Here is a 72,089-nt window from a genome sequence, read left to right on the forward strand (position 1 = left end):
GGACCGAATGGTCTAAGTGGGCCTAAGGGGCCTGATTTTGAGACCTAAGTTTTTCTAAGCTTTGGGCCGAAGTGGCCTGTTTGGACCGAAGGGTCTAAGTGGACCAAAGGGGCCTGATTTTGAGACTTAGAAAATTTTTTTGTGCTTTGGGCCGAAGTGGCCTGTTTGGACCAAGGGTCTAAGTGGGCCGAAGGGGCCTGATTTTGAGACTTAGAAAATTTTTCTAAGCTTTGGGCCGAAGTGGCCTGTTTGGACTGAAGGGTGTAAGTGGACCAAAGGGGCCTCATTTTGAGACTTAGAAAATTTTTCTAAGCTTTGGGCTGAAGTGGCCTGTTTGGACCGAAGGGTCTAGGTGGGCCGAAGGGGCCTCATTTTGAAGATTTATGTAACAACTTCTGAACTGTTGTTTTATTAAGATAATGAAAATAAAATATAACAACTCTTAAAAAAAATCATTGTTCAGCTAAATAAAATATCTACGTAAGTTATTAGCGTTCCAAGGACGCATCTTTCTCCCAGGATTTTCTGGGTCTTCAATACTATACGTTCCTTCCTTGAATGCTTCAATTACTTTGTAAGGTCCATCCCACGTCTCCCCTAACTTTCCAGGGTGCTTTCCTGCGGCCTCATTCTTTCTTAAGACAAGGTCCCCTGGGGTGAACTTTCTTTCTTTGACCTTTCGATTGTAATACCGGGTCGTCCTCTGCTTGTACGTAGCAGTTCTGATTCGAGCCTCTTCTCTAACTTCCTCTACCAAGTCTAAATTATTCAGAAGTGCTTCATTATTCTCCTGGATATTGAAGTTAATGATCCTTGTAGTTGGGATTCCATTTTCTACAGGTATCATGGCTTCGGAGCCAAATGCCAGGGAGAAGGGTGTTTCTCCGGTAGAAGTTCGTGCTGTGGTTCGGTAGGATCATAACACTCTTGGTAATTCTTCAACCCATCTTCCTTGGGCAATATCTAACCTTGTCTTCAATCCTTGTAAGATCACTCGATTTGTCACTTCGGCTTGCCCATTAGCTTGTGGGTGGCTTACCGAAGTGATTCTGAGATCGACCCCCAATCTTCACATAGCTTCTTCATCTTTCCTCCGACGAATTGTCTGCCATTATCAACAATAAGGGCCCTTGGTATCCCATATCTACATACAATGGTTCTCCAGATGAAGTCTATTACTTTATTCTCAGAGACAGTTGCTAGTGGCTCCACTTCTATCCACTTAGTGAAGTAGTCCACGGCTACTATCAAATATGCCCTTTGACCCGATGCTGGAGGGAATGGACCAAGAAGATCCATACCCCACTGAGCAAATGGACAAGGACTCTGAATGGGCACCATCTGACTAGGAGGAAGGTGGGGTACGTTGGAATGCCTTTGACACCTATCACATTTTTGAACAAGTTTTTTGGCATCTGATACCATCGTAGGCCAGTAATATCCACAACGTAGCACTTGATAACTCAATGTTGTTCCTCCTATGTGACTTCCACAAATTCCTTCATGCACTTCCCTTAGGGCATAATCAGCTTCTCTAGGTGCCAAACATCGTAAGTATGGAAGTGTGAAGGACCTTCGGTATAACTCTCCATCGATCAAAGTATATCTTGCTACTCTTTTCCGGAGACTCTTCGTTTCGTTCCTATCTTCAGGAAGTTTTCCTTCAAATAGGAATTCTTTGATCTGGTCCTTCCAGCTCGGTTCAGTGTCAACCTAAGCAACTTCTAGTTCAGCCGAAATACTTGGTTGAGGAAGTACTTCAATTCTGACTGAAGTAGGCCCTTTGGCTGAACAGGATGAAACTAATCGAGCAAGGACATCTGCTTTTGCATTTTCTTCCCTGGGTATTCGATTGATCTCTACCTTGGGAATCTTAGCCAGTAATTTCTTTACCGCGGCTAAGTACTTGACCATGTTTGGGCCTTTCGCCTTATAGTCCCCCTTCATCTGTTCAGTTACTAGTTGAGAGTCACTGTTGATTATTAAATTTTTGACTTCAAGTTCGACAGCCAATCTCAATCCAGCTAGTACTGCTTCATACTCTGCTTCATTATTTGATGCTTTGAAGCGAAAATGAAGAGCATGCTTAATACATATGCCCCCCGGACCAAAGAGGAGTACTCCAGCTCCGCTACCCTCTTGATTAGAAGAACCATCAACGAAAAGATTCCACTGAGGGTAGTCCTCTTTGGTTGGTGTTACTAAGGTTGGTCGAAGACATTCAACAACAAAATCTGCTAAGGCTTGAGCCTTAATTGCCTGTCTTGGTTTGTATTGAATGTCAAACTCACTCAACTCTATGGACCATTTTATCAACCTTCCTGATGTATCCGGCTTCTGAAGTATGTTCTTCAATGGCTGATCAGTAAGAACTACTACAGTATGGGCTTGGAAGTAGGGCCGTAATTTTCGAGCAGCAATAACCAAGGCTAAAGCAAACTTCTCCGCTTCAGTATAGCGAGTCTCAGCACCTATCATGACTTTACTGACATAATATACAGGCTTTTGGATTTTATCTTCTTCTCGGATAAGGACTGCACTTACGGCATGATCCGTTGTAGCAAGGTATAAGTTCAATACTTCTCCTTCTTTTGGACATGTTAGTAGGGAAGGATGTCCGAGGTATTCCTTCAACTTCAAATCCTCAAATGCCTTCTGACACTCTTCAGTCCATTGAAATTCCTTGGCCTTTTTTAAGGTCTGGAAGAAGGGTCTACACCTATCTCCTGACCTAGCAAGGAATCTCCTATGTGCTGCTGCTCTTCCAGTTAATCTCTGAACTTCCTTCGGCGATTTGGGAGGCCCCATTTGAAGTATGGCTTCTACCATCTCTGGGTTCGCTTCGATTCCTCTACTAGTGACAAGGAAGCCAAGGAATTTTTCAGAGCTTACTCCAAATGCGCATTTATCTGGGTTCAACTTCATTTGAAATTTTGCCAAAGTGCTGAAGACTTTCTGAAGATCTGAAGGAAGATCTTCAGCCCTTTTACTCTTAACGACCATGTCATCCACATATGCTTCTACTGTTTTCCCAATCTGATCAGCCAAGACATGGTTTACCAACCTCTGATAAGTAGCACCAGCATTCTTAAGTCCAAAAGGCATAACTTTATAGCAATATGTCCCTTCTGGAGTTATGAATGAGGTACTCTCCTCGTCTTTTGGGTTCATCTTGATTTGATGGTACCCTGAATAAGCATCCAAGAAGCTAAGGAGTTCCTGGCCTGAAGTGGTATCCACCAATTGATCAATCTTGGGAAGAGGATAACTGTCTTTAGGACAGGCCTTGTTTAGATCTGTGAAATCAACACACATACGCCATTTTCCATTCGCCTTCTTCACCATGACCACATTAGTCAACCAATCTGGGTACTGCACTTCTCGGATGAACCCAGCTTCAAGTAATTTCCTCACTTCTTCCTTGACAGCGATTTGTCTCTCTGGGGCGAAGTTACGCTTCTTCTGCTTAACCGGCTTGGTTCCCGGTATGATACTCAAACTGTGGGAGATAACTTCTTTACTAATCCCCGGCATCTCGTGCGCACTCCATGCGAAGTTTTTAATGTTAGATAGGAGGAGCTTGGTTACCTCCTCAGCTAACTTTTTATTTAACTGAGACCCAAGGAATAGTTTCTTTTCAGTTCCTTCTTCCACGGTTATGGGAATAAGCGCTTCAGCTGGAGTGGGCTTTGGTATCTTCTCTTCTTCCTTAACATCTAAGCTTCCAACTGATATAGAGGTCTTCTTCTTATCTTTCAAATCAATATAGTACATCATTCGAGCTAACCTCTGGTCTCCCTTCACTTCTCCTACCCCATTAGAAGTTAGGAACTTCATTTTGAGGTGGTAAGTAGAAACCACCACCCGAACCTTGTGCAACAATGGCCTGCCAATGATGGCGTTGTAGGGGGTTGAACATCTACCACAAGAAGATCAATCATATGCATAACCATTCTTGGGTATGTTCCTAGAGTAACTAGTAAGGATATGACTCCTTTTGGTATTATGGATTCCCCAGCGAATCCATATAGAGGAATCGAAAAACTCTTCAATTTATCTTCTGAGATCTTTATTTCTCTGAAGGCATGATAAAGTAAGATATCTGCCGCACTACCATTGTCCACCAGGACTTTTTTTACCGTGAAGTTGGCAATGACTGCTTCTACTACTAGGGCATCATCATGTGGGTCCTGGATATCTTCAGCATCTTTTTTTGAGAAAGTAATTTTTTCTTCATCCCTTCTTGGCTTCTTTCTTTCCTTACTCACTTCATTAATTCGAGCATAAGCCCTTCTTGCCGAGGAGCTTTCTCCTCCTGCAGCTAAACCTACTACAATTACTCCAATTGTTCCAGCAGTCCCTCTTTGGTGACGAGGAGACCTATCTCTTCTTCTTTGTCTCCGTCGGTCGTCATCCCTATTAGCACCATCGGTTCTTCTTCTCTTTTCTTCTTTATCTGAAGTGAACTGCTTTAAGTAGCCTCTCCTAATGAGACTTTCAATCTCATCCTTGAGATGCCTACATTCTTCAGTGTCATGGCCATGATCCTTATGGAATAGACAGTACTTATTCGTAGTACGCTTTTCGATCGGGGCCCTCATTTTCTTAGGCCACTTCAATCTATCCCTGTGGCTTACTTCAAGAAGGATATTATGCAATGAATTATTAAGGGGGTGTAGGAACTATACCGTGGGATTGGACCTTGGTCAGTCTTCCTACTGGATTGATCATCCTTCCTCTTATCACTTTTTCCTTCTACTCTTCCTTGCTTCTTGCTTGGAAGGGGTAAGTCTTTCTCAGTCTTTCCCAAGGCGCTCAAGCCTTTTTTGGCAGAGGCCGAGGAAGAAGAGAACTAGGAAATTTTCATCATGTCCTCCGACTGCATAAACTTATCCCCCCTAGCGTAGAGTTCTCCCATGCTCTTCGGGCGTTTCTTCGTCAATGAACGTACATATGCTTCATCCCTTACCGTTCTTATGAGGGCCGAAATAGCTACTTCTACCTGGACATATGGGATCTCCAAGCATGCTCTGTTGAACCTAGCAAGAAATGATCGAAGTGATTCTCCTGGCTCATGGTCTAGATTCATCAGGTCTAAACTTGTTTTTGCTGTCCTACATGCGGCGGAGAAATGAAGCGCAAGTTTCTCTGACAAGTCCCCAAAACTAGTTACACTATGTCTTGGTAAGTGATTGAACCATGTTCTTGCCGGCCCGAAAAGGGTTGATGGGAAGATCTTACACATTATGAGGGCATATGTCCCCCGACACTCCATCATTGATTTGAAACCCTGGATATGGTCACAGGGGTCAGTCAACCCTTCATACTTCTCCAGTTTTGGAACAACAAGGTGACGAGGCATTTCAGCTTCAAGTATCTCAGAAGCTAAGGGTGTTAACGTACTATCCCACACTCCCTCCATTGGGGACACTCCTTGCAGTGCTGCAATCTTCTTGTTCATCTCATCTAGGTGCCGGTCGACATCTTCATTGTAGGTTGTTCCCTTTCTAGTACTTTCTCCAACAGTACCCTCGGGGTTCACTCTCCGGGTTGTTTCTTTAGATCTACCGGAGTGTGAACTTCTCACTTCCTCAATGTCCCGGATTTCTTGGTTCTGTGGGGGAACTTCTTGCCGACCTGTAGGCTGATTGGCTTGTGACTGCTGGTTCATGATTAGTTCAGTCAACATTTGTTCTTGCTGGGAAAGTTGTTGGAACTGTTCCTGGGTGCAGGGTACTTGGGACGGTCCAGCTTCCCGGTTATGCCGGTTGGTTTGGTCAGCAGCGTCCCCCTGGTGTTTTACCTCCTCATGATGGGGGTGATTACCCTGTCCCCGGTCGGGATCATCTCGACGGCTTGTTTCTGAAGTTGAAGCGACGTTCCTTCTCGATCTGACCATTGTGAATTTCTTTAGGGAAGTGTACTTCCTTCCCACAGACGGCGCCAAACTGATGATGTCTGAAACAGGTCTACCCTATTAGACGAATCAGCTACGTCAGACTGAGTAGGAATAATTGATCTCTCCTTCTTCGGTACGTGGTCTCTTCCTTCCTTCCTACACCAAAAGCAAACGTAAACTTCGGTAGGGCCCCGAGGGTGTACTCGAGGGGACCTCTCCGACGCTCAAGTCAGTACAGTACTAAACTTGGGCAGATGGCTCATTGCTTCAAGTGTTGCCTCTTGCTCAGTAAGTATTTTAGAGTGCAGGAGTTAGATAGCTTACCTGAGGGCAGAGGTTCCTCTTTTATATGAGTTTGAAGTGTTTGAGTTGTAATAGGAGTCAAACTCTCTCTCATTGGTTTTCTAGAGGGTTTCTCGGATGGTAAATTCCATTCGTATCCCTCTCCCAAGGGGGAGTAGGACTCTTCTGTAGCTGAACCTTGTTTACCGAAGTAGCCCATTCTGTTATGCACCGAGATGGGCACTTCGGTTTAGCCGAAGTGCCTTATTCCTTATTGTACCGAGGTGCATACTTCGGTTAAAAACCTAAGTACACCCTTCGGTTCTTCTTCATTTATGGCCTTGTTGGCATCTTTCTACCACGTGGCCTTCTCCTATCATGAGGGTTGTTTTAGGAATATCACAATCAAAATATTAGTATTATATGACGTAGATGGACTTTTTAACGTCTATGTTACTGTTTGAAACAGTAACATCAAGTAACATTATGCAAGCAAAACGGGTCAACTTCGGGTCTCCCTTTTTGGCGGTGATTTTGAACGGAATTTGGTTGGGCATTGTGTGTCTCAGTGAGGGGAGTCTAACGGCGACAGTGGTGTAGCAAATCGTCACGATAATTGTCTGGATTTGAGACTTTTTCTTCACGGTGGTTGTGGCTTTCTGATCATTTTTCGGCCAAACGAGCTACGTTTATGGTGATGAAACATTGGAGTAGGTTCATGGTGATGTGGGATTCAATTAAAGTTGAAGTCCAACGTGCAAGATGAAGAAAACATGGAGGAGAGAGAGGAGAGAAACTATGTATATTTTTGTAGGGAGGAATAAGACAATAGAAAATGGTACAAATGTAATTGACCTATTGAATAGTTTTAAGGAAAAGAGTTCTTGGTGTGGAGTTTTATGTCCAAAAGTATAGTAATTGATAGGGGTTTGGAATTAGAATAATGCTTGAGACCCCCAAAATTTGACCCCCAAAAGACCCCAATTTAATGTGGAGGGTTGGATGTGAAGTGGGCCCTACATGTGTGGTTTTAATCAATGGCTATTTTAATGCCACATAGATTTGGGGGATTTTTGGGGGTCAAATTTTGGGGGTCTCTAGCATTGTCCTTGGAATTATCCCTATATTTTATAGGACGGAGGGATAGGGATGGCAAAAAAAACTGATCCGAGCATTATCTGTAGGGTATCCGATCCGTTTAAAACCCGAAAATCGATCCTATAGGTTTTGGAAACGATTTTGGTTTTGGTTTTGGTTTTCAAACCCGTCATGGTTTAGGGTCGGGTTTAGTTTTTTATGCCGGGTTTAGGGTACCCGAACCGTTTAATAAAAATGTCCATTATAGTAATAATATTATAAATCATGTATAAAGGTATACTATTAGGATACTAAATTATAACATGATAAAGCATATTAAAACGTATATATTTATAGAAGCATACTAATAAAACTATAAATTAGACTAATTTGAATTATAAAATCATAATTAATATAAATCATACTCAATATTAATTTATATAAATATAATCATCAAAGAAAAAAATAAAAATATTAAAAGTTAAATGGTAAATGGGTACCCGATGGTAAACGGTTATGAAACGGTTCAGGGTTTGGAAATTTAAATGGTTTTTTAAATGGTTTTGGAACGGTTTTGGTATAGAGTGTCTTAAATGGAAACGATTTTGGTATTTCCTAATTGGAAGGGTACCCGACCCGTTGTTATCCCTACGGAGGGACTGAAATATCAAATACTAGTTATTGATGGTTGACCAAAAGCTTTTGAACTGGACTGGGCCGTATAATTGCTTCTCAGCCCAGCCCAACTCTCGGATCCAATGACAACCACTAGTTCAGAAATCGAAGGGTTGAACTTTGAATCCTTGAAGCTGGAGGTCAGAGTGAATTGAGAGAGATGAGTCCCTGCAGTTTTACGATATGATATATGGTTAAGCAGAGGGAGGATTCCATGAAAGCACTTTCAGTGCCAAGTGGTGGCTGCAGTTACAGTCACCGCAGGTTCATTATAATGGGGAAGAGCAAAAGGAGCCAACCTCCTTATCCCAAGGTTCATGTGATGCCTTTTTCATTCATTGCCTACTACACTTCTTTTATTCTTAATTTGAGCAATCGAACTTTTCATTCAATATCTGTGGTTCCTTTCATACCATAAGTTGATCTTTCTTGAAGGGTATGATGATTAAGCAATGGAGTGTCTTGTCACTTGGAGAGTGAGACTGGGTACTAAATAAGTTCGTCGTCATTCAGGGTTTTTCTTTCTTTAATTAGTCGTGATTTTGGCTTGTGGGGTTTATGTTTTCTAATACATGACTTGGTAAGAGGTCTCCATGAACAATTCAAAGATATAAACCATTGTTCTTTTTTTTTTGGGTTGCTTTATGAGTTTATAATAAAATCGAAGCTGTTGCCTTGTGTGCTTGCTCATTCCTTTCTACATTTATACCATGAATTATATTTATACTTGTTCCAAATGTCTCTGGATAAGCCCATTTGTGTATTTTAATAGACTGTCATAATCAATTTGTTGCTGGAAAATTAATCCTGTAATTGGGTCCATAGGGGAGTCATAAGAACTGTTTTGGGGATTTCTGTCTGAGCTGGTTTTAGCTGATTGAAGTTCCAATTTTCAGTAATATTGAATGTTTTTAAACTTTTTCCTGAAAATGGAAGCTATTTCTGAATTTTAAGCGTTTAGTTCAATGTCCCATTACGGTTCTTTTGTCCACTTTTTGAATGCTTTTGACTGCCTTTAACAGTCTTCTTTCTAATAGGATTCTGAGCCATCTCCCCCAAGAATTACCTCAAATGTCAAGCAAAATTTGCAGTTTTTAAAGTTGTGGAAGGTGAATTATATACTGAACATGTAAAGCTGATACGCGGAATCTAGCCATTATTTTGACAAATGATGAACTTGTAGGAGTTTCAAAAGAGGAATTCTAGCACACCTAAGCCTGCTACTAGTTACCGCAGAAAGAAGGTAGAGAAGGAAGAAGTCCCAGAGGATGAAGACCTGTATCGTGATCCTACTACTGCTCTCTACTAGTAATACTCTTTCCAGGTTTCTTTCTTATTCCAATTTGTTGTCCGGCCTTCCAGTTTCAATACTTCTTGGGAACGTGTTGCTCTTTGTATTGCTAAATATGATTTGCAGTACAAACCAGGGTATAGAATCTGCAGTTCCTGTCCTACTTGTTGATGGGTATAATGTTTGTGGCTATTGGATGAAGCTGAAGAAACATTTTATGAATGGAAGACTTGATATTGCTCGCCAAAAGCTTATTGATGAACTTGTAAATTTTAGCATGCTGAGAGGTCTGTACTCTTTTTCCATATCTGCTTGATGAGGAAGCTTCATTAAGTGACTTAAACAGTTGGTGATTGAACATTTTCTTAGGAAACAAATAAGGTGAAGCCATGCTTATGTTGTTTTCTGCAGCCAATTGACAAAGAGGTCATTCAGGTGTTAGGCATATGGTCAAAGTGATTCTCTGTTCTTATTCTCTAAATATTGAATGAGGTTAACAATTTAGTAGATGTTCTTGAGGGGTGAGTGGGTGACAGACACTCTTAACTTTTCGCTTGTTGCTGTGAGAGAGAGTTATAAATGATGATCTAATCATGTCATAGTAGTGAAAATCACTCCTAGTTTGGTGCAGTCAATGCACGATTGCTGAGATGTCTTACATTTTTCTGCAAGACTTCAAAATTTCCTTTTGCTTTGTTGCATGTATCTATTTTAATTTTTGGGTAAGAAAATACTAGGAATGCAAGAAGTAAAGACAGAAGTTATCAGAATAATGCAATTCTTGACAAAAATGAGGAATTGGGATAGAGATTTGAACATAAGCATATGTTATTGCATTTGATTGTTACGCAATTTGCTGGAGCTATTTTTGAGCTAAACCCCACTACAGCACCTTCTTGCACTACAATGAACATTGACCCATTCTTTTTTGGAATAGATTCTCTGATGAATCGTTATGCTTATACAATATTGCAAAGCCATTAGTTGAGTTTATAAAATTGAAGCAGACTGCTTCTTGTCAATATCTTACTGATTTAGTTGTAAAACATCTCCAGAAGTCAAAGTGGTTGCTGTCTTTGACGCACAGATGTCTGGACTCCCTACACACAAGGAAACTTTTATCGGGTACTCTATGTAAATCAAAAAATTTCTGCCCTTTTCTATTATTATGTTATTTTCTGAATGAATTCCAAGTTGCTTTACAATTCAAGGGAATTCTAGCCAGACATTCTTTATTCCTTATTTTGCTATATCGTTATGAAAATATTATCCTCTCTCTCTCTCTCACGCACACACGTACACACACATGCACCACATTATGTGTTTGACAGATCGTGTCCCACTTTTGTTCTCTGCTTCTTTTTTTTTTACTTGTATTAATTTCTGGTGTAATTTGATCAAATTTGCATAAGGTTATAATGTTACACTTTTCATATTGCAGTGTGGATGTTGTTTACTCTGCTGAATCTTGTGCTGATGCGTGGATTGAAAAAGAGGTGATTCCTGCAATATGTGCTAGCTTTCAAAACCGCATTAAGTCTTACTCTCTTACCTATGTCCCTTACTCTCACTCTTATTTTTGGGACATAGATCATGACTACAGTTGTTTAAACTTTAAAGATATACCATTAATAATAATGTCTTTCTTCTCCTATCAAGGGCTAGAGTTCCTGTCAATCCCAGGAAGCTTTAACGTCCTAGTGGATTTTTTTTCTTTTGTCTTTCAATGGTAAATTTATTGCAGCAGCAAGAAGATGCTAACGAGTAATTACAAGGGTGCTAAAGAGAGAGCCTCAAAGAAGGTTCTACTGGAGACAGGAAGCCATAACTTCAACCAACCAAAACAGATATAAACAAAAAAGCTCAATAGAAATTTCCCTACTGTTGAAAATTCTATTGATTCTTTCTGTCCATAACAGCCACATAATTGCCTAAAGAATAAACTGGAAAGGCTTCTTGTGCTTTACTTGTACCAATAGAACTCCAGGCCCTATTTTTCATCCACAACAGAGTCAGTTTGCACCCAAAATCTTCACATGTTCATCCAAATTTTCCTTGCCCAAGTACAACGGAGGAGAATGTGGTCAATTGACTCCAAATCCTCCATCCACAGAGAGCGTCTGTTCACCAGTTGATAACCTCTTTTCTCTAAATTATCAATGATTCAATGGTCAAGATTTTGCCCCGAACTGCTTCCCATCTAGAAAAGGTTACTATAGGTGGACTTTTGGGCTTCTATATAAACTGCTAGTGAAGGCGAAGGTTGCCAAAGTGGTGGTAGTCTTTAGGGGGCTCCTTATAGGAAGATCTGACTGTGAAACGATCCTCCCTGATGTGCCATTCAGTCCATTATTTCTAGCAGTCCCTATGACTGAAGTTGAGGACAAGGGAAATAGTGCCCAATGTCATGCCTCTGTTCTACATTTATTAGGGACAAATGCCTGACTAGAGTCCTCCAGATATTTTTGCAGAATGCTTTGCTTTCATTATACATCTATTGAGCAAAAATTCTGTTTCCCTTCAATGTTCTTGCATTAGGAGCTATTGTAATGTCTTCTTCTGGCATTGTGTCACTCAAAGTCAAAACAGTTACTTGATGCCTATGCTGGTTACTTTTGCTGATTTTTTTTTTGCTGATTTTTTTTGTTATAGCCTGGCTGTTTCTTGTGTAACAGGTTGTAGCCTTGAAAGAGGATGGTTGCCCCAAAGTTTGGGTTGTGACTTCAGATCACTCTCAGCAACATGCAGCATATGGAGCAGTATGCTTGATCTCTGGCTATCTATTTAGTAGCATGTTCAATTAGTTGGCCCTTTTTCTTTTATCCCCTGGAATCTGATATTGTTGCAAGATGTGTTTTGATTAATTGATTGCATGATACTAACTTCTGATGCATCAACTCAAAAGTGTTAAAAAAATTGTTGCCGCAAATTAAGGCATTATGCTTGTGATCTCAGTTTCTAGGCTGTTAAATTGTATTACCCCATATGCCTAATGGATTTGTTTCATGCTTTCTTGGCTATTTCCAGGGAGCTTTTGTTTGGAGTTCCAAGGCGCTTGTTTCTGAGGTTTGTCTTAGAAAATAGTGAACCCATAAATTATTGTTATAATAAATCATAATAATACGCTTGGACTCATAGTTCTTGACTTGTTGAAGTTTCATATAGACACAGGGAGTATGAGTATGGAGTACTGACTATTTATTCATCGTCATAACTATCTAGTGTTCTTGTTCTTCTCTTGCCTTTATCTTTCAACGATGAACTTAGCTAATCTCAATCATTAATCAGGTATTTGAGTTTCGTATATTTGATGGTTATGGTGATGATTCTGGAAGTATTTGCTCGAACTATAAACTATAAAGCGCTCGTTTGAGGAAGTGACTCATAATTTTGTTTATCAGTTGCTAGATATGACTGCTGCAGTTTTTACCAGCATTGATTGATTAGAAGTCTACTTTTTCAAGAAAATAATATTTCTGGGAGATGTGATGAGTGGTTAAATTTTTAATTTTGGTTTCTTCAAGTGATTTTCATGGAAGGTGGAATCTGATTTGCCAGAAGAAACTTCAGCAATTAGAACTAGGTTAAGTACTTTTTTGTACAGGATCGTTATAATGGCCTCTCATCGAGCAAGTTAGGGAAAAAAAAATATGTATTCTGTTGTGTGCTTTCTTTCCTTCCTCCTCATTAGCAATTTCATTGTCGATCTTCAATCTATGTTAGTAGATGATCTTTGTGTTCATAATTTCTTGTAGTTTATGTTGATATTAGAATACATAGAATTTTCCTTAGCCAGTTGTTCATTTGAGGATATAATTGAATTTTATGTAACTTGTTGCAATTTATACAGGAAGGTCTATAGTTAAGATACATTATTTTACATGTGAATCCCGCTTGGCTTCCTTGTGTATTATTAAATGCACGAACTTCTGCTTTGTATTGGTGATTTTTCTGTTACATTTCTTTCTAATTATTTACTCTCTGATGTTTTGTATGTAGATCAAAGCATCACATAAGGAGGTTGAGAGGATGCTTAGTGAGCAAAGGTTTGTTTATGTTGAATAAAACCTTATCACATAATATTTTCTGTGCATAAAGGATGTTGGAACTTCATCTATCTAGTGAGGTTCCTATTGAGCAAGCTCCTTCCCCCTATCCCCCAAAAAATGGGAAAAACAAGACTTGAAGTTTTTCTGAATGAAGTTAAACGAGTACCTGTTGGGTAATTTATCCACTGACATATTAGAGAGGCACTATATTTGTAATGGTAGCTGAGATTTAATGCCTCTTTTCCAATGCTGAATTTAAAAGCAATACTCTCTTTTCCAAGATGTTTTACTTAATCGATTTTCTTGGGTTTGGTTCAGGTAAGAATTGACTTTTGAGCATGCTTATGTATTTGTGTTGCATTTTCTAATTGTACAGCGATCACTTTGCATTGAATGCCAACTGCTACTGATTAGCTTTCTTTAGCTTCTCAGATCGACTTCGTTTCAAGGTAAATTGTTAAAGCACAATCTTGATGCTGAAGTTGTTGACGCGCTCAAGGATCTCAGAAACAAGTTATCTGGGAGCAAGTAGAGGAAATAGGTTCGATTTTACCTGATTTTGTTAATTTCCTTTACCATCAACCTACTTTCGATCTCGAGTCTGGCTTCTCGAGCTTTAGCTTTCGACATATCGAGGACAAGTTGCAATGAGATCAGCCTGTTCTTCATTTTGGTGCAAGGCAACTATCTAACTACTCTGGTTTGGGACTTGCATCACCAATAAATCACTGTGACAACTTTTGATATATAGGTTACTAACAAATTAAGGTACTTGGTTGATTAAGCATAACACATTCAAATTGCTTTCAGTTTATGATGGCAGCTGCCTGCTCATGAGTCTAGAGGATATTTTTGGCTATTTTTCTGCTAGGGGAATGATATCTGTATAATGCTAATTTCTACACCGGTTGTTAATGTAACTGCCGTAAAGATGATTTATGGTTTTTGCTGATCTATGGTGGTTCATTAATGCGCATGTACACAAAAGTTAACCTGGTCCATTATGAATCTATGATTATCATCTAAATTTATGATCTTTCATTGTTGTTCAATTCTTGTTATCTACGTATTAGAGCATCGCCAATGGTAAATATCAAAATGAGACATCAAAACATCCATTTGATTATTGATACGGTATTTTGATATTTGAAAAAAGTTAGCAACTCTAACCCAAGTAATCAAATGAATAATCATTTTTCAAAATTTTTCGTCTAAATGAAACCAATTCAAAATTTGAAAATTTTGAAATTCCATTGCTTAATATTTTTCAAATTTGAAAATTTGTCGCCTAAAATTGCCTTTGAATATGATGTCTCAGTTTGATATAATCTCAATCATCATATTTCAACTCCATTTATATTAAATCCTTGATTTTCTTTGTGTTATTTAATGAATCGTTATCCTAATCTTTTCCTAAACTTCAATAGCGATTTCGATGACGACTTTGATATGCTCTTAGCTTCAACGCGGAATGAGGAATTGGAGAGCGAGACAACAACAACAACAACGTCGTATGGTTCAGTTTCAGGTCACAGGGTCGTTAATCGTGGTAAATTCAATGGTCATGATAGGCTTTATCATGATTATTCTTCTGAACATTCTGTCTACCATAAAAGTTATTTCAAAAGAAGATTTCAGATGAATCTACCCCTTTTCTGTCAAATTGTCAACGGAGTAGACATGATCTTTACTTCGTCCAAAATAATGATGCTTGTGGGGCCCTGGACTTTTGACATATGCCAAAAAGTGACAAAGAAACTACTTCAAGTGTACGACGGTCATGTGCAAAAACTAGTAGAAGACTTTATTGCAAAGAGCAACGAATTATGTACAGAAATTTAAAAAGACCGAATTACTCTGTAGCATGCAAAATTGTGTCAATACTAATGATTTGAGAAAACTATGAATGAAAACAACCTAGTCCCTAATCCATCCCGGTAGATATGCAGTTTTCTTGTTGAAGGCAAAAAGCACACAATCACACAAGCTCAATTGGAAAAGTGATTTTTGACGACTTCAATACAAACATGGCAAGACATCGGGTTCATTGATTTACGATGAAAGCTTAAGAGTAGCACACTTAATTTTCAACCAAAAGACCTAGCCTAGCAAACATCCTAACTCCACGCTCAAAAATCAATGCACCATAACATTACCACATTCATTCCATGGGTACCAAACTACTTCCCATCAAGACTCATATAATCACAAAACATGCAATCAACGAAGTTAAGAATTGGGTTTTGGAGACTTTCATACAAACATACTAAGACATCGGATCACAAGATTATCGATGAAAGTTTAGAATACAATACATTGAATTTTATAAATTAATGTTTCCAACAACTTGGCTAGTTATCAATCTAGTTTCACACCCCAAATCTCTAAATCATAAAATTAACATGCTTGCTTATAACTACCCAATCAGAATCAAAAGTCAATCATATAAAAATATCAAAAGATTTAGAACTACAAACCATACCTTGAACAATTCAACATTGCATCTACCGTACATAGATTAGAGACTAGAGAAAGAGATTAGTCACTCATGATTTTATGATAAACAACAATTTTATTGATTAAAATCAGTGTTTACATAAGAATCAATGTGAAGAAACCAGAAAAATCTATTAGAGCTTGAGAGAAAACTGTTTTAATAGTGCAGGGTTAACTACGAAAGTAACTAAGCAAGTATCCAAAGTCTTGAGAATAACCCTTGAACTAGGGTTATAAACTCTCTCCTAACTCTAAAAGTTCATATCTACCCTTACAAAAACGAGCCCCAAAGGTCACACATATTTTATTTCTCAAGTTTCCTTTAAAAATACTATTCACTAGTTTGCTGCGACACCACGTCCAAACGGGCACATGGGATCGTCCAGATGGCCTTCTAAAATTTGCCTCCAAAATATGCTTGTCCGTCCGGATGGGTATTATGGTCGTCTGGATGGTCTCTTCGTTCGTCCTGATGGGTATTCAGGTTGTCCGAACGACCTCTTCTTCCATCTTAATTCTGAACTTGTTAAGCTTCATGTTGAGTCTAAATTAACCTTACTAGCAAGTGTACTAGTCGGCGACTACAGCACAATGATAAGCAAGGGTCGAATCCACAGGGACGGTGTTATGTCTAATCCAAATGTATATTTGTATGTATGTATGGACAATGCAATCAAAAGTAAAGTTCAACTCAAGATTGTTTGGTTTGGTAATTAAACTAAAACAAGCAAATAGCAAAGTGTTATTGGTATTTTCTTAGAATAAGGATGCAACTCATGCAAATGAGATTAGTTAACGAATATGAGATAAACACCAAGGCTTTGGAATCCCCCTTGGGAAATGACTTGCAATGACACAAATTCACACACATACTTGCTAATTCGGGCATAACGAATCCGTACCTATGTCGGTTTTAGCGCACTTAAGCCAAATCTCCCTAAAATCGATTACTAGCCATCTTATTGGTCTAGGTCGGATATTCCTAAATACATTCTAGCCATCTTATTGGTCTAAACATGCATAGGAATTCATGGAGTTCTATGGAGATTAGAATTCATACAAATTGTCACCTAATTAAAGGGAGACACATTCATAATCAAGTGTTTCAAGAAGCATAATCTACTTGACATATTATTGTCTAAGCAAATTCTCCAAACAATTTCATCCAAAAACCTAAAGTGTTGGCCAAACACCACAAGCATGAAGAAATTGCAATCAAACATAGAAACACAAGATTTATACCCAAATCAACTCATATATATGTAAATCAAGTCATAAACAAAGTCATCAAACCCAAGGCTTCAACCTAGCCTTGGCAAAGAGGTTTAGTTACACATAATGAGAGAAAAACACAAGAAGAGAGATGAGAAAATCATGAATAAACCCAATTAGTTGAGTAAATCCAAGTTGAGCTGAAGAATCTCTCCGCCTAGCTCCAAGAGTCGCCTTCCCCCTCTGGTTTCGCTCTCCAGAAAATCAGTTCGAAGTCAAAAAGTTCCTTCCGCTCGGGAAAATCGCGAATTAAAACACACCCAAAATCTGCCTTTTGCTCCTATGCGTGTTGAATTCACGCCTAGGCGCACGCCTAGGCGCGATCCTAGGCGTGCACCACTTCAATTTCAAGTCCATCTCTCTGGACTGGGCGTGCAGGAGTGATTCTGAGAGTGCACAAATATTGCGCCTAGGCGTGGAATTATTCCAAAATCTCCATACGACGTCCGATTTGCACGATGTTAGCGTCTACGGAAAGCTTGAGATGTCTAGTTTCCAATGCCTTTTATTTCGCTCGATTCCGATAAGATGACAAAAAGTTATAAGTATTTGAACACACGAAGGTCGGTGGACATTTTCTTCAATTCAGCCCTTTTTTCATCACTTTTCATCCAAACCGCAATCAACCTATCAAAATACAAATCAACACATAAATACACTCATTATTTATTTAAAGGAAGCTTAAGAGGGGGAAATTCCTACCAAAAACAATAGGTATTATCACACCTATCAAACACCCCACACTTAAACCTTACTTGTCCTCAAGTAAAACTAGACTAAGTACATGTACCACTAACATCTTAACTCACTAACGCAGGAATCGCGGTTGCATTTAGCATATGCAACAAGCCTTTAAACCCCTAGGCGTCCCTAGTGGAGGAGTTGTGTCTCCTGAGGGCTTACAAGAACGACACCCACAAACCTTTCAGTCTCAAGATATCAAGCACCCCACACTTCATCCGCACGATATACTCATGGAAAATTTTCAGCCGACTCAATTAATCTTTTTAGATGGCATGTAGTGCTAAGAGGAAATGCATAAAAATGTGGCTTCCAAGAGTTTATACATGCTAAACATAGTCACATTCCAAGACTCCCAAGAACAACCAAGGCACATTTATTTATATACATACTACTCTGTCTAAATGTCTTCTCTTTTTTTTATCTAGGACCATGCAATGCTCACTCCATTAAACTTTCTAGTCAACCCATGTAGCGAGTTCTCAACCAATGACTCCCAACCAGCTGGTTTAGGGCATTAGGTGACAAAGCACCCCTCGGATCAATTTCTCGAGTTGACAAGGTTTCGAAGTTAAGCTGGCCTAGTATGTTCATCATGACTGCCTCACCTTTTTACGCGAAACTCAAGTTGGTTAGACAAGAGCCCCGGTTACTCAGCAAAAACACATGAGCGGAACATGATTTTCATCAATTTTCGAGTCTTCTTCTTCTTCTTTTTTTTTTTTTTTTTCGGTGTAATTGTATACAAATAACTAGTGCCAATGATATTATTGACATGATGTTCAGGCTCATCTAAGAGAAAATCCATATTCCACACATATATCCAACCAAGTCATACCCCACTACATTTCAATGCAAGTGAATCAATTTCGTAAATAATCAAGTAGGCATCAATGATTCCTCAAGCATATAAGGGGATAAGATGGGTTCACAACTTAAATATGAAACATAAGGGAGTCCATCCCAGCACAGATTAACAGAAAATAAGTGGGCATCATCCATAGTACTTGACCTTAATAACAGCATAAAATAAGACTACCCAACCACCCCACTGTTAGAACAAGCTTTGTCCTCAAAGCATAAGATAGGAAGAAACTGAACAAAATAAAATGGAGGACAAGCGTAGAACAATACAACCTGCAGGGGAAATTACTGAGAGGGGCCACCAGAGGTCTTGCGGCGAACATAAGTGAGATTTTTGTCGCACCGCATCTCCTGGAGCGTGGATAGGACATCAGCAATCTGCTGACCCTGAGTCTGGAACTGCTGCTGGACTTACTCAGCATGAGACTGGAAGGTTTTCTCAAGACGAGTCAGCTGGTCGGCATCTCCTTGAGCCGAGTATCATGATCAGCAGCATCGGCATCACTCTGAGCGGTGTCCTCCTCCTCGTCCTCCTCCGCAAACTGCTGAACACCTGGAGCATATCGAGCTCTCCCAGCAGTGGCAGAGCGAATACGAGCTATACTAATATGCCAGTTGCTCAAATCATACGCCTCCATGGGAAGAGGGACAGACTGCAGAGTCAGAGGTAGCACCTGGAGATATTTCAGCAAGCAAGTGATGATCCGCGGCAGAAAGAGCCTCTTCACCTTTACTTTGGTGTCCTCCACGCTCCTACGGATAGCCAAAAAGGACTGAATATAATATTGGCCGAGATCAAACCAAGTACCAGTCCAGATATAATAAAGAATCTCCAATGCCTCCTCCCTCCTCTCACTCTGGTGCCCAGTTGGCCATAAGTTTCCATGCACTAGCCGGTCCATAAGATACATAACCTGCGGAAGAGCAGATTTTCAAACAAATTTTCCCCACCGACCAGTAAAATGTTGGACAATCCACTCATGATTTTCCAGCTGGGCAGAAAGAATAGGTGGCTGGAAACCACTATCAGGAGGCTGGGAAGTAGGATGTCCAATACTGGCACTAACATCAGCAGCAGAAAAAGTAATCATCCCGGAAGGCAATATAGCTTGGTAGAGGCCAGTCCCTGTTGCTTCCACGGTGCGATAGAATGCACGCACCAGGTTTGGATAGACCGGAACATCAGCAGCAGAAACATTCGGGGTAGCAATGAAAGAACAAAAGTGGCAGAGCCGGCTGAAAGGCTCACTTCTTACCCCAACCTCGTTCAACAGATCAGCTGATAAATATATCTCCGGCACAAGAGTAGCAATGTCAAAGTAATCAGTGGCAGCTCCAGAAGCAGACCCCTCTGCTGCAAGAGGTGGCTGAGGTGTTGTAGACTGAGAAGTGCGCTTCTTGCGCATGGTTGCCAATATCATTTGGCGCGGCATAATGCCTGCAAAAGCAATGTACAACAATTAAGAATAGCAGGGATAATCATAAACGCATTACTGCGCAGAAAGATGAAGACGATGTTATAATGAAAAGTGAAGTCACGCCTAGGTGTGAGGGAACCACGCCTAGGCGTGAGGGAACCACGCCTAGGCATGGTCCCTTCTTCCCCAACACGCACGGGTTGCCATGGCAACCCGAGCTTCAAGCTCCAAATCCCACAATTTGTATACAAAAATGGCAGATCAGGCAGCCCATACGTCCTACATGACTCAGAATGAGAGAATCAACCAAGATATCCCTTACTTTAGCCCTAAACTCCAAAAATTAGGAGATGCCATTGCCAAACTTGGCAATTCTCTCACTTCAATTCTTGCTTGGAATAGAGCAAGCTTAGAACTCAAAGATCACAAAAGACCAGATGTGGAAGAAACTATGACATACCTGGTGCGCTTAGACTGTCGCTTAGGCGAGGATTGGAGAGGTGCGCCTAGGCACGCGGTAAAGAGAGAGCTTGGCGTGGGTATGTGAGTGAGTGTACAGTTTGTGTGGTATATAATCAATATTTTTTTTTTTTATATATATACACGCCTAGGCGTGGATAAGCTGCGCCTAGGCGTGTGTACGCCTAGGCGTGGATATGCACGCCTAGGCGTGGTGTACGCCTAGGCGTGGATATGCACGCCTAGGCGTGGTCTGGCTGTAACATATTGCCCAGAAATTTCAATTTTCCTGCAGCCAGATTCCAGCACATGCAAACTAACATCCACACAAAATTTTGCCAATAAAAATGGAATGATGAAGAATACACAAAAGGATATACTACATTGGGTTGCCTCCCAAATAGCGCTAAGTTTAATGTCTTCAGCCAGACGTAGTTGTACCTACAAAATCAACCATGTATGCATCAACACTTAACAATTTAAGCAAACTCTCACCCCAAACTTTAAGAACATGCATGGTCATCAATGCAAATAAATAAAGGGAGGGAGAAAGCTTAAACACAACACTTGTTTTAGATAAGGAGAGAGACAACCTGATTTGGAGAAATCACCACAAGCCTCAACACCTTCACAACAATTCTTGGGAAACAAATCAAGAAGGATGGTGCACAGGATACTTTCCATTCAGAATCCCCGAAACATTTGGCCCACAGAATTCAAGTTGGCGAGCCACAAATTTCCACCCTTTTTCTATCTTAGAATTCGCTATCGTGAAAGTACCATGGATAGACAATTTCAATGTCTCAAAAGGAGCACTCACTTTACCTCTCAACATTGTTTTGGACCGTGCCTTTTTCAACTTCCTTGCTCTTGTCCGCACGCCTTTCAAAGTTGGAGATAGCTTGCTAGTAACAAGGGAAGTAGCCACGAGCTCGTTGGATATTGGCGATGATGGGGTCTTTTTGCCTTCATTGCTATCACCATCCACATATTCAACAACCTCATCACTTGAAGCCGTTTTTGTCAATAAATTCACTCTCTCATGGCCTACCATATCAACATGAAGGCATTCTCTAATGACATCCGGACTCTTCATAGCCTTAAAATTTTTGAACTCAATGGTCTTGTCAAAGACTGTCATTGTGAGCATGCCCTTTTCCACATCTATAATGGTCTTTGTGGTAGCCATAAAACCGCGGCCTAGAATGAGTGGTACATCTCTTGTCGGATTAGGTTCACCCTCCATATCAAGCACCAGAAAATCCACCGGAATAACAAACTCACCCACCTTTACTAAAACATCTTCAACTAACCCAAAAGGATGCACTAAAGAGCGATCAGCTAGTTGGAGAGTGACTGAAGTTGGTTTCAACTCACCTATCTTCAAAGTAGTGTAAACAGAATAAGGCATGATATTTACACTTGCACCAAGATCCATCAAGGCCTTTTCAATTTCTTTCTCTCCAATAATACAAGGAATGGTAAAGCTACCCGGATCTTTTAATTTGGGCGGGAGCTTCTTTTGTAAAATAGCACTCGTTTCTTCGGAGAGAAATACTTCTTCATGATCACCTATCTTCCTTTTATTAGTGCACAACTCCTTCAAAAATTTTGCATATGCGGGAATAGACTTAATTGCCTCAATGAGTGGAATATTAATCTCCACTTTCTTCAAAACTTCAAAAATATCCCGATTACACTTGGCTCCACCATTATAGGCTCATCATGATTCTCACCTTCAAGCTTTTTATACTCAATCTTGTTATCCACATTTTTCCCACTTCGCAAAACAGTAATAGCATTAGCATCCTCATACTGCTTAGGATTTACCTCAGGTTGACTCGACAGCTTTCCTGGCTGTCTTTCACTCAAGGCATGAGTAAGTTGTCCTACTTGCATTTCAAGCTTTGCGATGGACTGAGTATTACTGGAAACAGTTTGTTGCAACTGAGTCATTGAATTGCTCATCTCTGCTTGGGAATGCTGCATTGTGACTTGTGATTGAGCAAGTTGGGTGATAAGGTCCTCCATAGCAGACTTCTTTGCATCTTGAGAAGGTGGTCCTTGTCGTGGAGCCTGCCAAGGTCTGGGCCCTTGATTGAAATTATGGGATGAAGCATAGGAGAAATTTGGGTGATTCTTCCATCCTGGGTTATATGTGTGAGAAAATGGATCATTCTGCTGCCTATGAAAAGGTTGAACTGCATTAACTTCAGCTTCAGGAAATGTCCCACTTCTAGAACATACATGAGTAGAATGATCGGTGCCTCCACAAATGCCACAAGGCTCCAAATTTCTGCTCAGCAAAGTTACTACCGCATCCAATTTCCTAGCCACAGACGCCATCTCTGAATTTGAAGCACTAGCCTCATAAACCATGTGTCTAGGGGCATCAAGATCACGATTATCCCATTGTGAGGAATTTGCTACCACAGTCTCAATAATTTCATTGGCTTCAGTCGGTTCCTTAGCCATAATATTTCCTCCGGCAGCTGCATCTAACCTATGGCGGCATTCATCAGCCAGATGTTGGTAAAAGTATGATATAATCTGCCATGGCAAGAATTGATGATGTGGGCAACCAATCAATAAAGTTTTATATCGCTCCCAAGCCTTAAAAAGTGGTTCTCCCTTGTTCTGCCTGAAATGGAAAATCTGATCCCTAAGCCTCTGTGTCCTTGACTAAGTATAGAACTTCTGAATAAACTTAGCAGAAAGTTGATCCCAAGAAGTGATAGAATTTGGTGGCAGAGTCTTGAACCAGATCTTAGCACTTTCCTTAAGAGAAAAAGGAAATAGCTTCAACCGTATGAACTCTTCAGATATGCCTTGAATTTTTTGAGTGCCACAAATCTCCAGAAAATTATCAATGTGATCACTAGCATCTTGATTTTCCGCTCCTGAGAATGATGGGAGCATGTTAATCACATGACATTTAAGCTCATAAGATAGATTTGGCGGAATGGTTGGTAATACGATGCAAGATTGTCTAGTAGAGAATTGTGGCATAGAGTAGTCCATGATGGTAACAGGAGCATTTGCATTGTTGCCAACTTCTTCACGATTTTCAGCCATGCTCGCTTGTTCAGAATGTTCTCCCAAAATTTTGTCACTAGACGAACTAGAGCTGGATGTAGGAGAGATAGACCGAGTAGAAGATTTCTCCTCAAGAAGGTCCTTATCTCTCTTGTTCCTTCGTGTACGTTCCAAGTCTAGATCAATAGGAAGAATTTCAGTATCTTGAGAATGCCTTCCTTGCATGAACTACAAACAAGAAAGAATAGTATAAGGATCACTAATTGTCAAGTAAGTAAAAATTAAACTAAGTATGTAAGTATCTATGTATATAAACAAGAATGGATCAAATATAAGCAACTGTCCCCGGCAACGGCGCCATAAACTTGTTGGGTCTAAATTAACCTTACTAGCAAGTGTACTAGTCGGCGACTACAGCACAATGATAAGCAAGGGTCGAATCCACAGGGACGGTGTTATGTCTAATCCAAATGTATATTTGTATGTATGTATGGACAATGCAATCAAAAGTAAAGTTCAACTCAAGATTGTTTGGTTTGGTAATTAAACTAAAACAAGCAAATAGCAAAGTGTTTTTGGTATTTTCTTAGAATAAGGATGCAACTAATGCAAATGAGATTAGTTAACGAATATGAGATCAACACCAAGGCTTTGGAATCCCCCTTGAGAAATGACTTGCAATGACACAAATTCACACACATACTTGCTAATTCGGGCATAACGAATCCGTACCTAAGTCGGTTTTAGCGCACTTAAGCCAAATCTCCCTAAAATCGATTACTAGCCATCTTATTGGTCTAGGTCGGATATTCCTAAATACATTCTAGCCATCTTATTGGTCTAAACATGCATAGGAATTCAATTGTCACCTAATTAAAGGGAGACACATTCATAATCAAGTGTTTCAAGAAGCATAATCTACTTGACATATTATTGTCCAAGCAAATTCTCCAAACAATTTCATCCAAAAACCTAAAGTGTTGGCCAAACACCACAAGCATGAAGAAATTGCAATCAAACATAGAAACACAAGATTTATACCCAAATCAACTCATATATATGTAAATCAAGTCATAAACAAAGTCATCAAACCCAAGGCTTCAACCTAGCCTTGGCAAAGAGGTTTAGTTACACATAATGAGAGAAAAACACAAGAAGAGAGATGAGAAAATCATGAATATACCCAATTAGTTGAGTAAATCCAAGTTGAGCTGAAGAATCTCTCCTCCTAGCTCCAAGAGTCGCCTTCCCCCTCTGGTTTCGCTCTCCAGAAAATCAGTTCGAAGTCAAAAAGTTCCTTCCGCTCGGGGAAATCGCGATTTAAAACACACCCAAAATCTGCCTTTTGTGCCAGGCGTGTTGAATTCACGCCTAGGCGCGATCCTAGGCGTGCACCACTTCAATTTCAAGTCCATCTCTCTGGACTGGGCGTGCAGGAGTGATTCTGGGCGTGCACAAATATTGCGCCCAGGCGTGGAATGATTCCAAAATCTCCATACGACGTCCGATTTACACGATTTTAGCGTCTACGGAAATCTTGAGATGTCTAGTTTCCAATGCCTTTTATTTCTCTCGATTCCGATAAGATGACAAAAAGTTATAAGTATTTGAACACACGAAGGTCGGTGGACATTTTCTTCAATTCAGCCCTTTTTTCATCACTTTTCATCCAAACCGCAATCAACCTATCAAAATACAAATCAACACATAAATACACTCATTATTTATTTAAAGGAAGCTTAAGAGGGGGAAATTCCTACAAAAAACAATAGGTATTATCACACCTATCACTTCATCTGTCAGGATAGGCTTTGATGATGTTCGGACGGGAGTATCTTTTAGTCACTTGATAGTTGTAATAAGTGCTCCAAAAATAGCCACTTTGTTCCAAAACTAATGGGAAATGCCTGTAAAAGTAAAATTATATTAAAACACACACAAACGAATTTGCTAGATACTAAAACGCCCTTATGACATTGGAACCTCAATTTAGAGGTCCAATCCACTATCTCCTTTTCAAAGGTTATTGCTGATTTTAGGATACTTGTGTATGGGTAACAGTAGATTTACTGGATGACCATATACGTATAGGAGAAAGCACTGCAATTGAAAGTTTTCGTATATTTGTGAAAGTTGTTGTTGCTGTCTTTGGGGAGCAGTACCTGAGGCCTCCAAATCAGGACGATATGATTCGATTACAAGAAATAAGTGAGCAACATGGATTTCCTGGGATGCTTGGAAGCATTGATTGCATGCACTGACCACTTGAATTATTTTTTTTGAGTACACGCATTTGGCACACTCATTAATTTGAAAGTCATTTCGAATCATCACTTGGTCGAATTTCTCATGCCATTGTTTAGGAGTTTGTTTAAGTCCATATAATGACTTGATAAGTCTACAAACTTTATTCTCTTGTCCTTTGACTTTAAAACCATTAGGTTGTTCCATATTGTCACGCCTCAATTTCCATAGGGAAAGGAACGTGAGAAAGAGACAAAATAAGCGAGATCAAACGGCGGACGTGGCACAACATTACATAGCAATGGCGCCAACCTATCACAGAACTTCCTAACACAATGATTTCCAAGTGGTTCAGAAAATTTTCCTCAAAGGCACAATGAAGAATATATTTTCATAAAGTAAACATAAGTCATACATAACATGCCTCCGGCATCCAACGAAACTAAAACATTCCAACCGGTGTTAAACACCCAATTGACATCCACAAAGTCTAGAGACATGCCAAATCTACTGTACCAAATGCAATTAAAATTTAAAAGGGCAAAGAGTCAACCTCCTAATACACCACATAGTCAAACATGACATTAATACACACATAAAGCAATATAACATAAAGAGGGATAATGTGGACTACGCCCGCGTCACACGTCCGGCGGCTGCTCGTCCTCCTGCTCACCTGGGAACAAGATAAACAAAGAAAGAAAAAGAGAAAGGAGTAAGCCAAATGCCCAATAGGTTAAAGAAAGCAATGACCTATGTTGAAACAAGAAAACTAAAGTAAAACAAGAGAATTACAATGATAAACCGAAAGTGCCAATTCCTAAAATGATGCCCATATCTAAACATGGTATAACCATACCTATAAGTATAAGAGTGTGTGTGTGTGTATATATACACACATATCTATATTACCCAAGTAAGTTCAAACCAAAATAATTTACTTCCAACAAAATAAATGCATTTAACCAATTACCGAGTGTTCCCAACTCTACATTGATTACTGTTCTTCAGTCCTACCATGATCCTCTACCGGTCTTTCACCAGACACGATCACCAGTGATTGCTTGACTAACTTGTAAGTACACCTAGCAGGTCATCCGGAGCCTTAACTTAGGTATTGGAATATACACTTCCAATCACCTACTTCGACTAAAGAATCTTGAACCGTTGGCCTATTCCCCAGAGCTCAGCTCAATTAGTCGCGAGTTAGCAATTTTGTCAAACAATGACCTATTCCCCAGAGCTTATCTCAGTTAGGCACAATTTGTTGATTATGTTAAGCATTTATCTACAACGGTTCCAATGCAAAACCTCATCAAAGTTAGGATGCAATCTAGATTTTTCCAAAGTTTAAAACATTCCCACATCAACCTCTCATTTGTCCCAACATGAAAGTTTGAAGACATCAAATATTATATATATACATATAAATATGCTTAAATCCATGACTTCATTCTATGCAAGAATTAGCAATCCCATGCCCTTTCAAAATGATGAATGCATGAACCCTCTTTCCTCCCATAGAAGAATTTACGAATACACTCAAGGAAGAGATATCCAATTCCAAGAGAAAACACCAAGGACTAAATTTCAAAAGAGTCCAAGAACACACCATGGCCATTTAAACATCAAAGTTCAATAATGATTAATGACAATTTATTCAAGCAATATCCATGGCCATGCAATAAGTGGTCTCCACAAAGATTTACCACCTCAAGAATAAGCGACAATAACAATATTGAAGGTTAAGAGCCCAAAGGTAAGAAATCCCCTACCTCTCCTCATCTTTTACTCAAATTTCAAGTATTATCCATTGAGTCAATCACCCATAAACAATAAAATTTATCGATAACAACCTAGTATAAATTATTCAAACTAGAAATCCCAAAATGCCCACGAACCCTAGAAACCCAAATCACCTAAATCTCCAAATACAAGCTTTTAGGTTTTAGAGACTTACCAAGACTGTAGAAACAATTAAAAGGAATGAAACTAAGCTTCCTTTAGGCCTCCAATGATGCAAGAATGCATGGATTTGAATTTGAGTTCTAACCTGGAAATTTATACAAAGTGAGGTTGAGAATCGTGAAGTCTAGAGAGAAGGGATCTTTAATCTACCTAGGAATAACTCAAGTTAGGAGGATCTTACCTTGATAGATGATCTTGGTTAATGGAGATGAGGGATTTTGAGAGAAAAATGGGGTTTGGGAGTGTTTGGGTCGAGACAAGAGAGAGAGTACAAGAAATTGGGTGTTTTAAACTATTTCACCCATGTAGATTTTCAAGAGGTGTTTGGACAGCTGGATGGCCATCCGAACGGGTTCCCACCTATAGCTCTATGACTCTAATTTCTCTATGGCTGTCCGAACAGCTTCACATACTGTGCAGACAGTTATACCTGTTATCAATAAAGCTTAATTTAAAACCACTCGTATACCCCCGACTCACTCAATATTAATTCCTAATGATTTTTTAACCTCAAATTTGACCATTCAAACTTATCTACCTGACTTAAATGGATACGTACTCAACACGTGTTGATCCTATATTAATTCAAAAAGTACGGGGTATTACACATGTAGATCTCCTTGTTGAGATCACCATTCAAGAATGACGTCTTTCCATGCATTTGATGGACTTGTAAGTTGTATAGCGAAGCTATAGCAGTTAGCATTTTTATGGATGTAATTCATGTTACTGGAGAGTAAGTATCAAAGTAGTCTAGACCTTCTCTTTGTCTAAACCCTTTTACAACCAATCTCGCTCTGTACTTATCTATGACACCATTGGTCTTTAACTTCTTTCTAAAGACACATTTACATCCAATTGGCTTATGTCTAGTAAAGATTGACCAATTCTCAAGTATGGTTACTTAGGATTGATTCAATTTCACTGTCTACAGCTTCTTTCCAAAAGGAAGCATATGGAGTAGACATGGCCTATTTAAAAGTTTGACGTTCGCCTTCTAACATATAGGTTAGAAAATCAAGACCAAATGACTTAGCAACTTTTGATCTCTTACTCTTTCTAGGTTTAAACTCTTCAGTTTCACCTGGTTCATCTATAGGAATAGATTCCTTAGGTCTCTTTTAGGGAAGTTCTTCTTGACTTCGTTTACTAGGATATAAATCCTCAAAAAATTCTTCATCTCTTGATTCCATGATAGTATTTGTTTGGATATCAATAATTTTTTATTTGTGCACCAAAAATGAACAAGCTACTATTTTGAGCATATCTAATAAAAATACAATAACGATCTTTGGACCAAGCTTGATCTATTTTGGAGGTGGAATTGCAACCTTAGCAAGACACCCCCACACTTTCAAGTATTTATAGGAGGAATTCCTTCCATACCATAACTCATATGGTATTTTACCAGTTTTCTTGTGGGGTAGTCGATTAAGAATATAGTTAGCAGTTAGGACTGCTTCCCCCCACAAGTTTTGAGGTAAACCAGAACTTATAAGCTTGGGGTTAACTACCTCCTTAACAATTCTGTTTTTTCTTTTTAGCAATTTCATTTTGCTGAGGAGTGTAAGGTGCAGTTGTTTGGTGAATTATTCTCAAGCTAGAACACAACTTATCAAAGCTAAAAGATGTGTATTTGCTTCCTCTATCATATCTAAGTATCTTGATCTTTTTACCAAGTTGGTTTTCAACCTTGTTTTTATACTTGATAAAACTGCTTATAGCTTCGTATTTGCTACTTAACAAGTAAATATAGCAAAAATGTGTACAATCATCTATGAAGATAATGAAATACTTTTTTCCACCTCTATTTTCCACGAATTTTAAATCACAAATATCACTATGGATTAATTATAGGCGTTCAAATTGTCCATCAATTGAGTTGAATGGTTTTTTTGCGAACTTAGCCTCAACACAAGTCACAAACTTTAATTAACATCCAAATTAAATTTAGAAATTAATCCTAAGTTTGCAATTCGTTTCATTGTTCCATAGTTTACATGTCCTAATCTACCATGCCATTGAAAAGGAGAAACAACAAAGTAAACAGAAGACTTCTCTTTATTCATAATAGTTTTTGGGTATAGAAACTTAAATTTATTATCAATAAAAACAATATTCACCTTAAAAAGACCATCACTTAAGTACCCTTTTCCCACGTGCATACCCCCTTTAGAAAGTACAAACTTGTTGGACTCAAACACCATATTGAATCCCTTTTTGCTAAGTAAGGGGCCTGAAAATAGATTCTTACGAATATCTACGACATGCATCACTTTCATCAGGGTGAGCTCTTTGCTAGAGGTGAATTTCATAATCACCTTTCCTCTACCATGGACAGCTGCCAAAGCAGAGTTTGCCATGTACATCTTCTCTTCTATGCCAGCTTTTTCATAAGATGCAAACAGATTCTTGTGAACACAAATATAGTTTGTAGCTCTAGTGTCTATCCACCAATCCTTAATGTTTGTAAGCAAGGACAATTTTGAGATCATTGCACTCAGCATCTCTTTATCATCGTGCTCAGTCAGGTTGGCTTGTTTGGCCACTTCTTTGCTTTGCAAGTTTTGGGGCATTTCTTGCAATCCTTAGCTCTATGGCCAAGCTTTCTGCAAACATAGTAATTCCCCGGAAACCTCTGGGACTGCTCCTTCTGGTTTCCTTTGCCTTGAAAAGGTTTCTTTCTTGATTCAACCATGTTGACTTTCTGTTCCTTTAGTAGGATTAGACTTCTTCCTATTGTCTTCTTCAATACGAAGACGGTAAATTAAGTCTTCAAGAGTAATTTTCTTCCTTTTGTGCTTCAGAGAATTCTTAAAGTCTGACCAACCTTGAGGCAGCTTCTCAATCACAGCCGCCACTTGAAATGATTCACTAAGTGGCATTCTTTATGCAAAGACGCCATGTATTATAACATGCAATTCTTGTATATGAGTCATAACAAATTTAGAATCAATCATCTAGTAATCCAAAAATCTGGCTACTACAAACTTTTTAGAGCCTACATCCTCAGTTTTGTATTTTTTCCCAACTTATCCCACAGTTGTTTGGAAGTATCAGCATTACAATAAACACTATATAATGAATTCACCAAATCGTTAAGGATACAGTTCTTGCATAGGAAGTCTCCATGTTTCCATGCTTTTAACACACATAGAGTAGTGATGTCAGTCTCTCCTGACCCTAGGATCGGACACGTCTCCGATAGGTACTTCACCATATTAATCATGGTCAGGTAGAAGAACATCTTCTATTGCCACTGTTTGAATCCAACTCCAGTCAACTCCTCTGATTTTTCGATTGGAGTCATTAGGTGTGACATCACAACAGTTTGTTGGATCAGAGATCCAACTCCAGAACCCAAGATCGTATGGCCTAGAACAGTCTGTTGACCAGTATCGAGTCCAGTAGCCATATGGCTTGAACCCACATCGCCAGAGGCGGTTTTGGCCAATTGGCCTAAAGCAACAACAATAGTCTGTGTGTTAGCAGCACCACCAACAGAGGCATCATCACTTTGGATCATAGGGATATCGTTAGCAGCCATCTCCTATAGCAGCACACGACAAACAGGCTATTATCGCCTTAAGATTGTTTGTCATAATAGTTATAAAAAGTTGTAGAAAATAAAGACAAGAAAGTAAGGAACAATTTTATTGATCAATAATAAAACTATATAAAGATTATAAATCAAAGCAAAGAAATAGAAACATATCCTGGTATCTATTTTACAAATGTGAGATACGGGTATCCCCGAATCTCCTTAAGGCGATAGCTTCTAACTATGGGGTGCTTAGCATATTGATGAGGTTCACCTCCCAAGATACCACCTTAACCTGAACTCAACAGCACTACGTGGAACAAGTCTATGTTGAACTGTCTTGAACTTGGCAGCACTAAAGAACAAAAGTAGATGAAAAATGAAATTTGAGAAAGAGTATTTTCGATGTAATTTGGTAGTCGTCAACCATAGGATATTTATAGTAGAGGAAATCCCAAAGTCGATACGAAATTGAATTCCATCTCTTAGTTATTAGTGTTTAATCACCACCCAACCCAATCAATTGTAATTGAATTAATTAGGACTCTAGTAAAGCTCTGACCAAAAAAATAACAATATTTTTTGTTATCTCAAACCCACACCTAGACCCGTGCTTGAGCCCGAGTGTGTAGAGTCTCTACACCACAAAACATTGGGTGCCCTTAGGCCCAAATGAGAAGTCCAATACTCCCACTTATAAAATAGCAAACCAAGTGCTAAGTTTCTAATGTGCTATTTTTGTACACACACTTGTCTTTGGGAGCCATTCACACATGACATTTTCCACCAATCTCTCAAGACCTATGGATATGACATGCCTTTTTTTGGAATGCTGGGTTCACTCAATGATATTAGTCTTGGAATGCTCTCCCATTTCCTTTGCCCTAGCAAACGGTCGTTCATCATTGATAAATTTTACGATGGTCACAATTATTCTATGGACTACTAGCTATTTTGTGAAGATAATTACAACTCCAATAGGGTTGAAGGCTGTGGATGCGTTTTTTAGCATCCAAGTTATTGTCCGCTTAGGGGTACGATGCAGGTTTTCTTACCCTCCCCTCACGGTTTTATCTTAAAAATATTCTTATTTTCTCACATCTCTCAGAGCTAGAACCCATAACCTCTTTAGTTATGGAAAGTCAGCACACATCTTACCACTCTAAGCTGAGTGGTAAGATGTGTGCGGGCTTTTCATAACTAAATAGGTTATGGGTTCTAGCTGCGCCTTTTATGTGGATGTGTATTTTAGCATCCAAGGTATTGACTGCAAGACCCACCCGTCGAACAAGGACGAAAGTCGGCCTTAGTGATTCGACGATGTCGAGTGGACCGCTTTGGGGTACAATGTGGCTTTTCTTACCACTCAGGCTGAGTGGTGAGATGTGTGCTGACTTTCCATAACTAAAGAGGTTATGAGCTCTAGCTCTGAGAGATGCGAGAAAATAAAAATATTTTCTAGATAAAACCGTGAAGGGAGGGTAAGAATACCCGCATCGTACCCCAAAGCGGATAATACCTTGGATGCTAAAATATACATCCACAAAGGAAAAATATTTTGCACATGCACAAGAAGCCGCTAGAAAATATGTGCAGCGAGCATTTGGAGTGCTCCAAGCATGTTTCATTATTGTGTGTGGGCCACCAAGATAGTGGGATGAAGACACATCAGTAGATATTATGAAAGTATGCATAATTATGTATAATATGATTATTAAAGATGAAAGGGGAGCACTGAACATTGATTTTGATGATACAACTCCTAATGTGAAATTTTCGTATGTGCATACAAATAAGTTTGTGGAGTTCCTACAAAGCCATTGTGATATAAGAGACAACACGACTCATTCCCAACTCTAGTTAGATCTGTTGATCATTTGCGGAATTTACATGGCGTAGAATGAGAGAGAATCATTTAAATATGTGTCTTGTTTTGATGCGCTAGGTTAATATTGTTACATTAATGTTGCTCTAATCCTCTTTTAATGTTATTTTCAAATGTGTCGTTTTAACTAAATGAAGTGTTGAAATTTTATCTAAAGTGTATTCTTGATTTTTATCTAAATTAACTTTATTAAGTGTCGATTTTATCCAATTTTAAGTTAAAATATTCTTTATTTTTTTTCTATATTAAATTGAAAACCACAAGTTATTTCTAGATCCATCTTCAATTAAATCAAACAACAGTAGCCACGGTGTTTGATGAGCACACAAGTCCATTTCTAGATCCTTCTTTATGATGAAATCAAGCAAACATCTCCTAGCTTTGTATTCTCCCTCTATCAACAACGAAGGACAAGTTCATAGAGTCAAGCAGAGCTAGAAAGCAAAAAAGGTTGTACAGAAACTTGAGACGATCTAGGCTGAAGGTGAGCCAACTCTCCTATGGGATTTGGTGAGAGAGAGAAACCAAATTGATTGAAGGAGGCGAAGTCGCAGTGTTTCCGTGACCATTGGACTTTGTCGTCAGTGGCGGACCCAGGAATTGAGATCATTGGGGATACAAAATTGGTGTGGGAGCTTGGGGCACTGCTGTCGGATTTTTTTTTGGGTTCTTTATATAATGGATTTACGAATATAGATCGTAAATAAAAATATATTAATAGTTCAAAAAATAAGAAAATACATTGTAATTTATCACAATTGTTTTCTAAGGGTTTTTCATATTTGGAAATTCAATATTGTAACATCATTAGTAATAGTTTCAAGTAACTCTTTTTCCATGTAACATATAAGATAATGATTCAAAAATTGATCACTCGTTTGGTAGCGCAAATCTATCTTGACAATATTCATTCATAAAAAATATCTTTCAACACTTGCTATTGTTAAAGTCAAAACTAATGCTAACCGGAGAAGCTTATACACCAAAGGACACAAAAGATGCTTTCTTGTACACACTAACAAGGTAAAGGGCACACAATAGAGTTGGGTTAGGGCCTAGGTGTTAGGAGGTTGGGTCAAAATTAGTTAATGGACTAGGTGGGCTTTAGTGGATTGGGGGCCTTAATTTTTTTTATGGGGAGCCTAAGCATCAGATTACCAAGAACATATAGTGCACTTAGTGAAAATTTTTGCATGTCATTGGGTGCCCATGCCCCCAGTGGAATAAGAGTAGGTCGGCCACTGTTTGTGTCGCCACCATTTGCTTCCCCATATTCTCTCTCCTCCTCTAACGATTTTTACATCCAAAAAATTGGAACTTCAAATTTGGGGAAGCCCATTTGGTTATCCCGTTGGAGACTTGTTTTTGTCATTTAAGACATCAAATTGATAGTTAGAGATTTTGATGTCTCCCTTGGAGATGCTCTTACCCAAAACATTTTTTCATAATTAAGTATTCAACTACATATGTGAATTCAAAATATTTTCTTTTAATATTGTGCTATTTCAAATTAAGTTTAAAAAAAAGGTGGATTAGTTGGAATTTTAATGAATTGTCCAATTCAATTTAGTGGAGTAATTGTCTTATCCCAATTCGAATTTGTTAGAGCCATCCCCACTCTTCGAGAATCAGAAAGATCCTTTTTCGAGTTTGAATATGTTCGTTTTGAATCCGGACTAAAGATCTGAATTGAAGATAAGTTTATTTAGATGATTTGGAAGAGAAGTTCTCAAAATTAGAAAATCAAAACCAGTAACTAATTTAGGGGGAGAAAACAACTAAACAAGTGCAAGCTAGCCAATATAGATGATATGCGAACTAGATTTGATGCTTAGTTTACATATAATTGAGTTAAGGCGACAAAAAGTGGTAATGGAGGAAGGCTGCTGCAAATATAATATAAAGATGCATGCTAATTGCTATGCTACAATTGAAGGTTGGTGGCCATAAAATCAACCCTAAATTATTCGCTCTTGCATTGTCAAAAGCTAATCACAAAGTGTGTAAATAAAAAGCCAAAGCATTGAATACATAACACAGCACTTAATTGGTTAAGTATTTTTGAATGATAAAGTTTTGTCTAGACAACATAGGCATGGTCTCTTTTCTTTTTCTTTTTTTCCTTCACAATCCTGGGATCTATGTTAGGAAAACGATAAACATCCCAACAACATCAATCTCAAAAGTATTCTAAGAGTGTGTGACACTCATTTATTGGGTGTGATGACATTGTTATGGTGTCATCACACCCAATGAATGCCACACACTACTGGGATACTTTTGGAATGGATGTTGCTGGGATTGTAGCAATGTTGTATATCTTAAAGGCACTTGTTAACATTTAATGGTTCGAAAATATCGGTAATAAAATGTTTTCTTCATTTTCAATTGATTTTCTATTTTTCGTATTTTCTAAAAATGCAACCAAACATGTTTTCCAGATTGTATTCGATTTTTCAGAAAATAAAAATAGAAAACGCATGAAAAACAAGCATACAAAAAAAGTTTGATTTTGTTTTCCAAAATAGGTTCTGAAAATGGTTTTGAGAATTGTGTTTAGAAATAGTTTTGAGGCAAAGGAAAACCAATTTATGTTCTCTAAGAGAAATAAAAGGGAAGGTGTTCCTTATAATTTTCACAAAATGTAAAGTGCCGTCATCCAGAAAAATTAATTAACAATATAACTCCAAAAATTATATAAGAAAATTTTAATAAAAGTATTTTTCTCGAAGGATTAACGACAGGACTAAAAACAGTTGCTAGATTTAGAGGATTCGATCCATTGAAGAACAAATAAGTGAAAGTGGTTGATATTCTATATATATTTGTCATGTTACACCTAAAACATGCATAAATCCGATATATTTCAAATTCCCTGCAACATTGCACATTTCTATATAATTAATCACCATACGGATTCTATAATTAATCACGATATGAGTGACTGAAAGAAATTTAAAATTTTATAGTAACAAACGATCACACTTTAGTAACTGACTTATGAATTTGCCAATTATGAGTTGGTTATTTTAACGATTCAGCGAAAATGCTTCGCAAGATCCTCATATATCTTGTCAAACTTTTGTTGTAATTCACGACACCTTTTTCGATAACCAATAATGACATCGTATAATTTTGTATTGTGGACATCCAATCAGGGCTTAAATTATGGTCATCGGACTCGCATGTACAAAAATTTCTCATTTCTCACCTGACGACAGGGTAAATTGGGTCAAAGGGTATTGCTCAGTAATTCACGACACTCATCAACTATATTCGCACAGTTTAGTATAAACTACTAATCGTGCAACATTCAATGAATCGGTCTCTAACACAATTGATCCACAATGCATATCTTGACTGAAAGCAATTTACAGTTTTCATTGCTGTTGACTCTTTTACTCTCTTTCAGTACCAAACCTGTCTCAAATTTTGAGTAGAAATGAAGATACATAGCCCCCAAATGCTTAGGAAGGATATTAACTACTACATGTACACATGGAGCTGCTGAGGAATAAGGGACCCTATTAATTAACTAACATCTCTGGCTATTAGATCCTATATATACACAATTGTGCACATGCCGGTGCCTTTGCAGCAATAATTGTCACAACCTACCAAGCTACTTAGAGCTATATATATATATATATATATATATATATAGAGAGAGAGAGAGAGAGAGAGAGAGAGAGAGAGAGAGACCAGATTATGTATCCACTCCAGGCCATATGTTCTTAACTTTACATGTGACATAGAGAAAGATACATTTTCATTATGAATCCTGAAATTCCAAATATAAAGACAAAGTCACTCAGTTTGGATTCTTTCTTCTGTCCATTATCTGGAATTCTCCGTCCTAGGTGTACATCTTTCACTCGGCGGGCATGTCCTTTGGATAGCCCACTAAATCCGAACTCGGACATGACTAGTCATATGCAAACCCTCCCGACAAGTTAGTTGGGTCGAGGCCCAGCGCAAATCATTTGGAAATAGTGGCGTCAGTTTAGAATCAAACCCCAATCTGGACCTCATACGACATTTTTTACACCCTAAGTTCAGAGAAATAATCTAGCTAGCTAGGCTATCTTAGTTGTACATCCTTCACTCTATTTTCTGGAATTCCAATTAATCATATGCGACATCATACGCTATACAGTACAAGTCACACAACATGATCAGAAAACAAAGAACTCTTCACCAAGTAGTAGTCTAGTTCGAATTTTCTCTCATGGAAATAATAATATTAATAATATTCAATATAAATAAATAAATTGATAAATATGAAATATAGAAAACGCAGTATGATCACAGAGACCCTATGATAGGAAAAGAAAAGGAGCTCCCTGCTTTAAGGAATAATGGAAGATAAAAAAAAGGAACAAAAACTTTTACTAGAGTTAAAAAAGAAAATTCATTCCAAGAAATTGAATACTTGTAATCTGTCATCAAACTTAATATTAAGTCATATTAAATGCATCACTAGACAATATATATCATGATCAGTAGCAACATCAAACTATGTCTCTAAGTCTTTCTCTATATATAGATATATAAGTTAATTAATTGAAGAGATTACTTGAAGGGATCATTGTTGAAATCTCTATTTGGTTCAGGAACTGGATTCCACTCCCAAAGCCGGTCCGAAAAGGTGGTACTAGAAAGTGAATTTGCTGGAGGTAGCGTCGTCATGTTGAGGGACACTGGAGGCTGCTGTGGAAGCAAATTAGTAGAAGTAGACATCAATTGATGATGATGATTATAGGAGCGTTGTTGATATTGGTAGTTCACTAGTCTGTGAAGATCATCTACTACTACATTGTTCGATGCTATGCCGGTTAAGAGATTCGTCGTCATAGAAGGACAACTAGGAAGCAAAGCCTGCTGCTTCTTAGATTGGTTTAGTATTATCATTCCTTCTTCTTCCATTGACACTACTGGCAATCCAAGTGAAGTACTAATTTGGGGCGCCGGAATTGGACGGTACGAGTTGTGTTTGGAGAGGCCAAGAACTGTAGTGACATCTGAGCTACTACTACAATTATCTGTAGTAGTTTCAGTAGTAGTCATCTTTTCCAACTCCAATTGTGCTCCAAAAGTGTTTATTCTCTCAATGCCAAGATGGGTTGTCAATGACTCCTGCCGAGGATTCTTTTTCTCCGAAGATCCTCTCGATGAGGATGAGGAAGGAGGCCCTGAAGGGAGCGAACGAGGAAGAGATGGATGGTCTTCTACTCCTGCTCTCTTGTAGACTCGACATAGCGATATTTCAGCCTAAAACAAGATGAAGGAAGAAATGAAACAATATTTTGGAGAAATCAAGAAGGGAGTTGTATTTATGAATATCATGAGAAGTTCATGAGTGAGTGTCATTAAATTTTGAGTGTAAAGAATTTGAAAAGAAACGTAATAAAACAATAAACAAGAGTACTGCAAAGTCAGGTGGTGTCAGGGATATCCTGTCCATTTTATCTCATCTTCTCTTTCCAAGGCAGTAGGCATATATGCTATACCTTACCTTTTATGTATATGAAAGTGAATCCATGAACAATTGAAAAACTTTGCATCCAACCTCAATTGTATGCATGAGAGACAAGAAATTGTAAATTTGTAATGATTTAGCTAGGGTTTTGCGAATTGGGGAAGAACCAAGAAGCAATTAACCTCAATTACCTTTTGGTAATTAGGAAATTTTAGAACCCTAAATTAAGAAGTAATTAACCTTAATTACCTTTTGGTACTTTTCGGTGTCATGATGTGGGAGACGATACTCGTTCATAATCCAACTAGTTCGAATCCCTTTCGGGGCCTTCCCGGAGTAGAAAACTAGGGTTTTCTTCAACCCAATAGACCTCGTATTCTCACCTCGAATCATCCGGTCAGCTCCAGTCGCCTTCCAGTAGCCGGAAGTGGTCACACGGTTCGGACGATCCCCGTTCCGATACTTGCGATCTCTCGGGACATAGAAGAACCATTCTTTCTCCCCAATAGCAGCCAACGCTAATTAACAATCACATACATATAATAGAGAGAATTAGTCAAGAAATATGTGAAGTGAAAGTGAAGAAGAATACAAGAAATATATAGACATATATATATATATATATATATACACACACACACCTGGAAGCTCCCATGGATCGTAGCGATAAAGATCCACGAAAGTAATGAGTTCAACATTGAAACGCTTGCCCTCGACCTTACGGCGAAGATAGAACTCTACAAGTTCTTCCTCAGTAGGGTGGAATCGAAAGCCCGGCATCACCATGTCATGCTCGTGATGATCATCTGCTTCATCACTCATAATATTATTGTTGTTGTCGTTATTCATCGTTAACTAACTCAAATACCAATAAAAAAGATCAAGAGGGAAATGGTAGAAAATAAATTAATGGAGAGGGTCATGAAATGAAAAATATTTCTCTTGGACGCTTTCTTTTCTCTCCTTTTCTCTATATATACATATATAGACACATGTGTGGGACTGGAGGAGGTGGAAGAGAAAGAGAATGACTAAAATGTTGTGAAACTCTTTTCTCTCTCTTGAGAAGGGAAAACAAGAGAGAAAGAGTTAATACAAAGATCTACATAGCTTTCAGGCCCTACAAGTTGGAAGAGAGTAAGAACTGAGAATGACTTCTCAATTATTATACGACTGGCTGCTACCGGAGCTTCTTCTTCAATATCTTTTCTTCTTTCCTATAAAATATTTATTAATTTTCACATTTATATATATATATATATATACACACACACACATTAATTTTCCATTAAGCATCATGTGAATTATTGATGTATTTAAAGAGAACAATTTAAGAAGAACCAGACTCATACAATTACTTCATTATATAAAATATTCTAAATCTTGTCCAAACTATAAATACAAGTATATATGCAATGTTTATATATCTTCGCTCATTATTCTCTTTCCAAATGGGGCTAGCTTTAGGCTTCTGGTCACCAAGACAGTACACAAGATGATGCACTTTTCTTTTTCTTTTTCTTTTTCATTTTCATTTAATATTCATTCGGCATTAAATTGGTCACCTAATTAACAACTTAGTTAACTTTCTCCAAACTTTCAAGAATTTTTTTGCACTTGTAAACCATTTTTTTCGAGAACTCATACATATTGTTTTAGATATTCTTGCATGTTAAATATATATCTTATGTTGGCTGGATTTGGATCCAATGCCAGCATTTCATTTTCCAATATATGAATAAAATTTTCAAAGATAATGCTACCTATATATATATATATAGGGGGCAGACTTTGATTATATTGGAATGAAATTACTAGAATATGTCAATGAATCAAGTAAAAGAAATTGATATAGGACTTTTTGGTTGACCTTTAATAAAATATATATTATATAATAGTGAAACTTTTTGTTTAATATCAAATTGTATGCGCCCCTTGCATTAGGGCGGTAAAAATTTATCAATAAAATTGAACTGAATGGTTAACCGATCGATTGATCGATTAAATTTATATAAAAAAATTGACTGAAACCGACAATAACTAACTGGCTGGTCGATTAAATTTATGTCAAAAAACCGACCGTTTTCACCCTTAGTTTGCATGGCTATTAGTTTTGGATAATAAAATGAGGAAACCCCTGAATATTAAAAACTAACACTAAAATGAGCATGTACATCTCACTATGGAAATAAAAACCAAAGAAAATGGTATTAAAAAAGAGAAAGTAATTAAGTAACAAAAATTTAAAGAGTTGAATCTAGTTGGACAAAAGTAATTGGTAGGGAGGTGGTGTGGGGCTTCAAGGGGAGCAAATTGACTTGGCTTCCACAAAGTATTAATAAATAAATATTTATTGTTATATATATATATAGAGGGATTCTCAAGTGCGGGATCCCACACTTTATTTAAAGTGCGGGATCCATCTAACACCATTCATACACCATTCATGCGTGGGCTCCATCAAGTGTGGGGACCACACTTACACATAATGAATGGTGTTAGATGGATCCCTTATTTTAAATAAAGTGAGGGATCCCTCACTTGAGAATTTTCATATATATATATATATAAAATTAAGAATGAATAATTATATATAGGTGGGGTTGGGGTTGGGGTTGGGGTTGGGGTTGGAGGTGAGTCAAGTACACAAAAAAATACAAATTGAGAGAACTACTTGTTGGGTGGATGAGTCAAGGGAAACCCGTGATTCATTTCTCTCTCCTACTGTTCATGAAAACACCTAATTAATAAGTTTTCTATTTCTTTTTTTTCTTTTTTCTTTTTTTACTTTTTGATGAATTTATTTCACATTTTACATCTCTTTATGTTAATCAAAATTTCTTAGGTCTTTTGACTAATGAATACATTTACCCTTTTGCATTTATTGAGGGTTACCACTTGTTGATCAAGTGTGCATTTTGGGTCTTAATCATAATTTCGTTTATTTATTTTTGTGTAAGATATGAGTTAATAAGAAACCCTAAACCCTTAATTAAGTTTGAGTACGATCTAACTAGGTTTTACTAGAAGGAACAACGTAAAAAAAATATGCAACATCAAATTCCACCTCGATATATACTTATGCATTTGACACCTTAATTATTTGTATTCTATAGGTGCGGGATGGGGGGTTGCAATTCCACCCAAAACCATATTAGATCATAGTTTAAAATGTGTTATTGAGCATTTTAGATATTTATAATGTTTTAATATAGTACATTTTGAGTCAATTGTCATCTTTTATTACAAAAAATAGTAGATGAATTCAAATGGCATATTTCACTTGCATGTAACTACAAAATTTTAGGGTTATACATAAATTTTTTGTTTTTGTTTTAACATCCTTGGGTATGCCCCTCGAGATGCACTTTCTTTTCTTAATTTATTTCTTACTTACCAAAAAAATATTGTCCTTGACACATCTATTATCATTCTCTTTACTCATCTACAATTTATCGGAGCCATATGTCTAACCCTAAATTATTCTATATATCCAAAATTAAGAGTTGGAATTAAAATATATGTTATCACATGCACACTTGAATAGTTTCCATTGCAATCACTTCTGTTTTGTCCAAGAAACTTTTTTGTTTTACACAAGAAATGGGTCCTTGTTAAAACCTCAAACATCAAGAAAACACAAGAAAAGCCAAACCGTATCTTGTTATGAAACCTAAACCATCAAACTGGGTCCTTACATGTATAGGAATCTTAAAGAAAACACAAGAAAGTTTTGTATTTCTTTACACTAATTGATTTGTTGAAGAAATTGACCCAGTAAGTATACAAAATCGTCGCGGTTTGATATATCTATCTTTTGATGTGTCAATTTTCTCGAGGTTTTGTCATTTTCTCTCTCGACTCTCAATTTCAAATCCGTGTGGAAATAAAATGATAGTATTCGAGAAAGATCTCTCTTTCCTCTCTTGACCTAATTTTCATTTTTTTAATATTATATATATATATATATATATATATATATATATATATAGACACACATACATGCAGACAATAAAGTAAGAATTAATATGGAGGTGAGAGAATTTTGTTTATGATAGTGACAAAAATAGTACGTATATAGTGGGAGGTGAATACCCTAATTAATTAATTAATTAAAGTCAGAGATTCCAACTAGAATCCATTCCTAATGTGATTTGGTAAATCAATTTGGAGATATAATTGGTAATCAAATATTACAGTTAAGGATGATCAAATTAATTTCAACCACTTCATCTAAAATATTCATCTCTAAACCAATAAATATTGACTTCCTCGTATATATATTAATTGATACACCACTTTCAGTAGAGCCCTCGTGAACATTCCATAATTTGGCCTCCCACTTTCTTTTTCTGAAATACTATTGAAAAATATGCTTCTTGTTAGAATTAAATCTTGGGCACACATATGTTTAACCCAACCGATTGCCAATAAAGCCACCTCTCATTGGTACTTTGGCCTCCTACTTAAATTGTGATCAATCCTACATTTTGGATGATATATATGATATATGTTTATTATAATTATCACTAGGGGTGAAGCCAAGACTTAATATGAGAGGGGTCACAGTGGCGAAAAAATTATTTTATGTCATGATGGGCAAAGCTAAGCAGGGGTCCGGGGGACAGTTCCATTGGAATTTTTGGGTCATCTATTAATTATATATTTGAAAGTACAAAAAATAATACTAAAAAAAAAATTTATAAAATATATAAGTAATAATTGTCACATGTCTTCTTGTTTCAACCATGAGCATGATTTTTTATAACAAGAGGGTCTAAATTGAAAATTCAGGAGGTCTTTTATATAAATTATTATATAACTAGGATAGCTTCGTCTATGATTACCACCTATATATATATATATAAGAATTCTATAATGCGGGTGTAAAATGTGGACCACTTTTTAAGGGTGTGGATAAGTGAAATAACACGTCGGACCCACTGCTTTGAGAAGGACATTTTCCAATTCAATGATAAAAGATTGATCCGTATTTTACATTCACATAGGAGAATTCTTGTAGATATATTGTCTTTTAATGGAAAGTCGTAGAACATTTTCAACATGCAGTCATTTAGTTAATTAACCAAGCATTGTCATAAAACCTATTCTTTGTCTTCTTGTGTATATATATAGCTGGAAGGATCAAATAATATCTTGTATAGTGTTTGGAGGATCAACTGCTTGATCCACGGAAAGCGCGTTTGCTACAAGTTAAAACTATGCCTTTCCTTTGATTCCACTTGACCTTTTCTAACAAGTACTAAACCAGAATAACCAACAAGAGGTTGACAATCGATTGGGTTAGTCATATGTGTGTCCAAGGTTCTATTCTAACCAAAAGCGTAATTTTTTGTGGTATTTCAAAAAAAAATACTAAACCATAATGAAAGAAAATGACAATTTAACCTTTCACATTTAGCTTGATTGACTTTGTCTTGTAATATTGTAAATTTCTAGTTACTCTTTTCTCTTCCTCCCTTTATTATTATTATTAGTGTTTTACTAAAATCTCTTCATTATATATTTATATATACTTTAATTTATTATTATATTTCTTTTTTTATAAGTAATTTAGTATCTTAGTGTAATGTACGTAAAAATGGCTAGTGCCAGTGAACTCCTATGATTTTTGTGGGAATTATACATGCATGTGTACATATATTAAGCAATATGTCACCTTTTCATCTCCTACTACATAGTATGTGGACGGTGGACCCATGCATTTGTACGTATATAAGAATGAGACCACAGAAACCTTCCGTGGCCTAGGTAAAGTTGGCGGTTGTGTCAACTTGTCAGCCCTTTATTTTGGCCCTACTTGCATGCATTAATTTCTTTTTAAGCTTATTCGGTAATTATTGTCTTTATGAGTGTTCTTGATTAATACTCTGTAGGATTTTTCATCCTGGTGATTATGATAGTTGCGTGGTCATTAAGATATTTTTGTTTAACATTGTTATGTGATTGTAGGAAAGTAATCTTGATATGTTTTAACAGATCTTTATCAGTTTCATAGGCGATTATTTAGACGCATGGATTGGATTATATTTATCATCTATATGTTGTATAATTTATTATGTGTGGATAAAGCAAATAGACTTTATCTTTGACATATGGATAAAATTGTGAAACGTCTGTTTGTTAAGATAAAGTTGATTTACTTGTTTGTTGTTAAAATCTCTCCATGTGGTAATGGGTTTATCATAGATTCGGTTATTCTCCTATTTATCAGTTGACAATAGAAAATTGATAATCATCATTTAAGATATTTTAACAAGCCAATTGATAAATTGGATTTAATCATGATTGTCTTGTTTCAATCAGCTTATCTCATAGTCATAGGTTTTATAAATACACTACAGTACACTTCAAGAAGATTGAATTGAAATAGTTGAAGCAATTTATGAGATTATTATAGTTTCGTGTCTTTGTTTCAGTTCCATACTCTCTTGTATCACTCTTGTATTTGAATGATAGATCAAATGTATAAGTGATCAATAGAAAGTTTCATTGTGAGAGAAAAATACCAAAAACAATTGTGAGATTCTCTGGTGGATTCAAGATTTGAAGACGGTCACATGAAGATCCATGGTGGATCCAAGGTTGCTTCGAGTTCGGTGGATTCCGAGCAAGATCCTCTCAACACAAATCTTTGGTGAATTCTAAGGTGAACTACAATTAAGGTGGACTCCGGCTGTGTTGAAACATACACTAGATCAAGGTGGTTTGAGACTTAAAGAATTGGAGTGAGTGAGTTCAGGTTCTGTTCTTTGTAATCTTTATCATACATAGTGAATTGTTTCAAAGATTTGTCACTATATAGATTATAAACTCGAGATTTTATTCCATTTGGGTTTCGTCGTAAAATTTATGGTGTTGGTTTATCTTTTATTTATTCCGCACATCTATATTATTGATTAACGATATTTGCGTGCACACGAACTTTCAAATACAGATTCTATATTATTGGTAGAAAAAGCGAAACGTAAAATCATCTAATTTAAGACAAGTTGTGGGATGGATATATATATATATATATATATAGAGGACAAGTTGTGGGATGGCCGGATGGGCCAATCACCGATCATTTGGACGGTGTCAGAGTGGGCTATATACTATTTGTTTGATTAGGTTTTGGACAAATCAATTACCGACCATCTTAATTAATCAACTAACTAGATATTTCACCCATTGTGGACATGCAATCTTGACTTGTCATTGTTAAATTTAGTGCATTCTCCATGAGAGTCCAAAAACAACCTTTTTCACTTTTATAATTAATTGCAATCCTTCCTTATCTTCAAGTTGAAAATGATCAAGCCAATTAGTGATCGATCGATCATCCATTGAATCTTATATATATATATATATATATATATATATATATATATATGTTGCTCAACTTTGCCTAACATATTGTTATCATCATTTTATAACTTTGGAATTTTGTTCTATGTACACTTTTAAATTCTAATGTGATTTCGACAACCCTCTTGTCTCATACGTAGGCCGACTCCACATGCATGACCACATACATAATTATGAGTTAAACCAATTATATATATATATATATACACATTTATAACTAAAACATCCTATTTGAATGGGTCACGTCGGGTTATCCGTTTCATTTACTTTTTCTTTAAATCTGATATATAAATATATGATAAGTTAACCGTATCCGATGAGTACCCAAGATACTCGATCAGAATGAGTCAATTTTGGGCAATCCGATATGATTAGGGATAAGGTATGGTGACAACTTAGGGGATACTCAATCCAATGTCAAGTTGTTGCGTCTAACTAAGATGCACTCGATCTTTGAAACAAATTTAAGTCTAAAATATTAAAACAAGGGTTAGTTAGCAATAGTTCTCTCAAAATAAATTTTTATTTCAATAGATCTACTCTAATTTATTTTAACCCATAAGATCCATAAATAGATAAGATTTAATTTGTTCAAAAGAAGGCTTGAAGATCCACATAATAGTGTCTAATATTGATATTCAAAATAAACTTATGATTTTTTTTTATTTTACTTAATCATTACAATACATGGTATAAATACATACAATAAACCTTGATCAAGGAAGAGAGTCATTTGCAACTCCTAAATAATAGGAAGCAAAATCAGCTCAATTAGGAAGGTAAATATGCGCCAATAATGATCAATGGCCATGTGAGACAATATCTACATGGAATGGGATATTGGTGGCCATTAAATCATGGGTTTAATGGCTTTTATTGTGCTTGAGAAATGTTGTTTGAAATAGCCGCTAACTCAACAAGATTATTAAGGAAACAATCTTGTATTTCCTTTGTTTAAAGTTGACTAGTGCTTGATTGTTGCTGAATATTATATTTTCCTTTTCACCATATACATGTTTGGAGATTCGAATATTTTAAAGATCAAATAGATGCTCAAAGTTTGCTCATCGGAGTTGTGTTTCTGATATCAGTGTATTCGACGTTAGTGTACTCGAACAGCCATAACTCACTCGTTTGAGTTTCGATTGAGACGATTTTTATGGCATTCGAAAGAAGACTCTAAAACCCACATAATTATGTATTATATATATTTGGAGATTTGAATATTTTAGAGGTCAAATAGAGGTTCAAAATTTGCGCATCAAAATTGTGTTTTTGATGTAAATGTACATGTGTTCGGATAATCATAACTATGTATTATATATATTTGGATATTTGAATATTTTAGAGGTCAAATAGAGGTTCAAAATTTGCGCATCAAAATTGTGTTTTTGATGTAAATGTACATGTGTTCGGATAATCATAACTCATTCGTTTGAGCTTCAATTGAGACGATTCTTAAGGAGTTCGAAAAAAACTCTAATACCCACATAATTCTTTCTAGTACATTTTCAAAAATTCGAATGTTTTAGAGGTCCAATCAAGACTAATATTTTGCTCACCGGAGCTGTATTAATTTATCTGCATTATTTATTGTGTTATGGTTAATATATATTGAAAATTTTCTGCATTAGTTTATCTATACTATCTATTGTAATTTTGTTATGGTTATTATATACTGAAGTTTATCTGCACCGCAGATAAAAATTATATGCATTGCACATAAATTTTTCTACAATGTAGATAAATGTATCTACACTAAATTTATATGCGTTAATTTTTCTGCATTATTTTTTATGGTTATTTTATATTGAAATTTATTTGCATTACAGATAAATTTTTCTGCACTAAATATATTCGCAAGATTTTTTTCATCTCAGAATCTTTCGGATCTTGTTTGAAATAGTTTTCCACTCGGATTTAGACTACGTCAAATGGGCTATTTTTTAGTTTGATTAGGTTTTGGGACAAATCAATAACCGTCCATCCCACTCGATATTTCACATATTGTGGACATGCATTGTCGACTTGTCATTGTTAGATTTAATGCATTCTCCATTAGAGTCCAAAAACAACCTTTTTTACCTTTTATAATTATTTGCAATCCTTCCTTATCTTCAAGTTCAAAAGGATCAACCCAAAGAGTGATCGATGATCAATTGAAGCTTACATATGTTGCTCAACTTTGTCTAACATGTTATTTCGAACTTTGGAATCTTAATCTATGTATACTTCAATGTGATTTCGACTACCCTCTTGTCTCATTCGTCGGCCGACTCCGCATGCATAACCACATCAATATGAGTTAGACTAATTATATATATATATATATAGGATTTTTCGTATGTGGATTTAAAGTGCGGACTTAAAATGCGCATTACTTTTTAAAGGTGTGATATGTGAAATAACATGTGAGACCCACTTCTTTTGGTTCCACATGTTTCAAATTGTTGAACCCACATTTATAACAAAAATATCCGATCTGAATTGGTCAAGTTGAATAATCCGATTACCCGCTTCATTTAGTTTTTCTTTAAATCTGTTTATAAATATATGATAAGTTACTTGTACCCGATGAGTACCCAAGATACTCGACCAGAATGAGTCAAGTGGGGTCCATTATTTTGGGTATCACATATTTTAAATCAATTGCGTAAACATAGACCTTTATTTTATACCCTTATATTAGACCCTTATGTGAGAATTCCTGTACATATATAACGAAACATAAGCTAAGGTGATGGTGCTGAGTTTTCATGAAAATTTGGATTTATATGGAAATATCTTATCCAGAATTTCCATGCCCTAACAACGAGTGAACTATATAGCCTTGACCCATTTATGAGATGCTGGTGAAGTCGCTTCTTATATATATGTATATATGAAGTCATAAATGGATGGAAGTATATATCAAAGACTCTTGACCAACTATTATTTTGCACCTTTTCTATTTAGTAATTAATATACGTACAAGCCCACTTGTACTATTAAAAGCTTGTAGTCCAATATTATATAAACCCTACATAATGTGTTGCATTAAATTCAAAATTAATTATTTATATGTATTGATCGGTGAAGTTTGGTAATGCCATAATGACACCAAACAAAAGAAAATACCATAAATTATAAGACTACTCTAGTACATCACCGCTAGCATAGACTAGTCCACTGACCTGCAGTGGAATATATATATATATATATATATATATATATTCTCTTATGTGGTGGATCCATTTTATGGATTTGATTTTCAGTTCATAGATGTGAGATTACACTAAATGAAATCAGTCTCAAGTCACAATATGTGGCATATGGAGTAATGAAGACCTGACCCCAATTGGTCATACCCTTACCAGATTTGAATACAATCAGAGACCTGTCAGTATTTGATAAACATTTGTCATATGATGTTGTTACTTGTGATATTAATTCATTTTCTGATATACAACTAATAATTAATGTAATTATTTTGCCGACTGTTAACTGCACTTCGTAATAAGAATCTAAGTGGGGGCTGGCAGTATATATAGCGTAATTCACAAAATATATTTTGTAGAATAATTTTTTATATATATAGAATTGTACGTCATATAAAGATTATTGGGCCTGATGCACGGCTTAGGCCTGAAACCCGTCTCAGAAACTCGATTTACCTTGGCTCAGACAGGGTTTGGGCTGTAATTTTTGTCTTAGGTCCGGCCTGAAATCCGGTTGGTCAATTTAGGCTTGGGTCCTAAATATATGGCCTGACTCGATGCTGAGGCCTAAATATGAGCCCTAGAACCAGAAAAATGAGAGAAAATAGTCAACACAGATGTCACGCGAGAGAGAAATGACGTGGTGTTTTAAAAATTTTGAGTTAAAATTTGGAAAACCTATCATAGGTTTCCATAAAAACCAAAACAAAAATTCAAAGAAACACTATTTTTTATTTTTGCTTTCTATTTTATGAAAATCAAAACAAAAAATTAAAGACTACAGTGATACCAAATGTGACCTTGTGAGTGGTAGCAACCCCTCATACTTGCACAAAATGTGAGTTTCGGCTTTCTCTTTTCTTAAACAAAGTAAGAATATAACCACATAATTCGAATATTCCCTCTTCAAAAATTAAAAAATATAGTTACATAACTTGTTAAAACAACAAAAAGTCTTAAGAGGAAAAAGATTTATAGCACTAATTACTATCTAATTTTATATTTTACTTATTGATGATATTGTTTGATCATTAAGAATGTATAAAAGCTTTTTCTTTAGCAAATTAAATGTACATAATCAAAACTATTCTACTGTGGTTGAGTGGGATGAAAATGAATCATTTTTTGTTGTTTGTTGAAAATGTCATGTTTAACTAGGGGTGGCAAAAAATCAGTTAGGGGACGAATAAGAGCACGTGCTTACGAAATATTTACATGTTCGGACCTTAATTCGGATTGGATTTCGAACATACTTAATTGATCAAATCCGGATTGATTTAAATTCAGACAAGTAAATCGGATAATAACCTAATCCGGATTTGGGTCCAGAAAAGTAAATCAGATAAGATTTTTGTGTTTGGACCTGAACTTTATTTTAAATCTGACAAAAATTTTGTGTTAAAATCCAAATTTTGAACATATAACTTATGTCTAAACTTGGTTTAACCCAATTCAGATAAAATTTAATCATCCCGACCGAACATGATAGAGTTTTGTCACCCCTGAGTTCAACCCTCCACGTGAACACTTTACGACTTGTGAAGATATTAAAAAATAGAATAATCCAAATACCTAGAAAAACACCCATAATTTATTAAAAATCAAATATATGAGGTGATTTCTTTTATATAAAAAAAAATATACATAACCTCGGTAGGGGGGAAAAGCACATCTTCAATTCAATACACATTAATTAATGAGGCAAACCGGTAAACCAAACTAGAGTTGGATGTTTGCAATTTGTAATAATTCATTATCTATTTTTTTGTTTTTATTTTTTATTTTTTATTTTGAAGGACGAAGAGACAGAGGTGGAAAGGAGACATTGACAGGGGGATGATCCACGATCACAGGATCACAATCAGACACAAACAATGGAGGGTCCACCACCACCGTCGGATTTAAATGAGGATGTATATTTATGATGATGGCGATGATGATGAGTCAAGCATTTTGACTCTCTGACCAGATCAGGGACCTCTGACCATTCCTTTCCTTCTTGACTCTCTGACAATTCTCATTTATTAATTGTTTCGTCTAGTTGCTTATCTTGTACCTATTTTTCCCTCTCATACTTGAATTTGATCATCCGAAGCCGAGGCAGGTAGGTATCTCGTGAAGCATCTTTTTCACAATCTCTGCAAAACAAGCTGACCAATTTATGTTTTCTGTCCTTTCCATCGCCATGCATGTGTATATATATATATGTAACGTAGCATGTGTGGGTGTGTCTATATATAATTGTGAGAAAAAATATATATGTTATTTTTGCATGTGTGTGTTTATATATATATATATATAATAATAATAATTGTAAGAAAATTTTTTGTTATTTTTGCATATACACGTACACTACATATGATATATCACATTAATATTGTATATATACTAGCATCATGCCCGCGCTTTGCGGCGGGGAGGCATGGGTAGATGCGTTTTACTGAGGTTGTCGCTGGAATTGCAATTGGGGAGGTGTTTTGGGGAAATCATACACATTTGTATTGCTATATATGATATCATCAATATATCTTCTCACTTTCTTTCTTGGTATGTATACATTCCTTGTTTGGATGTTTTCATATATATCAAGTTACTGATTTATCAACATTATTTATATCCCAAAAACAAACTTACGTAAGAAAGGATAGTTTAATGAATTTTTTTGGAAGTTCTGACATAAAACTAAATGCTGCCATAGTGTTTTCAGTAATGAAAAAACTTGTAAGTATTGACGAACTTCTGTTGAGAGACAGTCATGCATAAGGAGATAAACATCCAGAGAAAGAGGCCGGCAAAAAAGAGAGCATATAAAGGTATTCAACAGAAAAACAAAAAATTAACAATGGTTTCTGCCCTCTAAGCTGACGATGTTGAAAGGCAGGTTGTTGATGGGATAGTACACAATCAATTCATCACCATCAGGGCTCTGAGAGAACATAAATAACCAATAGAGAGACATTCACAGGTCTTGGCAACACTTAATGGGAAGCTGCATTTTCAAAAAAAAAAAAAAAAACCTTGCATGTTTGAATCTTTTTTAAAGATATATCCTAGCAGAGAATGAAAGATAAAGCAGAATAAAATACAATTTTTGAGAGAATGTATGAACCTTGTATAGTTTTTTTAGCAAAAAGCATGCTAGTTAACATGTAAATAGGCAGATGCATCGTAAGAGAAAGTCGAGGTTGTACGAAATCTGCATTTTGGGATCTTGTATTCCCGAGTAATCTTCCCACCACATAGTTGAATTGCTTGTGAAGTTTCATAGACATCATATGTTCGTATATCAATCTGTCAAAACATAAGATTAAACCTTATGTAAAGCACAATAAACCTAAGATATAAAGTAAGATTAAACCAATATAGTGCATATAAGATTATTACATGTCAACAAAGTACTATCAAAATCAGATTAAAAAAGGATCGTGTGTGATCAAATCGAATTGAATAAGCAAAAGTTACATAAACAATATTTCTATGGCAGCACTATTAAATAGATCAATTCAGATTAGTTTCATATAAGAAGCTAGACACATCCGCAATAAACAGAAATAAGCAAGGCTAATTCAAGGGCAGCGAATATGATGGTCATCACCATTGACAATGAATATTTTTTTCATGGTGGCCATCACCATTCACCTGTACCAAGAAAGTTGTTGGAAGTGACTTAAAAATGTAGAAGTAACCAATCAAGTGTCGATTCATTTTTTTGGCCCATGCAAAAGAATGACATTTAGGCAAATTTAAAACGTAAACAAGTTAAACTTATCTATGGCAAACAATATTGGTCCCCATGTTATTCTTGCTTTTGCCAAATCTGCACATTAAACACGTCATATTTTATCAAGAATTAAAAGAAACAATATAACAAATGTGTCATCCAATGTCTCTCGATATTAAAAAGTAGCAGTAGCTCACAAACTTATAGACATCAATAGACTTTCCTGTAAAGAGACCATGTCAATGAGAGTGAAAATGTAAGCAAGCTCTCACCTTTCTGTAAAGAGACCATGTCAATGAGAGTGAAAATGTAAGCAAGCTCTCACCTTTCACACTGTGCCCATTTATATGTTCATCATCCATATCATTTGATATTAATTAATTTTTAATGCCTATATATGAGAGGGAAGGTGCCACAGTTAGAGCTACATATATATAGGGACATGTATAGAGAAACAATGTACAAAAAAAAAAACCAAAAAATAATTGTTTAAGAACTCGATAGAATATACATAAATAATAGTGAGCTCTAAAAGCTTAAATCGCTGCATTATTTATTATCATGGCATGGAATAATCAAATTACAAAGCCTAAACTCACCGAAGAATAAAGCAAAGCTGAAAGGCGAAGCATAAACGCACAACAACAGCTGAATTCCCTCGAAAAAGTGAAGAAACCCACCCAAAAGAAACATAGAGGATTCAATGAAATCATCAAAAAAATAACTTACAAATACAAAGGCTAAACAATAAACATGAGCTTGGGACACCTTGACAGCTTTCAAATGGCAACACATTAAATTTACCATCAAATCTCATGGTGCTGTTTCTGTAGAAATTGTACATCCTATACGAAAAGGGCTTCACACACATCAGCATACATGAGAGCGCACTATTATTGTAGATTTCACAATTATAGCCCAAAAAAATATGAAAAAGATAATGCAGAAGAAGATACCCTCTTCCTCACAGTATTTAAATTAAGGTAAAGTGGTTGAACTGACCAGAGTAAAAACAACTTCTAGTTCCTCATAGCATGAGAAGCACCACAGAACTCATTAATTGTATTGTCTCCATCCTTGCATTTTGGGCAGATTCATTAGGCAATAAGAATAAATAGAGGGATGGAAGTTTCAAGTATGGTTTTCATAAGAAAATTAATGGACTATGAGAAATTCAAAAGCTACCAATCTAGGCTCTTTTGCAACTTGTCAATCGTGGAAAGCGCCTACCAATAATGGACTCGCAAGTCACAAGAGTCTCGTAAAACAATACCATGGGTTATCTTCCCACCACTCTGCATCACAAACTAACGTGAAAACCAGAAAGTCTTTTTTGTATAAAAATAGCAGACACGCACAGATATAAATGTATATCATTGAGATGAAATAAATATAGAGATACTAACATCTAAAAAAATAACAAAATCGACTTCAATTTTGCAGAGTTATGAAAGATGCTTGCTTGTCATTAATGCAAGTGGCAAAGTAGACGTACCGTAGCTTGTCATTTGAGGTCTTCTTGTGAGCAATTTATAAAAATATACCACCCTAGATACACCACGTAAATACATCGCCTGATACAAAAATCCACTGAACAGAGTGAAAAAAAATCCAAGAAACAAAACCCATGACAAACCCACAACTCACAGAGAGTGTCGAAGATGAAGAACGGAAGTCCAAGAGCAGCTGCAATATATGCAAACACTACACCAAACCAGTGTCACTGCAGATTTAATATGCATCGTCATTCAATGCATAATTGATGAGTACATTACACAAAGATGTGAAGAAGGAAATCCGGGAATTTAAATTTCCATACCATGTGAGCTCCTCCACCCTGCCACAACCAATGCAGAAATAGTTCAAAATTTGCATAACGGATTACGAAACAAATTGCAGATAGCATAATGACAATGACAATGAGGTATTCCCAAAACAAAAAATAGCCATCATGCAGGTATATTGTTACATCTATTTGGCAGTGACCCTTCAGATTAAGTGTTATAAACTCATGTGCATTGTTACCTTATTTTCTCACAAATAAAATCAGGCTATGTTCTTCCAAACCAACAATCTGCAAGACAAAGTTTTAGTTGTTCATTTTGTTTACATATATTTGAGACTTCTATTCTGCAATAATATGGTAATAAATGTAGATGAGAATGAAGAATAAACATGGTTTTCAAATAGAGGATATTTTAGATTGTTGCACAAACATTAAACGAATATATGTAAAAATTATACAAATATGAATATTTGAAATGAAAATTGAATAGAGCATTGAAAATAGATTAAAACAGATGCAGAGAGAGCACAAAACTGATCACAAACATGTGAGAGTACCAATACAACTTAGATTTCAGATGTGTAATATATAGAAAAATGAAGGGGAAAATGAAGAAGGAAAGTTTGTGGATGGTTAAAGATGGGATACTGAGTTGAAATCATCACAAACAAAATATGGTAATCACTGGGTTATAGTTTTAGAGTAATAATTGAATCAATGAAGAAATCAATACCCAAATTTTGTAATAAAAATAAAGGAAAGGCGCGAAGAACTTACCTTAGAACGAATTTTAGAGACGATCGTATCTCGAACTGCAAGAGCGACGGAAATAGGGAACATAAGACTACAATAGAAACCTGAGGACAAAAACAATAGAATAGAAATTGGTGAACATTATGGTCAAGTCAGCTAACCTGAGGCGATATATTCTACAGCTTGAAGTGGAAGAACAACTGTGAACGTAGCATACTCGAGAACCTAAGGTTATCAAGCGAAGAAAGGAGATAACAAATGAAGTTGACCAACCGAGGAAGCGGTGCAAGCATACCGTAGATACCTCGCACAGAGAAAAGGTAGAAAAAGTTAATGGATGAACCACAGCCAAGATCGATTAACAAACAATAATGTAAGGAAGGAAATAATGACTGTCTGATGTAGACCCAGCTGACTGTCAGGCAATTAATTGAAGCCATCAGCATAAAACTGATATATTGAGGCACTCGATGCAGTAGATGCACGAACCACAGGTGTAGTGCTGCGAACCACAACAAAATTGTGACAGACGATGTCATTTTGGGTTCAATGCCGTCACAGACGACGTCGTCTTGTGAACGTAGCTGGACAAAGAAAAACCCAAGCGTCGAAAACGATGTCGTACCAGTTGCAAAGCATTGTGAAAGCGGATGTACGACAAACACAGGCATTTTATGATACGTGTGTTCAGGTGTGCCAAGACTTGCTGTCAGTCAAAAAATTCTGATACGGGGTTGTACCAAATCTAACCTGTTCACCAAACGAGCTATGTGCAGTCTGAGAACACAAGGCTGCTGTCATGCCCCTCCCTCCTAAGGTATACCAAAGTGTACCTATTCCCACAAGAACGTGACCGACAGGGGACCCCATCCCCTGAACCAAGCCTTAATTCAATATATAAACCTAATAAAGTATAAAAAATGAAAACAACTCCTGAAACATATAAGGAAATAGTCTCTCCAAAATACCATACATACACCCACCAAAACCATCGGAGTATCTATACAACAGCAGAAATAAGAAAACATATCTACCAGAGATCAAACTGAGTAAATATGTAATATATACAAAATACAATACCCAAAGTCCTCACACTCGGCTAAAAAAACAGCTCGAGACTACACACCAGCTCATGCGTCCCGTCGCTGACCATCGTCGCCTATATCCAACTCACCTGAAAGGGAAAACAAGAAGAGGGGTGAGCCATAAAGCTCAGTAGGGCATAGAAAGGGAACACCGATATCCAGAAATAAGAAATCAAGGAATATGAAGCAGAACATGAAGTACAGTAAATATATAACCATCAGTAATCCAACCAAGTAACATGACAGCCGATAAGGCTATACAGCACCATAACCACAAACACTGGTCTCCGATAATCCATAATCCATAATCCATAATCTATAGTCCACCCCTAGACCTCCCTGTAGGGTGTCTCCCAGTCCAGGTCCACACCGAAACTAGATGAGGATCGGATAACCTGATAGCATAGCCTACACCAGAGAGCATCCCCTATGATGCACCTCACCTCAGACGGTCTATAGGTACGTACCTGGTCTATTGTATAATCCATCATAATCCGATATATTGGAGTCCTATACGGGCCCCTCAATTTATATCAACCACCTCCAATCACCCCACTCCTAAACATACCAACAATGATAATCAACAGAGAATACGTATAAAACATACAAACAGGTCGTATTCCACCCCTAGAAACCGACAGAACCACAATATAATATGAGTCTGTGAAACTGGATCCCTAGAACCACACTCGAGACACGGAAACCCCTACTTGGAAATCAAGATGCAAATATCAAGCACACGTCCCCATCAAACCCCTAACACCGAAAGTCAACCCCCTCGGAATCTCAACCAGGATCACCGTCTACATCGAAAAAACAGGATATACGAAAATGCAATTAAAATACGTTCGGTCAACTATGCTCAACAGTCAAAGTCAATGGTCAACAGTGGTAAACCGGGTCAACCAGAGTCAAACAGTGTCAAACCAGGTCAAACCAAGCCAAATGGGTGAAATCGAGTCAAATGGGTTAAACTGAATCAAACCGAGTCAAACCGGGTCAACTCGGCCAGACTCGGCCCAAACCCATTCAACACCACCGCTGACGATCCGGCCACCCAAACCTGCCAAATCTTACATCAAATTGAAGAGCTCGATGAGATGAACTCATAGGTACCTGAAACAAGCCAAACCGTCGTCGAAATCGGCCGGATCAACCAAAAGAAGTTCACGGTGGCCGGAACTTCAATCCTAGATTTCTCCCAAACTGGAGCTCTGTTCAACCTGATTCAAGTTGGGTTATGCCCGTCTCGTCCATACGCTCCTTTTGGTACCAACCACACCATCAACATCGTCGAAATCGTCAGAATCGTCAGTAAACCGTGAAAAGAGAGAGAGAAATAGGAGGGAGAAAGTCGTGTAAGAGTGAGGGTATATTTGCAATTTTTTATTCTTAATTATTTTAATTTTTCTTTTATACAATATTTTACTTTCAAAAACACCCATCTTTCAAAAACACCCCTTAGTAAAATGTTCCAATTAACTTCAAAAATCCATAATAAATCTAATTTAAATCCGATTCGAGTGATTCTTGCGCCAACAATTTTCTTTTTAAATCCCCCATTTATTAAAAATATTTTCATAGTTTTATCTTGATTTAATTTTTATTCTCACCAAATCCCGATTCACGATCACCGAGGTTCACTCCACCTCGATCAACGCGTCAAAATACTATGAACAGTGCATAATCGGGTCAGGATATTACATCCTCCCCCCTTAAAAAGAAATTTCATCCTCGAAATTAAAATCGTACCTAGGTAGTGAATAACTCCGAAAATCTAGTTCGCATGTCAGACTCCAACTCCCAGGTCGCCTCTTTAGCACCATAGTGTTGCCATATCACCTTGACTAAGGGTATGGTTTTCGATCGTAGTCGTCTTTCCTGTCTATCCACAATCCTGATAGGACGTGTCTCAAAAGTAGCGTCCTCACCAATCTCCAAGGTAGACCAATCTAATATATGAGAGGGTCCCTATGATATCTCCGTAACATGGACACATAAAATACACCATGTACCCCTGATAACAGTGGGGGTAATGCTAATCGATAAGCTACTGTCCCCATTCGCTCCAAAATCTCAAATGGTCCTATAAACCTCAGAGTTAATTTCCCCGCTTTCCCAAATCTCTGTACCTTTCACATCGGACTAACCCTCAGAAACATGTGATCCCCCACCTGAAACTCTAGAGGTCTACATCTCCTATCCGCGTAACTCTTCTGACGTGATTGGGCTGTCAAAAGCTGTCGTCGTATCACTGTCACCACCTCTGTAGTCTGCTACACCATCTCTGGACCTAATAGTGGTCTGTCACCAACCTCTGACCAGCACAACGATGATCTACAAGGTCTCCTATATAAGGCCTCATATGGTGCCATTTGAATACTGCTCTGTTATATATTATTGTACACAAACTCCACCAAAGGAATATGAGTCTCCCAGTCTCCTTGGAAGTTTACCACACAAGTCCGAAGCATATCTTCCAGAATCTGAATGGTATGCTCACTCTGCCCATCAATCTAAGGATGAAAAGTTGTACCGAAGTTCAGTTTCGTCCCCAGAACATCTTGAAAACTGTCCCAAAATCGTGAAGCAAATCTAGGATCCCGATCAGACATAATACTCAATGGTACGACTATCTCTCGTACATACAATTTGGTCAACGACTCAATTAGGTCCGTCTGACGAATAGGCATAAAATGAGCTGTTTTTGTCAACCGATCAACAACAACCCAAACTGCATCATGTCTTTGCGGAGTCATAGGTAAACCCATCACAAAATCCATAGTAAGATGCTCCCACTTCCACTCAGGTAATGGAAGCGGCTATAATAATCCTACGGGTCGTCGATGCTCTGCCTTTACCTGCTGACAGGTAAGACATCGAGTCACGGTCTGTGCAACATCTCTCTCCATGCCACTCCACCAATACTGTCTCCGTAAATCTCGATACGTCTTGGTAGCACCAAGATGCATCGTAAACTGCGAGTAATGTGCCTCCCGAAGTATCTCTTCCCGTAACTCGGTATCCTCTGGGACCACTAACCAGCCCCGAAATCTAACTCCGCCATTGGTACCTCTGATCCATCCCTTCATATCCTCAACGTCATCAAATAATGCGTCCCCCAACTGTGCATCCAACACCTGTTGTACAAGTGTCGAACGAGCTATCAAACTCCGTAAACTCAATAAGTCTCCACGCTCCTCCATGTCTAGTCGGTACTGACTAAGCATATCCACTAACTCAAATTCATGGATAGCCAACCGAGCTACAACCAATCTCCTACTCAAGGCGTCAACCACCACATTGGCCCTGCCTGGATGATACTGTAAAGTAAAATAAAAGTCCTCTAGGTACTCCATCCATCTACGCTGTCTCTGGTTCAGATCTCTTTGAGTAAACAAATACCGGAGACTCCTATGATCTGAGAATACCTCGAATCTCTCTCCATAAAGATAATATCTCCACTGCTTAAGTGCAAACACTACAACAACTAACTCCAAATCATGCACCGGATAATTCCTCTCATGTGGCTTCAGTAGACTTGAAGCATACTCAGCCACTCTGTCCTGTTGTATCAGCACGTAACCCAATCGAACTCCTAAAGCATCACAATATACCTAATAACTAATGTCTCTATCTGGTATCACTAACACTGGTGGCGAGGTGAGTAGAGTCTTTAATTCCTGAAAAGCTTGCTCACACTCTTCTGACCATACAAACGGAACATCCTTTCCGGTCAACTGTGTCATCGACGCTGCAATCCGCGAGAACCCCTCAATAAAACGTCGGTAGTACCCTACTAACCCCAAGAAACTATGAATCTCTCCTACATTCTTCAGTCTCCTCCATACTATCACTGCCTCCACCTTAGCTGGATCCACTACTATCCCCTCCTAGGATATCACTTGCCCTAAAACTTCCACCTGAGTCATGTAATATATACAAAATACAATACCCAAAGTCCTCACACTCGGCTAAAGAAACAGCTCGAGACTACACACCAGCTCATGCGTCCCGCCGCTGACCGTCGTCACCTATATCCAACTCACCTGAAAGGGAAAACAAGAAGAGGGGTGAGCCATAAAGCTCAGTAGGGCATGGAAAGGGAACACCGATATCCAAAAATAAGAAATCCAGGAATATGAAGCAGAACATGAAGTACAGTAAATATATAACCATCAGTAATCCAACCAGGTAACATGATAACCGGTAAGGCTATACAACACCATAACCACAAACACTGGTCTCCAATAATCCATAATCTATAGTCCACCCCTGGACCCACCCTAATCCCCGTAGGGTGTCTCCCAGTCTAGGTCCATACCGAAACTGGATGAAGATCGGACAACCCAATAGCATAACCTACACCAGAGAGCGTCCCCGGTGATGCACCTCACCTCAGACGATCTATAAGTACATACCTGGTCTATTGTATAATCCATCATAATCCGATATATTGGAGTCCTATACGGGCCCTTCAATTAATATCAACCACCCTCCAATCACCCCACTCCTAAACATACCAACAATGATAATCAACAAAGAATACGTATTAATATTATTTGGTTTTTTTGATTATAACCATAACCGTAACTGAAAAAACTATAACCACAAAAATATCCAAACATTTACTAAAATCATAACCATATCCGAAACCATAACCGAAAAATCATATTCGAAAATCGAATAACCACGGTTACGGATCAGTTTCTCGGTTGCGGATCGGTTATGGACACCCCTAGATGGAGGTTGTTAATGGTCTTTGGGAAATCTATTGCAAAGCTTGGTAGGAGATAATCTGAAGTTGTGGGATCAGAAATTAAGTCTTGCCGGCTCAAGCTTCGTAGCCATATCCGCACTTTCGATATCTTTAATGTCATGCACCTTATCCCTTACCATGGTGATAATTCAGATGAAGACAACCCAGATTCAGGGGTTGAATCTTCTCCACCTGAGGAGGATGATGCCGCACGACTGGCATATGAATTCCTCTTGTTTTGATAGACACAAGGAGTTGCATTAACTTGGTTTTCTTCATTGCCAAGTTAGTTATTTTGTTTACTTATCTAGTTCGAGTTATAATTGCTTGCTTATTTAGTTTCCTATTTTTTGCATGAACTCGTATTAGGGTTGGAATTTGGTTTGTAAGGCAACTATATAAGGTGTATTGAATTGAATTCTAGGAAAATATATTCTTTTTTCCTTTCTAACAGATAAAACGAAATGTAAAAAAAAAAATTTGATGTGTATTTCTTCTTTCAGCCCCTGAAAAAATATACTCTAAAGCTTTATTTTCTTCTGAAGGAAAAGGAAATAGAAATAGAATAAGAAAGAAGACAATAAAAGAAGATGAAAGAATAAAGAAAATAAAGTAATAAAATGCAAGATACTGTAGTAGTTTAATGTAAGTTTGTTATTTTCTGTTATGGGTTACAACATAAAAATCAAAACAAGTCAAGTAAAGGTTTATTATTCCTCGTCTCCAAATATCCAAATTTTGATTCCCAATACCCCATAAAGAGTTTGAACAGTATAGGAACAATAATCGATTTTAGCTCGAATTGTTTGTAGAGGAACTCTACCTTCTCTGATCCAGTCAACACGTGCAATTTCTTTTCCGTTGATACGCCCTACAATTTGTACTTGAATTCCTTTTGTATTCATCTGTTCAGCTAATTCAATAGCTTTTTTCATTGCTTTACGACATGAAACTCGGTTTTTAATTGTCTGGCTAGAAATTCTGCAAGAATAGTAGGATGTCCATACTTCCACATATTACGAGTAACTTAGGAGACATCTCCATTTTTCCCCTACGAAATCTTTAGAATTACCATTGCTTAGCTTTCAATTCGCCTCTGACCATCAAATGAAATGTGACTAACTCGTCCTCCTCTCTTTGAAACAAGGGGCACTTCTGGTTCTGCCGGTGCTTGAAACAATTTTGTCTTCTCCATATTACTATATCTCTAGAGTCAATAATTTTATATGAGGAACTACTGAACTCAATCACTTGCTGTCGTTACTCTTCAGTTTTCTGTGATTAAGATATTTGAATCACGGAGATAAAACTATAGAATTTTATGTAATACTGTCTATCAACTTGGTATTCTACGAAACTACAAGGTATAAAACCCTTTGCTTCTAGCTATTCTTCTTTGTGAGAATCAACAAAATCTTAGGTTTGTTACATTCACATCATCATATCCTTTGTTCATTTTACCACGCCATCAACTTCTCAATAGGAAAATATCTCTGTTTTATAGAAGATAGTAGCCTGTTGAGGTAGTATATCTCATGTTCTTTGCTATTCCCGTTATCTTGAGTTAGGAGACAATCGATAGATCCTTCTGCTGTTGAGATGTAAAGTTTTGAAAACTCTATGACATAGGAGGAGTAAGGATAGGAGGTTGTGCTAGATACTCTTTGATCTTCTAATGTCTCTCTTCCTAGATGAATCCTTATTCCTGCTTCAGTTTTAAAAGTTAAGTGAATACCTGGACTTTCTCAGCAAAATTGGAGATGAATCTTTTGAGAAAGTTAATTTGCCCCAGGAATCTTTGGAGCTCCTTCTTATTGCTAAGAGGTTGTGTTTCAAGAGCAACTCTGGCTTTATTCTCATCAACGTCGATGCCCTTTTGATGAACCATAAATCCCAAGAAATTTCTTGTTGAAACTTTAAAGGCATATTTCAAGGGATTTATCTTCAAGCCATATTTTCTCATTATAGTCAATGCTCTCCTGAGATCTGCATGGTGCTCTCTGTAGGAGGGGTACTTGACTACGACATCATCAATGTAAATTTCCATGAAACAACCAACATGTTTTGAAAAATTGAATTCATGGCTCCTTGATACGTAGCTTCTGTGTTCTTCAGGTCAAATGGCATTACACCCGCTTAAAAGCTCCAAGGGCATTTGGACATCGGAATGTAATTTTGGGTGTATCTTCTGCCGTTGTAAAGATCTGGTTGTAGCTTGAATGTTCATCCATGAAGGGCTGCTCAGTTCACCAGCATATCTGCAATAGGGTATTCATCCTTTAGCGTGGCAAGATTCAGGTTCTGGAAGTCTATTCAGACTCTGATCTTCCCATTTTTTTCACTATAGGGACAATGTTAGATAATCATTCCACGTACCTTTCAGTTTTGATGAACCCAACTTTGAGAAGCCTCTCCAGCTCATTTTTTACCATTAAGGCCACTTCATTTGCATCCTCCTAAGAGGCTGCTTGTGAGGTTTGTAGCCTTCTTTCATCAGTAACCAATGCTCTACCAACTTCCTAGAGAGGCCTGGTATCTCATTATACTCCCATGCAAAACAATCCTAAAATTCTTCAAGTGCCAAGATTAATTTTGTCCAAAGGATCTTGAACATCAACGTTCAAGTCGTCTAGCTTTGTTAGAGCTGCTTCAAGTTATTCTATTTGGATGGCATAATATTCTAGTTGGTCTTCTACAAAGACCAATTCTACTGCATTAGTAGGGGAGTTTGTTGCTCTAGACATTTTTTTGTTAAATAAGAGGTCATCTTTCACATGGTGAGCTTCAAGGCCTGGGGCTGCACAACTTCTATCGGTGATCTTGACATTATTAACTTCTTTTATAATTGGCGTGATCGACCTTTAAATTTTGGTCAACAAAAGACCAACAATCTGAGTGTAGACATACTTTACCTCTTCCAATGACGGGTCCTTGCTGAAGGTAACTAATTTAGGTCTATCGCATTTGTCCAAGTATTTTTCCAGTCCTGTTACTATAATATTTCCAATGTATTCATCATACAGCCTGGTTTCTACATAATTTGTGAACACCAAAAATGGATTGGTGTTTGTACTGATCACTTCTATATCATTATCATTTCAGAACACCACACACTAATGCATGGAGTATGGAATTGCCATACAGGAGTGTATCCAGTCTCTTCCCAAGACAAGATTGTATGTATAACGCAAGTTGATCACAAAGAAATGAGTGGTCATGGTCTTGTTTCCAATAGTAAGGTCTACAGCCAGAATGCCTTAAGCTGTAGATATGCCTCCTACAAAGCCTTATATAGTAGCATTAGTGAAAACCAACTCAGACTCTTGCCTTCCAATTTTTGCATGGTAGATCGAGGTGTCAGATTTGTTGTTGATCCATTGTCCATAATGAGCTTGTTAACCAGCATTCCATCCACATGGCCTGAAAGATAGATTGGTCGTAGATGCTCAATCATGCTGAGTGTCGGTTTTTCAAACATGACACATGATGCTGCCTCATCTTCTGAATTCGCAAAAAAATTCTTTCTGAATGAATATCGATGGTTGGTGTGCCCGAGACGCCTTTGACCCTACTGGTTGATCCATAATGGGTATGCTTGCTATCGAAATAGCTTTAACATAGATCATGTTAGAGATCTTCGAGATACCTTTGCATAAGAGTTTCCATTATTGCCCCCAAGCCCTGTTCCTACTACATAGTAGCCAGAGTTTCAGGAATGTTATGTTATTTGAGTCAAGAGTGTCTACGAAATTTTCTATTAGTATGAACTCCTTTGTCGAACATGATCCTAATCTACTAGAGATTGAGCCGCTTACCTTAAAAGAGATTGAAAATCGATCCCTCCTAAGGCTAAGTATAAGAAATCACCAGCAACGAACTAAACACCTTCTTCAATGGGTCGCCTAGACGGGATCTAGGCAGGTCTTCTGAATGGATGTTGGGAAAACACGGTAACATTCCGCTTTATCTGTCATTTCTTTTGTAACCTCCTCTTCTGAGTCTTAGTGAGGATGGGTTTATCCTTTGGATGTTGGACCTTTACCCAAACATTAATAGGAGGAACTGGAGGTTTGACCATCTTGGGTCTGGATTGTGAACCATGATGATGGACTAATATATCACTGATTCTCCTAGCCTCCCTGATCCCCTTCCTATGAACATCCTGCCTAAAAAAGTTGAAGCCTTCTGAATTTACCTCCCCTTCATTAAACCTGCCCCCTACCCTCTCGAGCTTGAATCCAAGCTTGAAGCTTCTGACTTATGGAAATGAGCTTTCAGCCCTTTCCCTTATGTTAGTATGAATCTTCCTCTTTTTGCAAAGTATGTTTCTGATAGAGTAGTTTGTGTCCACATTCTAAACAAAACCTTAGTTTTTCAAAAGGTCCTAATGGTTATTTTTGCATATACACGTACACTACATAGAATATACCATATATACACACACACACGTAGAATATACCATATATACACTACATAGACTATACCATATATATATGGTGTATATATATATATACACACACACACACACACACACACACACGTACATTGTAATACCCCGAACTTCTTTTCTTTTAGAAATTAGGTAGGACCGACATGTGTTGAGTATGTATATATATATAAAATCATTAGAAATTAATACCGAGTGATTTGGGAGTATACAAGTGGTTTAAAAACTAAAAATTTGGGTTACAGGTGTAACCGTCCGGACGACTTTTAAAAGTTGTCCGGACAGCTTTAAGAAAATGGCCCAGATCTGCTAAATGGGCAGAGGTGTCCGGAAGGCCTTCTAGGGTGTCCGGACACCTCTTTAAAAAAATCAACCCGAGGATGATTTTAAATACCCATTTCACAAATTCTCTTAACATACCCGACCTAAACAAGCCCTAAACCCCATTTTCTCTCAAATTTCCTTCATTCCATCAATCTAAGGTCATCAATCAAGGTAAGATTGTCCTCTTTCAAGTTGTTTCAAGTTGGATTCATAACTTCTCTCTCTAGCTTACACATTCTTAAATTCCTCTCTTTGTTCTAATCTTTCAAGGTTTGAACTCAAACTCAAATCCATGAGTTCCTACATTATTTGAGGCCTAAAGGAAGCTTGAATCCCTTCCTTCTACTTGTTTCTACAACCTTGGTAAGTTTCTTAAACCTAAAAGCTAGTATTTAGAGATTGGGTGATTTGGGATTCTAGGGTTTTATGGGTTTTGCAGATTTGGGGGGAAATCTTTAAATTAAATGAAATTAGCGATTTAATAGGTTCATTTAGACTTGTTTATGGTTGTATTGCTAGATTCTATTATTGATTGGAGTAGCAAGCTTGAGTAGGTGAAGTTCAAGAACTTGGAAAGTTTTGGGTAAGAGAAGGTAATGGGTTCTTGATTTATTGGATTAATTTGTGTTAGATATGCGAAATTGAAGTTGTTTGTATATTGATTGGAGGATGTGTTTATCGAATAATAGGTTGGTTGAGGCCGGGAAAAGTCAAGGTTGAGTATTGATTTACATAGCTAATTTTTGGAGTGCGAGGTAAGGAAATTTCACCCTTTGTTATTCTCTTTGAATATGTCTTCCTATTGAGAACATTTATCCTTCCCCATTGTTCATTATGATGCGTTCTCGCCTTAATTGTGCCTAAGGGAGAATAACCCCACTTTGTGATTTCTTTATTGTATGATTTGAATTATATTGCATACCCTACTTGTTCAATCTTCCATTGAGCATGAATTACTCTTGAACATGCATCATGTAGTAGTATATGTATATATGTAGGTTGTAGGTTTACCCTATTGCATAACCATGTCGGACATGCATTGTAATTGCATGGAAGATGTCGGGTATGGACCCGTATATCTCCTAGTCGTGATTGATGTGAAATGTGGAATGCCGTTGGGCCGTTCAGGGTTCCCATGACTACTGGAATGCCGGTGGGTCGGATCAAGATTCCATATGTGCTCGAAACACCATGCGATGATGTCGTTGGGCTGTTCAGGGTCTCGATATGTGTAGGGATGTCGGTGGGCCAAGTTAGGATCTCGTATGGTGTGGTTATCTACTTGCATTTGGTGTACATGATGTTAGCTATCATATTGTTGCATTTGTGCCTTTCTTTAATATTTCAGCCTTACATTATTCACTTACTCTTTATTATTCCCTACTCGGCCTTTCGCTCACCCTTTCCTTTCTCCTATTCCCTCCTCGCAGGTGAGTCTAGTTCCGGTACCAGGGTCGCGGATCAGGAGGAGGGTGGTGATGTGGATGGACCCCTGGAGAGTGATAGGACTAGATAGTTCTAAACTTGATTTATGTTATTACTATTTTGGTCGTATCTATATTTCTTAGTTGAGACGTTGTGTGATATCCCTATTCTTGACTGTGGGATGGACGGTAGAGAGGGTACTCCGTGTGATCGGGACTCCCGAACTGGGTTTGTGGACTTTGTGTCCTGACGACTTCTTATGTTTGCTGGATTGCTATTTGTGCTGGATATTGATTATATATGTTGTGGTGTGGAGAAATTATGTGTGACTGTTAGGTGGCCTGAGGCCCTGCTTAGATGTGAAATTGATTGATGATATGACATGCTAGGAGGCCTGAGGCCCTGCTTAGACTTGAGAATTTAACTGTGCTATGAATTGTTAGATGGTCGGAGGCCCTGCCTAGGTTATGAATATATTTGTGATTTTGCTGCGTGTTTACTCCAGGTTGGCATCCTCTGTAATATGGGAAGGTGCTGTCGAAATTTTCAGTGGTGCGATGATTGAATTTATTATGGTTTGATTTATATGGTACCAAAAGTAGCGCATTCCGGGTCGGGTCGTTACATACACTACATAGAATATACATATTATTCGCTATCTTCTGTGTTGGACAAAAGATATCCAAATTCTGGCTATTGGGCATATAAGTGTTTAAGTTATGGATTATGTGTGTGTTCAAGTGTGTCAAGACTTGTTTTGGGTCCAAAGATTCTAAGAACGAGCTGTGTGTAGTCTAAGAACATAAGGCTATTGGTTTGAGGTTGCTGATAGGTATGATAATACCTATTGTTTTTGGTAGAAATATCCCCATCTTAAGCTTTCTTTTGATAAATAATGAGTGTATTTATGTTTTGATTTGTATTTCTGATAGGTTGATTGCGGTTTGGATGAAAAGTGATGAAAAAAGGGCTGAACTGAAGAAAATGTCCACCGACCTTCGTGTGTTCAAATACTTATAACTTTTTGTCACGTTATCGGAATCAAGCGAAATAAAAGGCATTGGAAACTAGACATCTCAAGCTTTCCGTAGACGCTAAAATCGTGCAAATCGGACGTCGTATGGAGATTTTGGAATCATTCCACGCCTAGGCGCAATATTTGTGCACGCCCAGTATCACTTGTGCACGCCCAGTCCAGCGAGTTGGGCGTGAATTTGAAGTTGTGCACGCCTAGGATTGCGCCTAGGCGTGCGCCTAGGCGTGCGCCTAGGCCGCCTAGGCGTGGTGCGCCTAGGCGTGAATACAACGCGCCTAGGCGCACAAGACAGTTTTTTGGTATGTTTTAATTCGCGAACTTGCCGAGCCGCAGGACACTTTTTAACCTAGAACTGATTTTCTGGGGAGCGAAACCAGAGGGGGAAGGCGATTCTTGGAGCTAGGAGGAGAGATTCTTCAGCTCAACTTGGATCTACTCAACTAATTGGGTTTATTCATGATTTTCTCATCTCTCCTTTTGTGTTTTTCTCTCATTATGTGTAACTAAATCTCTTGTGCCAAGGCTAGGATGAAGCCTTGGGTTTGATGACTTTGTTTATGACTTGATTTACATATATATGAGTTGATTTGGGTATAAATCTTGTGTTTCTATGTTTGATTGCAATTTCTTCATGCTTGTGGTGTTTGGCCAACACTTTAGGTTTTTGGATGAAATTGTTTGGAGAATTTGCTTAGACAATAATATGTCAAGTAGATTATGCTTCTTGAAACACTTGATTATGAATGTGTCTCCCTTTAATTAGGTGACAATTTGTATGAATTCTAATCTCCATAGAACTCCATGAATTCCTATGCATGTTTAGACCAATAAGATGGCTAGAATGTATTTAGGAATATCCGACCTAGACCAATAAGATGGCTAGTAATCGATTTTAGGGAGACTTGGCTTAAGTGCGCTAAAACCGACTTAGGTACGGATTCGTTATGCCCGAATTAGCAAATATGTGTGTGAATTTGTGTCATTGCAAGTCATTTCCCAAGGGGGATTCCAAAGCCTTGGTGTTCATCTCATATTCGTTAAATCATCTCATTTGCATTAGTTGCATCCTAATTCTAAGAAAATACCAAAAACACTTTGCTCTTTGCTTGTTTTAGTTGAATTACCAAACCAAACAATCTTGAGTTGAATTTTACTTTTGATTGCATTGTCCATATATACATACAAATATACATTTGGATTAAACATAACACCGTCCCTGTGGATTCGACCCTTGCTTATCATTGTGCTGTAGTCGCCGACTAGTACACTTGTTAGTAAGGTTAATTTAGACCCAACAAGTTTATGGCGCCGTTGCCGGGGATGGTAGCTTACGTTTGATCCATTTTTATTATTTGTCCATAATATTTTTTTTTCTTTTCCTTTGTTTGTACATAATACTTGTACATAATATTTGTTAACTAATTTTGCTTTTGTTGGCATATGCTTCAAGATGGAATATCCTCCACCATGTGCTTATCAGGGAGCAGGTTTTTATGGGTCGAGCTTATATTTGCAAGGATATAATGCAAGGACAACTCCTCCAAACCATGCCCCATATCCACCATGCAACTCCTTCTCCAACACTTATAACTCTGGAAGGTGTGAACAACCTCAATTCCTATGGAACAACTACCAGCATCAATTTGTTCCTACACAAGCAGCACCACCACCATTGCTTGAGCAAGCACAAGACTCATCTCTACAAGACGTACTAAATGCATTGGTTACGAGTACCCAAAAGTTGAAAGCAAACACTCAAGCTTGTAGAGAGGAGATGTGTCAATGGGCTTCACCACCACCGCTTGAGCAAAGACATGAGTCATCTTTGGATGACATACTCGATTCCTTAAATGCGAGTACCCAAACTTTAGAAGAGGCAACGCATAGGATGGTATCAAGCAAGAATCAACTTTACCAACCTATGATGAAAACAAGTGAGGGGGAATGTATATGTGAGACAACTCAAGCAGTTACATTAAGCAGTGGCAAAGAGTTGGAGCTTAAAGGAAAAGTTGAGTATAATTATGTGGATGAAGAGGAGTATGAGATAATGCTTCTCACTTCACTTTCGGAGATGGATCCACCAATGAAGGAGGGCATGGATTTCGAAGAATCAAAAAATTCTCCATCAGCTGCAGAATGTGAGATAGTTTCAATCGAACAAGAAATTAGCGGACCTACATGGGTTGAGCAAGATATAGAAGAGAAAGCTCTTGTCGATTTTGAAAAAAATTTGAAAGCTGAAGATTTGGAGAACAAGTATGATGATAAGGTGGAGGAAGAATGTGATAACTTTGTAGAGAGGCATGAGGATAACACACTCCACAATCAGGTGCTATTACCATTTGAAGCACAATTCATTGACTTTATTGGAGTTGAGGAGCCTAATGTAAATCTCAGTGCTTCCATAATGCAAATCCTGGAGGAAATTTTGCCAACAAAGAAAAAATGGAAGCTTCAACAAAGCATGGAGAGCTACATTGCAAGATCATTGAAGAAGCTTCCCCTCTACTCAAAATATCTCTTCCATTGGCATGGAAAACTACAATTTCAACCAAGAGGGCCAAAGGAATTTAGAGATAGAATCTTTTTGATGGGCACATCAAAGAAGGATGTTTGTGCCCTATTTATTGAGCCACTGCAAAGTGGTGGATCTCGTCTAGCTGAAGACAAGAGGAGGGTGCATATAGACATTGAAGAATTGTGGCCAGGCCAGCACCCCAATCCACTCGATGCATGACTCCAACCCCCAGGTTGTATTGTTTCAACTTGTCCTCTTTTTAGTGCATTATTACATTGTTATGTTTTGCATTGAGGACAATGCATTCTTTAAAGTGTGGGGTGGTGGACTGCATATGGATTATCTTGTGCAAAATTTCACATGATTTTTGTAGTAGCTGAATTTAAAAAAAAAAAAAAAAAAAAAAAACAAAGAAATTGAAAATTTTTAAAAAAAAATTTAGTGCTTGAATCTTGCATATTTATGGGAATTTTCTGTTGAATTGAGTGCTATATTGAAATGCAGCTAATCTTGGTTTGTGGAACCCATCATATCCTTCTATATGCTTGACGTCTACTCTATTGCACAATCACCGTAATTCACCTGCACGAGAATGTGTGCTTGTGGGGTATGACTTGGGTGAATAGATGTTGGATGTGGACTTTCTCTAAGATGATCTAGAACACCGTGTTAGTTATATTCTTGGCACTAGTTAATTACATGCATGTTAAAAAAAAAATGAAAAAAAATAAATTTGATGATGATTAAAAGCATGTTCCGCTCTTGTGATCTTACCGAGTAACCGGGGCTCTTGTCTAACCAACTCGAGTTTCGCGTAAAAAGGTAAGACAATCATGATGAACATACTAGGCTAGCTTAACTTCGAAGCCTTTTTAACTCGAGTGATTGATCCGAGGCGTGCTTTATCACATAATGCCCTAAACCAACTGGTTGGGAGTCATTGGTTGAGAACTCGTTACATGGGTTGACTAGAAAGCTTAAAGGAGTG

The 72,089-nt window shown here is 37.5% G+C and overlaps 3 protein-coding genes, 1 long non-coding RNA gene and 1 other non-coding gene across 6 annotated transcripts; 2 read left to right on the forward strand and 3 right to left on the reverse strand.

The window, feature by feature from the left end:
- The first annotated feature begins 8,038 nt into the window (after window positions 1–8,038).
- On the forward strand, window positions 8,039–14,274 carry LOC119984399 (uncharacterized protein YacP). 2 transcript variants are annotated; one of them, XM_038828320.1, is made up of 10 exons: window positions 8,039–8,246; window positions 8,971–9,042; window positions 9,117–9,241; window positions 9,351–9,511; window positions 10,280–10,349; window positions 10,666–10,720; window positions 11,900–11,983; window positions 12,252–12,290; window positions 13,224–13,270; window positions 13,698–14,274. In XM_038828320.1, exons 1-10 carry the CDS (start codon window positions 8,124–8,126, stop codon window positions 13,732–13,734), a joined length of 813 nt encoding a protein of 270 aa, XP_038684248.1. In that variant the 5' UTR covers window positions 8,039–8,123; the 3' UTR covers window positions 13,735–14,274. The 2 variants fall into 2 exon arrangements, with proteins under 2 accessions (XP_038684248.1, XP_038684247.1); XM_038828319.1 differs by having other exon boundaries at window positions 13,706–14,274.
- Window positions 14,275–23,086: 8,812 nt separating this feature from the next.
- On the forward strand, window positions 23,087–23,193 carry LOC119984903. Its single transcript, XR_005465001.1, has one exon. It is a non-coding gene; the product is annotated as a small nucleolar RNA R71 (small nucleolar RNA).
- A 2,963-nt stretch (window positions 23,194–26,156) lies between these two features.
- Window positions 26,157–28,087, reverse strand: LOC119984673. The gene is made up of 3 exons (XR_005464953.1): window positions 27,953–28,087; window positions 27,764–27,856; window positions 26,157–26,479 (listed from the first exon to the last, which is right to left on the reverse strand). It is a non-coding gene; the product is annotated as an uncharacterized LOC119984673 (long non-coding RNA).
- Window positions 28,088–37,578: 9,491 nt separating this feature from the next.
- LOC119984672 (NAC domain-containing protein 35-like) lies at window positions 37,579–39,760 on the reverse strand. The gene is made up of 3 exons (XM_038828740.1): window positions 39,318–39,760; window positions 38,926–39,194; window positions 37,579–38,468 (listed from the first exon to the last, which is right to left on the reverse strand). The coding sequence occupies exons 1-3, from the start codon at window positions 39,523–39,525 to the stop codon at window positions 37,770–37,772; spliced, it is 1,176 nt and encodes a 391-aa protein (XP_038684668.1). The 5' UTR covers window positions 39,526–39,760; the 3' UTR covers window positions 37,579–37,769.
- A 22,298-nt stretch (window positions 39,761–62,058) lies between these two features.
- Window positions 62,059–63,780, reverse strand: LOC119983405 (30S ribosomal protein S3, chloroplastic-like). The gene is made up of 5 exons (XM_038827093.1): window positions 63,725–63,780; window positions 63,479–63,606; window positions 63,084–63,367; window positions 62,443–62,555; window positions 62,059–62,329 (listed from the first exon to the last, which is right to left on the reverse strand). The coding sequence occupies exons 1-5, from the start codon at window positions 63,778–63,780 to the stop codon at window positions 62,059–62,061; spliced, it is 852 nt and encodes a 283-aa protein (XP_038683021.1).
- Window positions 63,781–72,089: the final 8,309 nt, after the last annotated feature.

Source organism: Tripterygium wilfordii, chromosome 18, assembly GCF_013401445.1.
Source record: "Tripterygium wilfordii isolate XIE 37 chromosome 18, ASM1340144v1, whole genome shotgun sequence".
Taxonomy (NCBI): Eukaryota; Viridiplantae; Streptophyta; class Magnoliopsida; order Celastrales; family Celastraceae; genus Tripterygium; species Tripterygium wilfordii.

Excerpts from the sequence above, each read along its gene's own strand:
- LOC119984672 (XM_038828740.1), bottom strand. The coding sequence starts at position 39,525 with ATGAATAACGACAACAACAATAATATTATGAGTGATGAAGCAGATGAT. Across the intron at positions 39,195-39,317 it reads CGATCCATGGGAGCTTCCAG|CGTTGGCTGCTATTGGGGAG; the intron begins GTGTGTGTGTGT and ends ATTGTTAATTAG. Across the intron at positions 38,469-38,925 it reads ACACCGAAAAGTACCAAAAG|GCTGAAATATCGCTATGTCG; the intron begins GTAATTAAGGTT and ends ATCTTGTTTTAG.
- LOC119984399 (XM_038828319.1), top strand. The coding sequence starts at position 8,124 with ATGGTTAAGCAGAGGGAGGATTCCATGAAAGCACTTTCAGTGCCAAGT. Across the intron at positions 8,247-8,970 it reads GCCAACCTCCTTATCCCAAG|GATTCTGAGCCATCTCCCCC; the intron begins GTTCATGTGATG and ends TCTTTCTAATAG. Across the intron at positions 10,350-10,665 it reads CACAAGGAAACTTTTATCGG|TGTGGATGTTGTTTACTCTG; the intron begins GTACTCTATGTA and ends TTCATATTGCAG.
- LOC119983405 (XM_038827093.1), bottom strand. The coding sequence starts at position 63,780 with ATGGTAAAAAATGAGCTGGAGAGGCTTCTCAAAGTTGGGTTCATCAAA. Across the intron at positions 63,368-63,478 it reads CTTGGAGCTTTTAAGCGGGT|TCAAGTACCCCTCCTACAGA; the intron begins GTAATGCCATTT and ends ATGATGTCGTAG. Across the intron at positions 62,330-62,442 it reads ATTTCATTTGATGGTCAGAG|AATTTCTAGCCAGACAATTA; the intron begins GCGAATTGAAAG and ends CTATTCTTGCAG.